At 31.3% G+C, this 72089-nt stretch overlaps 3 protein-coding genes and 4 long non-coding RNA genes across 7 annotated transcripts; 1 reads left to right on the forward strand and 6 right to left on the reverse strand.

Annotated features, from left to right (window-relative positions):
• Positions 1-19064: 19064 nt before the first annotated feature.
• LOC127795090 (germin-like protein subfamily T member 2) lies at positions 19065-19864 on the reverse strand. The gene has a single exon (XM_052326547.1). The coding sequence runs from the start codon at positions 19847-19849 to the stop codon at positions 19172-19174; it is 678 nt and encodes a 225-aa protein (XP_052182507.1). The 5' UTR covers positions 19850-19864; the 3' UTR covers positions 19065-19171.
• Positions 19865-23061: 3197 nt separating this feature from the next.
• LOC127795100 (uncharacterized) lies at positions 23062-51648 on the forward strand. Its single transcript, XR_008021742.1, has 3 exons — positions 23062-23080; positions 23182-23253; positions 51588-51648. It is a non-coding gene; the product is annotated as an uncharacterized LOC127795100 (long non-coding RNA).
• On the reverse strand, positions 29555-30422 carry LOC127795094 (germin-like protein subfamily T member 2). Its single transcript, XM_052326551.1, has one exon. The coding sequence runs from the start codon at positions 30333-30335 to the stop codon at positions 29658-29660; it is 678 nt and encodes a 225-aa protein (XP_052182511.1). The 5' UTR covers positions 30336-30422; the 3' UTR covers positions 29555-29657.
• LOC127795098 (uncharacterized) lies at positions 33507-35717 on the reverse strand. Its single transcript, XR_008021740.1, has 2 exons — positions 35257-35717; positions 33507-33697 (listed from the first exon to the last, which is right to left on the reverse strand). It is a non-coding gene; the product is annotated as an uncharacterized LOC127795098 (long non-coding RNA).
• Positions 38178-38802, reverse strand: LOC127795099 (uncharacterized). Its single transcript, XR_008021741.1, has 3 exons — positions 38706-38802; positions 38560-38605; positions 38178-38239 (listed from the first exon to the last, which is right to left on the reverse strand). It is a non-coding gene; the product is annotated as an uncharacterized LOC127795099 (long non-coding RNA).
• Positions 51649-51757: 109 nt separating the features above from the next.
• LOC127795093 (germin-like protein subfamily T member 2) lies at positions 51758-52575 on the reverse strand. Its single transcript, XM_052326550.1, has one exon. The coding sequence runs from the start codon at positions 52536-52538 to the stop codon at positions 51861-51863; it is 678 nt and encodes a 225-aa protein (XP_052182510.1). The 5' UTR covers positions 52539-52575; the 3' UTR covers positions 51758-51860.
• A 4567-nt stretch (positions 52576-57142) lies between these two features.
• LOC127795097 (uncharacterized) lies at positions 57143-57777 on the reverse strand. The gene is made up of 3 exons (XR_008021739.1): positions 57678-57777; positions 57532-57577; positions 57143-57211 (listed from the first exon to the last, which is right to left on the reverse strand). It is a non-coding gene; the product is annotated as an uncharacterized LOC127795097 (long non-coding RNA).
• Between the last annotated feature and the right edge of the window lie 14312 nt (positions 57778-72089).

The raw sequence follows: 72089 nt of genomic DNA on the forward strand, positions 1-72089 counted from the left end.
GCTGTGTGGGATTCTCTTAGGTTAGGGCATTAATGATTTGTCGGATTTATATATGATTTTGTATATATTCATAAAAATGTTTTTGAACACTCACTTAGATGATTCAGCATCTAATTTGGACTATGTCTCTGGAATATTCAAACTTTCCAGGTGAAAGCAGTGGCTCCAAGAGAAAGAATGTCATCGAGATATAGCTGCTATGTTTAGTTATCGTAGCGATGTTTAGAGGTTATGTAATATTTTGATATTTTCATGTGAAACATCGATTTGGTTATTTGTAAAAGGAATTTGTCGGTTATATATTATTGAGGTTTCGATCTTGCTTCCGCTGATATGATTGATAATACCTGTTTTAGTCTATTAATTTTTAAATTTTGATATGCTGAGAAGGTACAATCGGGATTGTCGGGAAATGATTACGATAAGGGTATGTATATCGAGAGGCTTATGTTGTGTATGATGTTGAAATATATATATATATATATCCCCAAATCTCGAGGTAATGCACGTTCTGGAAAGACGGGGCGTTACAGGCATAATTGAATTTATAATTCACAATAAACAATAATGAAATGATAATAAAACACAACCAATACATGATTAAGTGTTCTAACTACTAACAACAATGATTTAAATTAATGTAATGATTATAAAATTTACCAAAAAATGCAAGTATAATTTTTAAATAATAATTTATTTTTGGGACTCTTGGATAACTTGAAAAATCCCAAGGCCAAGAAAAGAAAACAAAAAGATCAAAAAAATAATTTTAATAAAAGAAATCGGGTTTTATGGGGCCACTAAACCTGATTTTTTATTAAAATGAATTTTTTGATCTTTTTTTTATTTTTGGGTTATAGGATTTTTCAAAGTTAACCAATAAAAAATGATGTCTTTTTACATTTTTTTGGCTTAATTGAATTTATAATTCACAATAAACAACAATGGAATGATAATAAAACACAATCAATACATCATTAAGTGTTTTAACTACTGATAACATTAGATTAAATTGATGTAATGATTATAAAATTTACCCAAGAATACAAGTATAATTTTTAAATAATAATTTATTTTTCGGACTTTTGGATAACTTGGAAAAATTCCATGGCCAAGAAGAGAAAAAAAAAAAGATCAGAAAAATAATTTTAATAAAAGAAATCGGGTTTTGTGGGGCCACTAAACCTGATTTTTTAATAAAAATGAATTTTTTGATCTTTTTTTTTTGGGGGGGGGGGGGGCATTGGATTTTTCAAAGTTAACAAATAAAAAATGATGTCTTTCTAGATTTTTGGGCTTAATTGAATTTATAATTCAAAATAAACAATAATAGAATGATAATAAAACACAATCAATACATGATTAAGTATTCTAACTACTAACAACATTGGATTAAATTAATGTAATGATTATAAAATTTATCCAAAAATACAAGTATAATTTTTAAATAATAATTTATTTTTGGGACTATTGGATAACTAGAAAAAATACCATGGCCAAGAAAAGAAAAAAAAAAGATCAAAAAAACAATTTTAATAAAAGAAATTGGGTTTTGTGGGGCCACTAAACCTGATTTTTTAATAAAAATGGATTTTTTGATCTCTTTTTCTTTTTGGGCCATGGGATTTTTCAAAGTTAACCAACAAAAAATGATGTCTTTCTACATTTTTTTGCTTAATTGAATTTATAATTCACAATAAACAACAATGGAACTATAATAAAACACAACCAAGACATGATTAAATGTTCTAACTACTAACAACATTGGATTAAATTGACGTAATGATTATAAAATTTATCCAAAAATATAAGTATAATTTTTAAACGATAATTTTTTTTGAGACTATTGGATAACTTGGAAAAATTCGATGGCCAAGAAAAAAAAAAGAAAAAAGATCAAAAAAACAAATTTAATAAAATATATCGGGTTTTGTGGGGTCACTAAACCTAATTTTTTAATAAAAATAAATTTTTTGATCTTTCTTTTTTTGGGGTCATGGGATTTTTCAAAGTTAACAAATAAAAAATTAAGTCTTTTTACATTTTTTGGCATAATTGAATTTATAATTCACAATAAACAACAATTGAATGATAATAAAACACAATCAATACATGATTAAGTGTTCTAACTACTAACAACAATGGATTAAAATAATGTAATGATTATAAAATTTACCCAAAAATACAAGTATTATTTTTAAATAATAATTTATTTTTGAGACTCTTAGATAACTTGGAAAAATCCCATGGCCAAGAAAAGAAAACAAAAAGATCAAATAAACAATTTTAGTAAAAGAAATCAGGTTTTGTGGGGCCACTAAACCTGATTTTTTAATAAAAATGAATTTTTTGATTTTTTTTTTTTGTTATGGGAGTTTTCAAAGTTAACCAATAAAAAATGATGTCTTTTTACATTTTTTGGCTTAATTGAATTTATAATTCACAATAAACAACAATAGAATGATAATAAAACACAACCAATATATGATTAAGTGTTCTAACTACTAATAACATTAGATTAAATTGATGTAATGATTATAAAATTTACCCAAGAATACAAGCATAATTTTTAAATAATAATTTATTTTGGGGACTATTGGATAACTTGGAAAAATCCCATGGCCAAGAAGAGAAAAAAAAAGAATCAAAAAATTATTTTAATAAAAGAAATCGGGTTTTGTGGGGCCACTAAACCTGATTTTTTAAAAAAATAGATTTTTTGATTTTTTGTTTTTTGGCCATGGTATTTTTCAGAGTTAACCAATAAAAAATGATATCTTTCTACATTTTTTGACTTAATCGAATTTATAATTCACAATAAACAACAATGGAATGATAATAAAACACAACCAATATATAATTAACTGTTCTAACTACTGATAACATTAGATTAAATTGATGTAATGATTATAAAATTTACCCAATAATACAAGTATAATTTTTAAATAATAATTTATTTTTGAAACTATTGGATAACTTGGAAAAATTCCATGGCCAAGAAGAGAAAAAAAAATATCAAAAAAATAATTTTAATAAAAGAAATCGGATTTGTGGGGTCATTAAACCTGATTTTTTAATAAAAATGGATTTTTTGATCTCTTTTTTTTCTTTTTTTTGGGCCATTGGATTTTTCAAAGTTAACCAATAAAAAATGATGTCTTTCTACATTTTTTTGCTTAATTGAATTTATAATTCTCAATAAACAACAATGGAATGATAATAAAACACAACCAATACATGATTAAGTGTTCTAACTACTAACAATATTAGATTAAATTGATGTATTAATTATAAAATTTACCCAAGAATACAAGTATAATCTTTAAACAATAATTTATTTTTGAGACTATTGGATAAATTGGAAAAATCCCATGGCCAAGAAAAGAGAAAAAAATAAAAAAAAAATTTAATAAAAGAAATCGGGTTTTGTGGAGCAATAAAATCTGATATTTTAATAAAAATAATTTTTTGATCTTTTTTTTTTTTGGGCAATGGGATTTTTCAAAATTAACCAATAAAAAATGATGTCTTTTAACATTTTTTGGCATAATTGAATTTATAATTCACAATAAACAACAATGGAATGATAATAAAACACAACCAATACATGATTAAGTATTCTAACTACTAACAACATTTGATTAAATTGATATAATGATTATAAAATTTACCCAAAAATACAATTATAATTTTTAAATAATAATTTATTTTTGGGACTCTTGGATAACTTGAAAAAATCCCATGGCCAAGAAACGATAAAAAAAATCAAAAACACCATTTTAATAAAAGAAATCGAGTTTTGTGGGGCCACTAAACCTAATTTTTTATTGATCTTTTTTTTTTTTTTGGGAGGCCTTGAGATTTTTCAAAGTTAACCAATAAAAAATGATGTCTTTTTACATTTTTTTGGCTAAATTGAATTTATAATTCACAATAAACAATAATGGAAAGATAATAAAACACCACCAATACGTGATTAAGTATTCTAACTACTAACAACGTCGGATTAAATTGATGTAATGATTATAAAATTACCCAAAAATACAAGTATAATTTTTAAACAATAATTTGTATAATTTTTAAGCAATAATTTATTTTTGGGACTATTGGATAGCTTGAAAAAATTCGATGGCCAGGAAAACAAAAAAAAAAGGCATCTAAAAAACCAATTTAATAAAATAAATAGGGTTTTGTGGGGCCACAATACCTGGTTTTTTAATAAAAATGGATTTTTTGATCTTTTTTTTTTTTGGGGGGGGGGGGGGGCATGGGATGTTTCAAAGTTAACCAACAAAAAATGATGTCTCTTTACATTTTTTGACTTAATTGAATTTATAATTCACAATAAACAACAATGGAATGATAATAAAACACAACCAATACATGATTAAGTGTTCTAACTACTAAAAACATTTGATTAAATTGATGTAATGATTATAAAGTTTACCCAAAAATACAAGTATAATTTTTAAATAATAATTTATTTTTGGGACTCTTGGATAACTTCGAAAAATCCCATAGCCAAGAAAAGAAAAAAAAAAGATCAGAAGAACTATTTTAATAAAAGAAATCGAGTTTTGTGGGGCCACAAAACCTGATTTTTTAATAAAAATTGATTTTTTGATCTTTATTTTTTTTTTTGGCCAATTGGATTTTTGAAGGTTAACCAATAAAAAATGATGTCTTTTACATTTTTTTGTGATAATTAAATTTATAATTCACAATAAACAACAATGGAATGATAATAAAACACAATCAATACATGATTAACTATTCTAACTGTTAACAACATTGGATTAAATTGATGTAATGATTATAAAATTTACCCAAAAATACAAGTATAATTTTTAAACAATAATTTGTTTTGGGGACTATTGGATAACTTCGAAAAATCCCATGGACAAGAAAAAAGAAAAAAAAGATCAGAAAAACTATTTCAATAAAAGAAATCGGGTTTTGTGGGGCCACTAAACCTTATTTTTTAATAAAAAATGATTTTTTCCTCTCTTTTTTTGTGCCATTGGATTTTTAGAAGTTAACCAATAAAAAATGATGACTTTTTAGATTTTTTTGGCATAATTGAATTTATAATTCACAATAAACAACAATGGAATGATAATAAAATACAACCAATGCAAGATTAAGTGTTGTAACTACTAATGACATTGGATTAATTTGATGTAATGATTATAAAATTTACCAAAAAATACAAGTATAATTTTTAGACAATAATTTATTTTTGGGACTATTGGATAACTTGGAAAAATCCCATGGCCAAAAAAGAACAAAAAAAGATAAAAAAAACTATTTTAATAAAAGAAATCGGGTTTTGTGGGGCCACTAAACTTGAATTTTTAATAAAAAATAGATTTTTGATCTTTTTTTTTTTTGGGCCATGAGATTTTTCAAAGTTAACAAAAAAAAAAATGATGTCTTTTTACTTTTTTTGACTTAATTAAATTTATAATTCACAATAAACAACAATTGAATGATAATAAAACACAACCAATACATGATTAGGTGTTTTAACTACTGATAACATTGGATTAAATTGATGTAATGATTATAAAATTTATCCAAAAATATAAGTATAATTTTTAAACAATAATTTATTTTTGGGACTATTGGATAACTTGGAAAAATTCTATGGCCAAGAAAAAAAAAAAGCATCTAAAAAACCAATTTAATAAAATAAATAGGTTTTGTTGGGCCACAAAACCTGATTTTTTAATAAAAATGGATTTTTTGATTTTTTTTTTTTGGGCCATGGGTTTTTTCAAAGTTAACCAATAAAAAATGATGTCTTTTTACTTTTTTTGGCTTAATTAAATTTATAATTCACGATAAACAACAATGTAATGATAATAAAACACAACCAATACATGATTAAGTGCTCTAACTACTAACAATATTCGATTAACTTGAAGTAATGATTATAAAATTTACCCAAAAATACAAGTATAATTTTTAAAAAATAATTTATTTTTTTGACTATTGGATGAGTTGGAAAAATCTCATGATCAAGAAAAGAAAATAAAAGAGATCAAAAAAACTATTTTAATAAAAGAAATCAGGTTTTGTGGGTCCCAAGTTTTTGGGGCCACTAAACTTGATTTTTTAATAAAAAATTAATTTTTGATCTTTTTTTATTTTGGGCCATGAGATTTTTCAAAGTTAATCAATAAAAAATTATGTATTTTTACATTTTTTGGCTTAATTGAATTTATAATTCACAATAAACAACAATGGAACGATAATAAAACACAACCAAGACCTGATTAAATGTTCTAACTACTAACAACATTGAATTAAATTGACGTAATGATTATAAAATTTATCCAAAAATATAAGTATAATTTTTAAACGATAATTTTTTTTAGACTATTGGATAACTTGGAAAATTTTGATGGCCAAGAAAAAAAAGATCAAAAAAAACAAATTTAATAAAATACATCGGGTTTTGTGGGGTCACTAAACCTAATTTTTTAATAAAAATGAATTTTTTGATCTTTCTTTTTTTTGGGTCATGGGATTTTTCAAAGTTAACCAATAAAAAATTAAGTCTTTTTACATTTTTTGGCATAATTGAATTTATAATTCACAATAAACAACAATTGAATGATAATAAAACACAATCAATATATGATTAAGTGTTCTAACTACTAACAACAATGGATTAAAATAATGTAATGATTATAAAATTTACCCAAAAATACAAGTATTATTTTTAAATAATAATTTATTTTCGAGACTCTTGGATAACTTGGAAAAGTCCCATGGCCAAGAAAAGAAAACAAAAAGATCAAAAAAATAATTTTAGTAAAAGAAATCGGGTTTTGTGGGGCCACTAAACCTGATTTTTTAATAAAAATGAATTTTTTGATTTTTTTTTTTTTGTTATGGGAGTTTTCAAAGTTAACCAATAAAAAATGATGTCTTTTTACATTTTTTGGCTTAATTGAATTTATAATTCACAATAAACAACAATGGAATGATAATAAAACACAACCAATATATGATTAAGTGTTCTAACTACTGATAACATTAGATTAAATTGATGTAATGATTATAAAATTTACCCAAGAATACAAGCATAATTTTTAAATAATAATTTATTTTGGGGACTATTGGATAACTTGGAAAAATCCCATGGCCAAGAAGAGAAAAAAAAAGAATCAAAAAATTATTTTAATAAAAGAAATCGGGTTTTGTGGGGACTAAACCTGATTTTTTTAATAAAAATGGATTTTTTGATCTCTCATTTTTTTTTTTTTGGGCCATGGTATTTTTCAGAGTTAACCAATAAAAAATGATATCTTTCTACATTTTTTGACTTAATTGAATTTATAATTTACAATAAACAACAATGGAATCATAATAAAATACAACCAATATATGATTAACTACTGATAACATTAGATTAAATTGATGTAATGATTATAAAATTTACCCAAGAATATAAGTATAATTTTTAAATAATAATTTATTTTTGGAACTATTGGATAACTTGGAAAAATTCCATGGCCAAGAAGAGGAAAAAAATATCAAAAAAATAATTTTAATAAAAGAAATCAGATTTGTGGGGCTATTAAACCTGATTTTTTTAATAAAAATGGATTTTTTGATCTCTTTTTTTTCTTTTTTTTGGGCCATTGGATTTTTCAAAGTTAACCAATAAAAAATGATGTCTTTCTACATTTTTTTTCTTAATTGAATTTATAATTCTCAATAAACAACAATTGAATGATAATAAAACACAACCAATACATGATTAAGTGTTCTAACTACTAACAATATTGGATTAAATTGATGTATTAATTATAAAATTTACCCAAAAATACAAGTATAATCTTTAAACAATAATTTATTTTTGGAACTATTGGATAACTTGGAAAAATCCCATGGCCAAGAAAAGAAAAAAAAATCAGGAAAAAAATTTTAATAAAAGAAATCGGGTTTTCTGGAGCCATAAAATCTGATTTTTTAATAAAAAAATGATTTTTTGATCTTTTTTTTTTTTGGCAATGGGATTTTTCAAAGTTAACCAATGAAAAATGATGTCTTTTAATATTTTTTGGCATAATTGAATTTATAATTCACAATAAACAACAATGAAATGATAATAAAACACAACCAATACATGATTAAGTATTCTAACTACTAACAATATTTGATTAAATTGATATAATGATTATAAAATTTACCCAAAAATACAATTATAATTTTAAAATAATAATTTATTTTTGGGACTCTTAGATAACTTGAAAAAATCCCATGGCCAAGAAACGATAAAAAATCAAAAAAACCATTTTAATAAAAGAAATCGAGTTTTGTAGGGCCACTAAACCTAAGTTTTTATTGATCTTTTTTTTTGGGGGGGAGGCCTTGGGATTTTTCAAAGTTAACCAATAAAAAATGATGTCTTTTTACAATTTTTTGGCTAAATTGAATTTATAATTCACAATAAATAATAATGGAAAGATAATAAAACACCACCAATACATGATTAAGTATTCTAACTACGACCAACATCAGATTAAATTGATGTAATGATTATAAAATTACCCAAAAATACAAGTATAATTTTTAAACAATAATTTATTTTTGGGACTATTAGATAACTTGCAAAATCCCAAGGCAAAGAAAAAATAACAGCTCAGAAAAACTATTTTAATGAAAGAAATCGGGTTTTGTGAGGCCACTAAACCCAGCCCAGGTTTTATGGGGCCACGAAACCTGATTTTTTAATAAAAATAGATTTTTTAATTTTTTTTCTTGGGCCATTGGATTTTTCAATGTTAACTAGTAAAAAATGATATCTTTTTGAATTTTCTGGCATAATTAAATTTATAATTCACAATAAACAATAACGGAATGATAATAAAACACAAGCTATACATGATTAAGTGTTCTAACTATTAACAACATTGGATTAAATTGATGTAATGATTATAAAATTTACCCAAAAATACATGTATAATTTTTAAACAATAATTTGTTTTTGGGACTATTGGATAACTTGGAAAAATTCGATGGCCAAGAAAACAAAAAAAAAGCATCTAAAAAATCAATTTAATAAAATAAATAGGGTTTTGTGGGGCCACAATACCTAGTTTTTTAATAAAAATGGATGTTTTGATCTTTTTTTTTGGGGGGGGGGGGGGGGCATGGGATGTTTCAAAGTTAACCAACAAAAAATGATGTCTCTTTACATTTTTTGGCTTAATTGAATTTATAATTCACAATAAACAACAATGGAATGATAATAAAACACAACTAATATATGATTAAGTATTCTAACTACTAAAAATATTTGATTAAATTGATGTAATGATTATAAAGTTTACCCAAAAATACAAGTATAATTTTTAAATAATAATTTATTTTTGGGACTCTTGGATAACTTCGAAAAATCCCTTAGCCAAGAAAAAAAAAAAAAGATCAAAAGAACTATTTTAATAAAAGAAATCGAGTTTTGTGGGGCCACAAAACCTGATTTTTTTAATAAAAATTGATTTTTTGATCTTTATTATTTTTTTTTGGCCAATTGGATTTTTGAAGGTTAACCAATAAAAAATGATGTCTTTTACATTTTTTGTGATAATTGAATTTATAATTCACAATAAACAACAATGGAATGATAATAAAACACAATCAATACATGATTAACTATTCTAACTGCTAACAACATTGGATTAAATTGATGTAATGATTATAAAATTTACCCAAAAATACAAGTATAATTTTTAAACAATTATTTATTTTTGGAACTATTGGATAACTTGGAAAAATCCCGTGGAGAAGAATAAAGAAAAAAAAGATCAAAAAAACTATTTCAATAAAAGAAATCGAGTTTTGTGGGGCCATTAAACCTTATTTTTTAATAAAAAAAAGATTTTTTCTCTCTTTTTTTGTGCCATTGGATTTTTAGAAGTTAACCAATAAAAAATGATGAATTTTTATATTTTTTGGCATAATTGAATTTATAATTCAGAATAAACAACAATGGAATGATAATAAAATACAATCAATACATGATTAAGTGTTGTAACTACTAATGACATTGGATTAATTTGATGTAATGATTATAAAATTTACCAAAAAATACAAGTATAATTTTTAGATAATAATTTATTTTTGCGACTATTGGATAACTTGGAAAAATCCCATGGCCAAAAAAAAAAAAAGATCAAAAAAACTATTTAATAAAAGAAATCGGGTTTTGTGGAGCCACTAAACTTGATTTTTTAATAAAAAATAGATTTTTGATCTTTTTTTTTTGGGGGGTCATGAGATTTTTCAAAGTTAACAAAAAAAAAATGATGTCTTTTTACATTTTTTGGCTTAATTAAATTTATAATTCACAATAAACAACAATTGAATGATAATAAAACACAACCAATACATGATTAGGTGTTTTAACTACTGATAACATTGGATTAAATTAATGTAATGATTATAAAATTTATCCAAAAATATAAGTATAATTTTTAAACAATAATTTATTTTTGAGACTATTGGATAACTTGGAAAAATTCTATGGCCAAGAAAAGGAAAAAAAAAAACATCTAAAAAACCAATTTAATAAAATAAATAGGGTTTTGTGGGGCCACAAAACCTGATTTTTTAATAAGAATGGATTTTTTGATTTTCTTTTTTGGGCCATGGGTTTTTTCAAAGTTAACCAATAAAAAATGATGTCTTTTTACATTTTTTGGCTTAATTAAATTTATAATTCACGATAAACAACAATGTAATGATAATAAAATACAACCAATACACGATTAAGTGCTCTAACTACTAACAATATTCGATTAACTTGAAGTAATGATTATAAAATTTACCCAAAAATACAAGTATAATTTCTAAAAAATAATTTATTTTTGGGACTATTGGATGAGTTGGAAAAATCTCATAACCAAGAAAAGAAAAGAAAAGAGATCAAAAAAACTATTTAAATAAAAGAAATCAGGTTTTGTGGGTCCCAAGTTTTGTGGGGCCATTAAACTTGATTTTTTAATAAAAAATTATTTTTTGATCTTTTTTTTTTTTGGGCCATGAGATTTTTCAAAGTTAATCAATAAAAAATTATGTCTTTTTACATTTTTTTGGCTTAATTGAATTTATAATTCACAATAAACAACAATGGAGTATTAATAAAATACAACCAATATATGATTAAGTGTTCTAATTACTAACAACTTTGGATTAAATTTTTGTAATGATTATAAAATTTACCCAAAAATGCAAGTATATTTTTTAAACAATAATTTATTTTTGGGACTATTGGATAATTTGGAAATATCCCATGGACAAGAAAAAAGAAAAAAAGATTAGAAAAACTATTTCAATAAAAGAAATCGGGTTTTGTGGGGCCACTAAACCCGGCCCGGGTTTTGTGGGGCCACAAAACCTGATTTTTTAATAAAAAATGATTTTTTCCTTTTTTTTTTTGTGCCATTGGATTTTTAGAAGTTAACCAATAAAAAATGATGACTTTTTATATTTTTTGGCATAATTGAATTTATAATTCAGAATAAACAACAATTGAATAATAATAAAACACAACCAATACATGATTAAGTGTTGTAACTACTAATGACATTGGATTAATTTGATGTAATGATTATAAAATTTACCAAAAAATACAAGTTTAATTTTTAAACAATAATTTATTTTTGGGACTATTGGATAACTTGGAAAAATCCCATGGCTAAAAAAGAAAAAAAAAAGATCAAAAAACTATTTTAATAAAACAAATCGGGTTTTTTAGGGCCACTAAACCTAATTTTTTAATAAAAATAGATTTTTGATCTTTTTTTTTTTGGGGGGGGGGGGCATGAGATTTTTCAAAGTTAACAAAAAAAAAATGATGTCTTTTTACATTTTTTTAGCTTAATTGAATTTATAATTCATAATAAACAATAATGAAATGATAATAAAACACAACCAATACATGATTAGGTGTTCTAACTTGTAACGCCTCGCTTTCCCGGGCGCGTTATGACTTGGGACAATTCTAGGACAATAAATTTTTTCTTTCAAACACTAAAACTAAACCACATCATTCCTTGAATCCATCTCAGAATTTCCATACATTTTATCTCAAAAGAGAATCATTATACACATCAAATGCGGAAGCAAAGATCGAAACCTGATATCTTAACATTAATCCTAACTAAATTCTTATATCTTCAACATTCCTCAAAACGTTCAGAATCTAAAGTAGCAGAACTTAAATACAGGGGCTACGTAATATACATTTCATTCTTCATGCACTCTGCTAAGTGTCACTTCATTCATCATTTAACCTCGAATCTGCTACAATTCTATCTGAAACGTTTGAATATTCTAGGGCAAAACCCAAGTTAAATGATGAATCATCTAAGTAAGGGTACATAAAACATATTTCGTGCATGAATGCAATGTCTTTCCTCATAGGTGTCAACTGCACCCCTCATGCTACTTACCATTTTTGCGGCCCCCTTCTATCGAAGCCGAGGTGTATAGGTGCACCCTTGGTAAAGTAGCGGTGCCAGTTTGTACTCCCTACGGCCTCAAATACTAGTGATCAATGATATCAACGTATATTCTTGCATTTCATAATCATGTCATGTATGCAGTCTACGTGATGGATACATATCAGAGCATGTCAATATGATGAAAACATTTTCGAGAAACATAAACTACTTACAAACCAAGTATTTTTCATAAAACTAACTTTAATTGGGGAGTACCACTTACCTTTTCAAGCTTACCTGGCTACCTCGATATCCGTGCATTGCCTCGTGCATCGCCTCGATTTACGTGCCAACCTTAAAATTTGAACAAGTTACTTCAACTTAAGCCTCAAAGCATCCTAATCACTATAATTATTTAAATAAATATTAAAACTTATTTTTCCATAATTTCTTGCATTTTCTTTAATTTTTTCTCTATTTCTTCTTATTTTCCCTCAATAAATCCAAACTAAATATTTCTAAAATATTTTCTCAAATATTTTACTATGAAAATTCATAAAATAATATTATTGAATTTTTAAAATTTTCTAAAAAAATTTACTTAGCTTAACTTAGCTTCTTTGGCTTTCTCGATATGCGTGCCAAATCCTCGAAATGCGTGTCCGAACCATTTTTTGCCTAAAATCTCCAGAATATTAGTAAATATTAAAATCCTAATTTTTGGAATTTTTCTAAGACTTTTGGACATTTGTTTTTCATTTTCTTCCCATTTTTCCTTTTCTTTTTCCTTTCTTTTTCTTTTCTTTTCTTCTTTTCTTTTTCCTTTCTTTTTCTTTTCTTTTCTTCTTTTCTTTTTCCTCTTCTACTGTTCATCATCTCCCTGCTCTGTTTCAGCCTTGCGTGCCCGGACCAGCCTTCTTTCTTTTCATTTCTCTTCTTTCTTCTTTTTCTTCTTCTTCTTCTTCTTCTTCTCTTCTTCTTCTTCTTCTTCTTCTTCGCTCACCCCGCTTGCAACTCCCGCCCGCAGCCACCGCCACCTACGAGCTAGCCAGCCTAGCCACCGCCCTCACCCGCCGTGGCCACCCTCGACGGCCTCCACTGACCTCCCCAGCTGCTGCGCCGCTGCTGGCAACCGTTTGCGACAGCTGATGGCCGCGGCTGGTTGCGACCATAGCTGCCATGGCCGCACTAGCTTCTCCGGACCGCCTCCCGGCCTTCTCCAAGCTTCTTTACTCGTTGCTACTCCTCTACCCGCTGCTGGGACTTGCTGGTCGGCCTTCCTCCGCTTGCTGGCTGCCTGCGCCTTGCTCAATCTTGCGGCCATGGCCACCTGGAGCTTGCGGCTGCAATGGCCACCATCCAATGGCCTTCCTCATCACTTACAATCTCTCTCTCTCTCTCTCTCTCTCTCTCGACTGAATGCTCTCTTCAACTTGGCCATGGCTTGCCTTTGCTTCTCAACTCTCATCTCTATTTATAAGCGCTCGACTGCTCCCTCACCTCACTGAGGCCATACATTGCGTGAGAAACACTCAAAATCTTGCAGAGGCGTGGCTTCGGGTTGGCAATTTGCAAAGGCATGGAGATTCAGTGACAGGGCATGGCTAGTTGTAGGGGATGGCTGCCATATGCACACAATCTATATATATATTTATATATAATTCTATATTATATTAATTTATTACTCATTTAATTACATATAAATCCCAATTTTCTTCTAATATCACTTGGGTAATTTTCTTATTGCAACCATGCCCTTAAACATCGATTAAATTTGCATTTCAATGTTGAAAACATAAAATTAATAACCAAAGACTAACTTGATAATGACGATTTTGCCCCAATGTCCTTATCGGGCTGTCGTTTCATCCCGAACCACTGAAGGGTTACTCATCACGCAAAATCGAAGCCCTCCTAGGGTTCTATTGATTTTTCGGGAGCCTCTTACAACGATTCGATTTTACAACCTAAATGGCAGTTGTATTTTAGTTGTACCGAAAACTGTTTCCGATTCAATTTCTTTCAATACCATAAATCCTAACTCGAAACGCATATCGAGACCATATCATTTTCCTTAAACAATTTCATTCCGAGACATTCCCTACAATTGATTCGGTACTTGAAATTGCTATAAAACTAATTTTTCGGTATTCTAAACTCATCGAAATTAGGTGGCAACTTCATACGAACATGGGGTATTACATAACTAGTGGTAACATTCGATTAAATTGATATAATGATTATAAAATTTACCCAAAAATACAAGTATAGTTTTTAAACAATAATTTATTTTTGAGACTATTAGATAACTTGAAAAAATCTCATGCCCATGAAAAAAAAAGTTCAGAAAAATGATTTTAATAAAAGAAATCGGGTTTTGTGGGGCCACAAAACTTGATTTTTTAATAAAAATGGATTTTTTGATTTTTTTTTTTTTTGGCCATGGGATTTTTCAAAGTTAACCAATAAAAATTGATGTATTTTTACATTTTTTTGGCATAATTAAATTTCTAATTCACAATAAACAATAATTGAATAATAATAAAACATAACCAATACATGATTAAGTGTTCTAAATGCTAATAACATTGGATTAAATTGATGTAATGATTATAAAATTTACTCAAAAATACAAATATAATTTTTAAACAATAATTTATTTTGGGGACTATTAGATAACTTTGAAAAATTCGATGGCCAAGAAAAGAAAAAAAAACATCTAAAAAAACCAATTTAATAAAATAAATAGGATTTTGTGGGATCACAAAACCTGATTTTTTTACAAAAATAAATTTTTTGATTTTTTTTTTTGGGGGCCTTGGGTTTTTTCAAAGTTAACCAATAAAAAATGATGTTTTTTTATATTTTTGGCTTAATTAAATTTATAACTCACAATAAACAATAATGTAATGATAATAAAACACAACCAATACATGATTAAGTGCTCTAACTACTAACAATATTCAATTAACTTGACGTAATGATTATAAAATTTATCCAAAAATACAAATATAATTTTTAAAAAATAATTTATTTTTGGCACTATTGGATAACTTGGAAAAATTCCATAGCCAAGAAAATAAAAAAAAGATTAGAAAAACTATTTTAATAAAAGAAATCCGGTTTTGTTGGCCATAAAACCTGATTTTTTAATAAAAAATAATTTTTTGATTTTTTTTTTGGGGGGGGAATGGGATTTTTCAAAGTTAATCAATAAAAAATGATGTCTTTTTACAGTTTTTGGCATAATTTAATTTATAATTAACAATAAACAACAACGGAATGATAATAAAACACAATCAATATATGATTAAGTATTCTAACTACTAACAACATTTGATTAAATTGTTGTAATGATTATAAAATTTACCCAAAAATATAAGTATAATTTTTAAACAATAATTTATTTTTGGGACTATTGGATAAGTTGGAAAAATACCTTGGCCAAGAAAAAAAAAAGAATATCAGAAAAACTATTTTAATAAAAGAAATCGGGTTTTGTTGGGCCACTAAACCCGGCCCCACTTTTGTGGGGCTACAAAATCTGATTTTTTAATAAAAATTGATTTTTTGTTTTTTTTTTTTTGGGGGGGGGGGGCCATGGGATTTTTCAAAGTTAACCAATTGATGTCTTTCTATATTTTTTGGCTTAATTGAATTTATAATTCACAATAAACAATAATTGAATGATAATAAAACACAACCAATACATGATTGAGTGTTTTAACTACAAATAATATTGGATTAAATTGATGTAATGATTATAAAATTTACCCGAAAATACAATTATAATTTTTAAACAATAATTTATTTTTTAGACTATTGGATAACTTGGAAAAATGCCATGGCCAAAATAGAAAAAAATTCAAAAAAACCATTTTAATAAAAGAAATCGGGTTTTTTCGATCGCCGATGGATGCTCTGATGGCAAAAATGAAGGTACCCCCTTGAAGCCCTCTCGATGTCGATCACAATGGTACATTTTTTCGGCCGAAACAACATCGAAAAACCCACCGGAAGTCGAGTTCAGGTCGCGGTAGGCGGACCACCTCGCGTTTTCTGGCCTAGCTCCAAAACCGCTTCAAACTCACACCAAACGATCCAAAATGCTCCAGAAATGATTCTTGATGCCTCGAGACCAAAAGCCCTCTATCCCTTGCCTTCGATTCTCACCAAAACACGAGCAATTTGAGTGTAAATATTCAGCCGAACCCTTGCCCTTTTATATGCGATTTTCGGCAAAAATCCGGCTAATCAGCAGCCAATCCTTGGCCACCAAGTTTCCCCACGCCGTATACAACCTCCCTTAGCTCCTCCCCGGCCGTCCTATCGCCAGAAACGGCGGCCATGTGCATGGCAGTGCGGCGGCCATGTGCATGGTAGTGTGGCGACCATCTTCCCTCATGCGTTCACAATGTAATTTTTGCTAAATTGCATTTTCACCCCCTGATTTCATCAAATCTCATTTTGACCCCTTCCATGATAGTCCTAATATTTCCAACACCATCACTAAGGCCCACAATTTTAGTACTTCTCGTTTCATCCTCGAAATTCCCAAAAAAACCATCGTCTTGACCTCCCTCAGGCAAATTTTGAAAATTACACTTAGGCCTGACTGGTCGATTTGACCTTAAATCCATTCATTTCATTCCGAAATCACTTAAGGGTTGTTCTATACATAAAATATTAGTCTTTAACATGCTCCGTTGAATTTTCGGATGATCCTTACGTCGATTCGATTTTCTCAACCCGGTTAACAACTATACCGAAAACTGTTCCTGATCCCACTTCTTTTGATTCCTAAAATCATAACTTGTATTACTCGTCCTTACTTTATCATTTTTCTTAATCATCTAGGGTTTGGGGTATTCCCTCCGATCAATTCAGTCGCTTAAGACTGCGATAGTGTACCCTATTGTCTCATTTTTTTTTAAAATTCCATTTATACCCTTCATTAAATGTCATTTATAACTTCAAGAAATTTTGGGGTATTACATTATATCATTTTGAGAGACCTTGTAACTAAAAGATTCATCTCTTAGATTCTCTATTTATTATTCAATTATTGTATTTCCTAATTTGTATAGTTAGATGGCCAACTTTTGTAAGTAGAAGGTTAATTTCCTAACAAGTGTGTTAGAGGGTCTACCTTAAGTGTAAGAGGTTATATATCCTAATATTGGACTAAAGGGCCTACTTGGGTTCAAGTAAGAGGTTTTAGTGAATTGGTTTAAAATCTTTAGTAAGGAGGTAATGTAGTAGATTAGGTTTGATTTAATCCAAACCACTATAAATCATTTGTGTCATTTATCTTTCTTGCATTACATTTTTTAAGTTTTATATCTGTCATTTTATATGTTTTATGTTTTAAATCACTAAAATATCAATTGGATCAAAAAGTTTTTCAAATTCTATCAAGTTTTTAAATTACCTAATTTACCCCATCCTCTCTTGAGTGTGTGCCATAGCATTTCAAACCTATCACAACACACATGTAGTCAATCCAAGTAATTGGAAAAAAGCTGCCCCTAGGGTATAGGTCGAGCAGTCGGGCAAGCGATATGCCGGTGCCAGTCCGGTGGATTGTGAGTTCGATTCTCGTCTTGCGTAGTGAGGCAAAGCCTCACACTTGCGATTTACTTCTCCTGGCATAATCGAGAGCAAGAGCACTGGAGACCGTGCAAAAAGGTCATCTCAAGTAATAGAAAAAAAGTTTAACTTAAATGAGATTCAAAGACGTTTTAAGTTTAGCATTTGCTGATATCCAGTTATTAATTAAAAATGCAAAATTTTGATATGTTTGTTTAAAATAAAAGAAAAAGAAAAGGTGCTATAAAAAGCGCACTAGACCTGCAAAGCTCGTTGATGAATTTCTTGTATTGTAACTAATCTTATTGTGAAAGCACAAGACTTCACATGGATTGTAAATCTAAATGGGTTGTAGTAACAGTCTATATCCCTTTCTTGCTTTTTTTGCAGTTCAACACAGGATATGACTCTTTTACCTCTCCTATCATTCACAATTTCTACAGTCTTATTTTGACCCTGTATCCTGGGTAGTGCTCTTCATGTCAGATAGTGATGGTTATGGTTATGGTTATGGTTATGAATTGATTCCCGGCCGGTTGAGCACATCTAGTATCCTTGCTTTTCCTACCCCTCCCTTCCTTCCCTTTCTATCTTCCCTAATCAGTTTCTCCTTTTATTCATTAGTTGTTTCCTTGTAGTTCATATGCCATGTCCTATTATGAGTTGTGCTTTGCATTTATCGTTCAAAGGAAGATACAGCAGATTCTCCTCTGTATTGAGTACCATTAAACCTTATTTTCTAAATAAGAGCTCTCTGAAGCAATGAATCTTATGAAAAGAATTGTGCGTGATTTTGTTCTTCTTGCCCTTTCTTTTATGCTTCTGACAAATAAATCTGGCGGTTCAGGTTGGGGCTCCAACATTTGATGCTACTGACATGATTTTTGGCTCACAAGCAAGAAGGGAATATATGCAAGGATCACAACCTGAATGGCTTCATATGCAGGTCGAAGAAACAGTAATCTTAGTATTTATCCCATCCTAATTCAACTACCCCAGTAACAATATGAACCCTTTGCAATTGTTTGTTTATTTGATAGTGTAATATGAGAAAGGATACAAACGAACGAACTCAATCAGATGAATAGTAAAGACAGATATCAGTACCCACGAATAACATTCTAGACACCAAACTTGGATTTTATGCCATTGACAACATCTTCATCTACTTGGAATGCTTTTGTCAACACATCATTAGGTATAGATGGTTTTGAAGCAAAAAGAGTCAAGGGCAGGACATCAGTTCCTGGTAGTTGACTGTTGAAAGCAGTAAGGGTCAGGGCCTTCCCCGTCCCATTATTCATCTGAAAGTGAACCAGCCCTCTGGGAATCACAAACATCTGCCCAGCAGTCAGAACCTTTGAGTAGAACACATTCCCTGTTGTGACAAACCCTACAAGAACCTTCCCTGTAATCACTATGCCGGTCTCTGTTGAGCGAGGGTGCGAGTGAGGTGGATTTATTCCACCGGGAGCGAAGTCAACCCGATTCATGGAAAGCCCTAGCGTGTTCAAACCGGGGAATGCAAGAACGTTTCCGGCTGTGACCTGCGCGCCGAATACGTTACTTGTGTTGCCCTCGTTGATCAGCCCGTCGAAGAAGAAGTCTTCTGAACTCACTTCTGAGGCTGGTTTGCAGGGGAAGCCATTAACACTAATAGAGGAATTAAGATCTGCAACACAGAAGTCCTGTAATGGTTCAGGATCAGCAGAAGAGTAAGGCAAGGGTAAAAGGAGCAAGACACTTAAACAGAGGATCAGCTGGACGCAGGAGCTTGAGAGGGTGACCATGGCAGCCATATGCTTTAGTTTTCTACACTTTTTAAGAAGATGAAGGTATTGGAGGGGGATTTATAAAGGTGGAAAGTCATGGTTTTCAATATGCTGGTCTTTCGACTACACAAAGTCCCCCTTAAAAAATACAGAATTAGATAACCAAAGAAAAATTGGCGGGGATTAGTTTGGTTTGACATGGTAACACCCTATCACTTATAAGAACCCAAATTAAATTTAAGGAATGGAGACTTTCTCAACATGTTGATCTCAGGAGGCTTGACCCAGTCAAGCTTTTTATTTTTAATCCTCATTAATAAGATCAGACTAGATGATCAAGAGATTTCACATGTGTTTAATTGTCGTTTATAGATTTAATTATATCCTATTAGATTTGGAAGACAATGTCATTAACTCTATTGGGTAAACTCAGTTTAAGCCGTTTTACATTTATTGGGTAAACTCAGTTTAAGCCGTTCACGCGTGGGCCTTTCAATTTAATTGTTACAACCCCATTGTACTGATGGCCACGTACCTTGACTAATTTATTTAACGTGTTTGATTTGGAGACTATTGTATACATATAACATTTACCCAGATATACCTGAGAAAAGAAAACAAAAGTCCAAGGTTTTATCATCCAAAAGAAGAAGAAGAAGTCTAATGTTTTGGACAGCAAGTGGGGATTAGAGTAAAATCAGCGATGTTATTTCATGTTTTATTAATTTCATTTACATGAAAGATTGAACAATTCAAAATTACAACTGCCCTCACATAGATTATTACGAAATACCTATAACTAGACCTTTTCTTTTCCTTCCCACCAGATATACCTGTTGAACACGTTGTTGGCGAAGAAGACAAATCTATAATTTACCTTCATTCTGTTAAACATGAAGAAAACCTTCATTCTGTTAAAACATAGGTTGAACAATCGAATTAATTATATACTGGTATTAATTTAGTGGGTTATGAGTTCGATCCTTACCTTATGTAAGAGTTAAATTTATAATTTACTTCTCTTAACGTAATTGAGAACACAAGCACCAAAAGTCGTATAAGGAATGGCATCCCAAGAAAACCTCCATTATTACAATCAACAATAATAATAAGTGTCTTAATAATAATAAAGAGATACACTTATCGTTATGTATTTCTAAGAGTCTAGGTTAACCTTGTGGCTACATTGAAGGGAAGATTAATTGAAATAGGACTAGCACAAACCTAAGTAAATTAGGTTCGGTTCTCTTTCTTTCTTTCAACTAGTTTTGAGTTTTTAAAATTTTAAAACATTAAAAATGCGTTACTTTATTATTTTTAGAAATATTTTTTTAAAAATAAAAAAAATTGTAAAAGAAACTTTGGGCGTTTTCAGCTAGCAAAACACAAAAAACACACTCCCCTCACCAATCTTGCAGAGATCCAGCATCTCTCATCTCTTCTCTTCCTTCGGCCGTTGATCCCCACCGCCATCACCGTGTCGATCGCGTCCGCCACTGCCATTGACCGCCCCCATCGCTCTCTTGTTGGTTTTGTCTCTTCTCTTCTCTCTCATTTCCTCTCTCATTTTCCTTCTCTTATTAGTTTTTGAATATGTTGGTCAATGAGCCCTTGTGTGTCAGGTAGTTGCCTCTGATAGCCAGAAACCAACGACCACGGTGACTAATAGCAACTGGCAATGTGTATATAGGCGGGTGTTGATTTCGATCAAACGTTTAAGTTTAGATTTAAGGAGATTTGGCCGTTGAATCTTACTGATTTTTGGGTATGTTGGTCAATAGGTCATTGGGTGTCAGGTGGTTACCTCTGATGGACGGAAACCACCAGCCATGGTGGCCAATGGCAACTGACAATGCATTTTTTTACTTGTGGCCAAAAATTAAAAATTTGATATACGAAAATTCAACTGTTAAATTTGACCCATTTTTGTGTATGTTAACTTCATTGACTTGGAATTTCTAATAGTAAGCTCTGATCGTATGAATCTCTGACCAATGGTAGTTGCCAGTGACGAAGAAGATATAAGGTGCCAAAGAAGAAAAGAGAAAAAAAAAAGAAAAAGAAAAAAAATATATTATTAAATTTTGAAAATAAATTTATATATTTATTTAAAATTAAAAAAATGTAGTATATCTATATTATAATTAAAAATATAGGATAATATATAGTATATTATTAAATGTATAATTTAATATAAATTATTATTAAGATGTATGTCAATAATTTATTAATCAAATTTATTATTTTATTTTAATAGTAGAATTTCATTAAAAAGAATTAATTTTATTATTTAATGATTTAATTTATTAAATAAAATATCATAAAATATTTTTTTTTAAATTTCAAACTAAACGCGTTTTCTAGTTTTGTATTTTAAAAAATAAATTTTTAGAATGACAAAAAAAACATTTTCAAAAATTTCAAAACAGACGTTCAAAATATAAAAATAAAAATAAATTCAAAATTTAAAAATCAAAATTGAAATACGAAAAGAATAACACACTAAGGTTCTAGTTCACAGTGTCCTTGTCAGATCATGCTGATAGCTATTCAGGAACACCCGAGACACATTATTGAAGCTAAATTTCATTGAAGTTAAAAAAAATTATAAACAGGTAAAAGACCATTTTCTTGTAACCTGACATATAGAATGTTGGTCAGTAAAATATCAAAATATTAGAATAAAAAAAATAAAGACACTAAGATAAACCGCTGATTGAACCAAAGGTCTCTCCTTGGCCTAGAGCCCCGCCCCCCCCCCCCCCCCCCCCCCCACCCCCAATTCAACTAGCCGGTCTTGTTGGTTGAACCAAGGTCTCTAGGCTAGATAGAGACCCCCTAGTTCAACCAGTGAGTTTCTGTCTAGCCTATTGCTGGTTGAACCAAGGGGTCTTCTTGTCCAGAGCAAGATTGGATAAAATTTGATGCTAGATTGATAAAAACATTATTCTGATGCTAAAGCCATATATAGCTAAAAGAAATAAAATGATATTTAAAAAAAAAGTATTAGACGTGTAATTTAAGCACCTAATTCTCCACCTTTGACACTTTCCAGTTGCTCATGCTCACATAATTTTTGGAGTCCTTGAAACCTGTCACGGCAACCAAAAGCATTTGTCTTTCTTCCATCTTTAATGTTGCAATGGTATTATTTTCCTGCGAACCTGTGTAATTTTCGTTTTCATCAGGTTATTGGGAAAGCACTTGTCCTTGTTGAGATAATTAATTACATCCAGTCAACTACAGCGCCAAGTTGAGGTAACTGTAACCGTCCCTGAATGCTTATCCATTTTATGACATTACTATTGCTTCCACTTGAGAAGCTTATTTGCCTTCTGCGCGCAATTTGAGTATTTCAGTTCTTGTCAATGAAGCTTGAAGCAGTCAATTCAAGGATGAACCCCTCCTTTGAGGGATTTGCTTCTAAAGATGTAAGTCTTACTGATTAATTATGCTGATGATTTTTTTGACCTTTACCTTTTAGTGTTATTGCTATCAATACATAAGGTCTTCCTAGAAATGCTTGTTTAATTCCAGACTGTTACGGAAACTGCTTGTTGTCATTTGGAAAATTGACAGCAGTAGCAAAGATGGTGATTCAGTCCATTGTTCAGCATTATGAAGGTTTGGATAAGCTCAAAGAACCAATTATGATTGTGCTACTTAATGTTTACAGTAAAGATGGATTCTGTATTTAACAATTTATCTTTCTAGGAGATTCCTCCCGCCCGAAGGTTGGTAGCTTAATTAAATTGCATTTTACTGGCTCGAAGAGAAGAGAAATCACAACTCTCTCTCTTACACACACCCACACACACACGCAGAAAAGTAAATTTCTTTCCTCCCTTATTGAGTTTTTGGTGAAACAACATGATATTTTATTCTTGTGTTTAGGTTTAATGATAAAAAATAAATAATTTATATTTTAAGTCAAATATATAATTTTCAAGTTTTCAAACAAAAATTAATTTCAAGTATTTTATTAAAATGAAAATAAAAATCAAATAAATTATAATTTTCTTTATTCTTATACATGGAGATTTATACAAATAAACAAATATTATGATGAAATCTCTCATAATTTTTTTTAAATATTAGTTTTTAAACCATTGATCAAAATAAAGCAATATTTTTGGAAGGCAAAAGGAACATTTATGTTCTTGATAAATTGATATTTTGTCTTTGATATAATTTTAATGATAAAAATTAATTACATTTTGATGATTAAATTAGTTTATAATGTTTATTGATTTGGTGCACAAAACTACATTTATATGATCTAAGTACCAAAATTAAAATCAATTTTATTATGAATTCCAATATCAAAAATTTTGTAATAAATCACTTAACGTCATTTGGAATATTATATTTTTATTTGATCAAAAATAAAAGATTTCTCTTAAAATAAAATCAATCATATGTCGACTATATTGAAAATTTTTCTTGTTCTATTGACTATCTTCAAACAATCTATCAACAGACAGAATGCTAGTTTTTAATCTTTTAAAGTTTTATCTTGATCTGTCGACTAATCCATTTCATCTGTTGATTAGCCTTTGAATTTGTTGACTAAATCATTTCATTTGTCAATTAATCTTTTGATCTACCGACTAACCTCAAGCAATCTGTCAACTAACAGAATGATAGTTTTTAATCTTTTAAAGTTTTGCCTTTGTAACACCCCACTTTCACGGGCATGTTATATAACGTAATGCTAGAATAGGTATTCAGCAATAGCAGAAGCATGAATCGAACTTAAGCATACATCGAACCATATTAATAATACATGATCGTTTCAGACATATCCCATAATATAAGACTTTTCTTCAACAGAACATTAAGTTTTTCTACATGACTTGAAACATAATATAACATAACCAAATCTTTAGGAATAAGCAGAACCTCGGATCCATACGTAGAATCCATTAACCACGTCATCATGTGCATCAAACCCTAACTTTATCATTAACCATAAATAAAGTTATACATTATCATTTCTCAAAACGTTCAGAATTTGATGTATCAGAACTTAAATACACGGGTTACATAACATTCAATCATTACATCTTGCACTTTGCTAAGTGTCATATCATGTGTTATTCATCCTCGTTTTTGCTACAATCTTTATTTGGAACGTTTAAATATTCTAGGGGCAAAGCCTAAGTAAGATGATAAATCATTTAAGAAATGGTACATCATTCATATCTCAAGTTTGTATGCAATGCAACATAACATTATTCTTTTTGTTTGAGTCGACCGCACTCAACTGTTACTCTTCATTTTAACAGTCTCCTTACCAGGTCGAGATGTATGGGTGCACCCTTGGCAGAGCAATGGCGCCAGTCCCTAATCCTAAATCCTTATGTGTTGCATGATCAATAATATCATTGTGAACATATGCATAATTCGTCATCAATACATATAAATGCACTTTACATGATGCATAACATAATATAGCATGTCAATATGATAAAATTATTTGTATAAAACTGGTTTTGGGTTGAACCACTTACATTTTTGCACAAAGTTCAGAACACCTCGAAAAATGTGTATCGTCTCAATTTGCATGCTCGACCTCGATTTTTGTGTTAAACTTAGAGATTATTTAATCTCGGGCCATAATGATCCCTAGACACCATATTTATTTCAAAGGAACATAAATATGTATTTTGCTCATATAATTTTTTCATAATTTCTTCTATTTTTATCCCATTTTTCTCTCTTAATATTTCAAATAAATATCTCATTAATTATTTTCTCAAATTTTTTTCCACAACAATTCATAATATTCTAAGAAATTTAAAAGAAAATTCCAGAACTTACCCCGATGCTCCGTTTACACGCATAACGAAGCTGGTCATTGAGGAAACTAAGAAACTCGAAAGTCAAACACCAAAACTTTGAACACAAATCCCCTTTATTCTATTTTATTTTTTTTTGAGATTTTTTTCAAATTTTTTCAGCATTGCACGTGCCATTTTTTGGTCCTCCATGTGCCTCCACTCGCGGGGGCTAGCTGGCGCGTGTACTATACGCGTTAATCTTCTTCCTTGGCCAGATTTTGGCCGCCACACACCCAGCCTAGTTTTTTTGCGATATCTTATTCATTTGAGCTTTGTTTCGCCTCTCGTTTGAACCTACGTCTTCTTCTCTTTATCATCTGTAGGATAATAGCTTCAAATCACTCGATCAGAGACATTTTTTGACTGCTCAAACAAATTTTTTGGCCAAACCCATTTTTTCGATGAAGTTTGATATCTCCCTCAACTTTCAACGAAAATTGCTCAAATCGTCCAAAAATGATCCTCTGGACATGGGGAACAAAAGCCCTTTATCTGCTGCCCTCAATTTTCCCTCGAATTCTCGGATCTGAGAGTTTAAATTTTTGAAGGATTCAGCCAACTCTTAAATCCTTTATTTATAAGCAAGCCTGAGCTCTCAAATGCTCATGGTTGCTCAACCCAACGCCTCTAAGGCTTTTACCTTCCCTAGATCGAGCCAAAATATCATTATTCAACTCTCAAATTTTGCACCAAATTTCGGCCAAAAACGACTTAAAACATGAAAAAATCGACCACATTTGCGACTAATGTCGGCTTAAGCCCGACCCTGAGCATCCCTTGTCACCTTTCTCCAGCTTCTCGTGGCCGAATTGGTTGTTGGGGACGAGCAAGGTGGCTGATCAGCCATGGCAGTTACCTCACTATTCAAGTTGCAAAAATTGCACTTCAGCTCCTCTATATATTTCTAATGTCACTTTGGTCTTTTTCTTGAAGCCCCTGAGCTTTCCAATAGTTCCATTACGACCCTCAATCTCTATACCTTTCATTTCATCCCGGAAGATTCTAGAATAACGTCATTTCGACCTCCCTCGATCAAAATTAAGAAATTACACTTAGGTCCAAATCTACGTTTTGACGATAAACTTTTTCGTTTTAACTTGAAACCATTGAAGGGTTGTTCTATATACTAAATATGAACCTCCTTGGGGTTCCGTTAATTTCTCGGAAGTCTCCTATGACAATTTGGTTTTTCAGCCTAAATCATAGTTGTACCAAAAACTGTCTTTGACCCGATTTTTTTTAATGCCATAAATCATGTCTTGATACGCTCGTCATTACCATATCATTTTCCTTAAACATCTCGGCTCCAGGGTACTCCTTACAATCTATTCGGTTGCTCATAACTGTACCAAAATGACCTTACAATCTTAATTTACCTGAAAATTGTATTTTTGCCCTAAGATAAATTACTCTTGAGCCCTTTGAAAATTCTTGGGTATTACAGCCTTGATCTTTTGACTAACTCATTTTATCTGTCGACTAACCTTTGAATCTGTTTACATGTCTCTGACAGCTTCCAATGACTAGTTCTTCAAACTCTAACGGCTATAAATGGTTAGTTTTCTCTTGAAACTTGTGGAGCACCTATAAATACAAATCAAGCATGATCTTGAAGAAACTAATGGATGGGAATAAAGCGATTTAAGCTTACATTTGATACTCATTTGTATTTATATTGATTGTGCTTCATTTTTCTCTCTTCAAGGGTTTAATTTTAATTTGTATCAATTCCTTTAAGGCTTATATCATTTTGAGAGACCTTGTAACTAAAAGATTCATCTCTTAGATTCTCTATTTATTATTCAATTATTATATTTCCTAATTTGTATAGTTAGATGACCAACTTTTGTAAGTAGAAGGTTAATTTCCTAACAAATGTGTTAGAGGGTCTACCTTAAGTGTAGGAGGTTGTATATCCTAGTATTGGATTAGAGAGTCTACTTGGGTTCAAGCAAGAGGTTTTAGTGAATTGGTTTAAAATCCTTACTGAGAAGGTAATATAGTAGATTAGCTTTGATTTAATCCAAACCACTATAAATCATTTGTGTCATTTGTCTTTCTTGCTTTACATTCTTTAAGTTTTATATCTGTAATTTTATATGTTTTATGTTTTAAATCACTAAAATATCAATTGGATCAAAAAGTTTTTCAAGTTCTATCAAGTTTTTAAATTACCTAATTTACCCTCTTCCCTCTTGAGTGTGTGCCATAGCATTTCAAACCCATCACAACACTAATGTAGTCAATCCAAGTAATTGGAAAAAAAGCTGCCCCCAGGGCATAGGTCGAGCGGTCGGGCAAGCAATATGCTAGTGTCAGTCCGGTGGATTGTGAGTTCGATTTTCGTCTTGCGTAGTGAGGCAAAGCCTCACACCTACGATTTACCTCCCCTGGCATAATTGAGGGCATGAGCACAGGGGACCGCGCAAAAACGGTCGTCCCAAGTAATAGAAAATTAAAAAACTTAACTTAAATGAGATTCAAAGATGTTTTAAGTTTAGCATTTGCTGATATCCAGTTATTAATTAAAAATGCAAAATTTTGATATGTTTGTTTAAAATAAAAGAAAAAGAAAAGGTGCTAAAAAAACCGCACTAGACCTGCAAAGCTCGTTGATGAATTTCTTGTATTGTGATGTATTGTGACTTATCTTATTTTGAAAGCACAAGACTTCACATGGATTGTAAATCTAAATGGGTCGTGGTAACAGTCTATATCCCTTTCTTGCTTTTTTTGCAGTTTAACACAGGATATGACTCTTGATGATGCGGTGATCGATCACCCTCTTCCGTCTCCTCCAATGTGCCTGCAATGGAGATGGGGACTTGCTCCCCCGGTCAATCTCCGACTATTAAGTCAGATATCTTTTTACTAGAAAAATCCAGTAAAATTACTTATGCTCCAATTATCAAAAGGTGATTCGATCCCTTACCTTTACCCCTTATCTTTCTTTTATCCTTGCGTTGAGATCAAGATTCTGGATAGAGATATTTGGGATCTTTATCCCACTTTTCTTGGAATCTTATCGATAAGGATTCCATAATAGTCGCCCTCTCCGAAGAGTTTGGGATAGCTTTCTTCCTCCGTCATCTTTGGCGAAAGAGTCTTAGGGACTTTCTTATCGAGCATCCTACCAACTGGTGTGGTAACACACATCTGCCACGTGTCTTTCGAGATTCAAACAAGATCACATTTGCGAAGTACCCCTTAAGCGAACACGTGGCTCGACTGCTATAGGACGCCTTCCCAGGACATGAGAGTAATTATGGACCTGAGGGTATTTTCCTCATCAACTCTTTTACCTCTCCTATCATTCACAATTTCTACAGTCTTATTTTGACCCTGTTTCCTGGGTAGTGCTCTTCATGTCAGATAGTGATGGTTGTTATGATGGTTATGAACTGATTCCCGGTTGAGCACATCTAGTATCCTTGCTTTTCCTACCCCTCCCTTCCTTCCCTTTTTATCTTCCCTAATCAGTTTCTCCTTTTATTCATTAGTTGTTTCCTTGTAGTTCATATGCCATGTCCTATTATGAGTTGTGCTTTGCATTTATCGTTCAAAGGAAGATACAGCAGATTCTCCTCTGTATTGAGTACCATTAAACCTTATTTTCTAAATAAGAGCTCTCTGAAGCAATGAATCTTATGAAAAGAATAGTGCGTGATTTTGTTCTTCTTGCCCTTTCTTTTATGCTTCTGACAAATAAATCTGGCGGTTCAGGTTGGGGCTCCAACATTTGATGCTACTGACATGATTTTTGGCTCACAAGCAAGAAGGAATATATGCAAGGATCACAACCTGAATGGCTTCATATGCAGGTCGAAGAAACAGTAATCTTAGTATTTATCCCATCCTAATTCAACTACCCCAGTAACAATATGAACCCTTTGCAATTGTTTGTTTATTTGATAGTGTAATATGAGAAAAGATACAAACGAACACAATCAGATGAATAGTAGAGACAGATATCAGTACCCACGAATAACATTCTAGACACCAAACTTGGATTTTATGCCATTGACAACCTCTTCATCTACTTGGAATGCTTTTGTCAACACATCATTAGGTATAGATGGTTTTGAAGCAAAAAGAGTCAAGGGCAGGACATCAGTTCCTGGTAGTTGACTGTTGAAAGCAGTAAGGATCAAGGCCTTCCCCGTCCCATTATTCATCTGAAAGTGAACCAGCCCTCTGGGAATCACAAACATCTGCCCAGCAGTCAGAACCTTTGAGTAGAACACATTCCCTGTCGTGACAAACCCTACAAGAACCTTCCCTTTAATCACTACGCCGGTCTCTGTTGAGCGAGGGTGCGAGTGAGGTGGATTTATTCCACCGGGAGCGAAGTCAACCCGATTCATGGAAAGCCCTAGCGTGTTCAAACCGGGGAATGCAAGAACATTTCCGGCTGTGACATTCGCGCCGAATACGTTACTTGTGTTGCCCTCGTTGATCAGCCCGTCGAAGAAGAAGTCTTCTGAACTCACTTCTGAGGCTGGTTTGCAGGGGAAGCCATTAACACTCACAGAGGAATTAAGATCTGCAACACAGAAGTCCTGTAATGGTTCAGGATCAGCAGAAGAGTAAGGCAAGGGTAAAAGAAGCAAGACACTTAAACAGAGGATCAGCTGGACGCAGGAGCTTGAGAGGGTGACCATGGCAGCCATATGCTTTAGTTTTCTACACTTTGTAAGAAGATGAAGGTATTGGAGGGGGATTTATAGAGGTGGAAAGTCATGGTTTCCTATATGCTGGTCTTTCGACTACACAAAGTCCCCCTTAAAAAATACAGAATTAGATAACCAAAGAAAAATTGACGGGGATTAGTTTGGTTTGACATGGTAACACCCTATCGCTTATATGAACCCAAATGAAATTTAAGGACTGGAGACTTTCTCAACATGTTGATCTCAGGAGGCTTGACCCAGTCAAGCTTTTTATTTTTTATTTTTTAATCCTCATTAATAAGATCAGACTAGATGATCAAGAGATTTCACATGTGTTTAAATGGCAATCATATTTTAGAATTTATAAGGTTAAATAGTATTTAAGTGTCGTTTATAGATTTAATTATATCTTATTAGATTTGGAAGACAATGTCATTAACTCTTTTTTTTTTTTTACAATATCTAAACATGCTTTGACGTAGTTTTCAATGGCTAAGGCTTTCCTAACAAATCTACTTAAAGAAAAGTATAGATGGCAATGGTAGACAAGTTGTGTAGGTGTAGAATTTCAACATAAATAACCGGACTTTTTCATCCATCCAGCTAATTCAATAGTTCAAAGTGGTTATTATGGCCGTTATCACTACAGTTGTCCATAGAGTATTAGATCAAATATCGAATTTATCATCGGGAATGATGAATACTCTTTTAGATATATCTTTATAATATGTTAATAGAATATATTATTAAAGTATAGTACTATAATAATTTTTTTCTGAAAACTCACATTATAGAATCATATAAAACCCATCACAATTGTCAGAAGCATTGCCTAAACAGGAGATTTAACATACAACTCACCTAAAATGAGAAAAAAAAAAGTATAAAAAAATAAAATATCTATTATTCTGTATTATAGAGAAGTAATTAGTGATGATAAAAAATAAATAAATGATATAACATATGACAATATAAATATAAATATAAAAGTTTAATTTAAAGATATATAGATTTATCAAAATAGTACTTTTTATGTTAGAATTTGCAGCGAGAAATCCTAATTAGTCTTGAAGATTATTTCCTATTTTTAATTAGTTTCTTGTTTAGTTTGTAATCCTATTTTATAGTCAGTTAAAAATTATTGTTCGGTTAGAAAACCTTAGTCTTGGTAAACAAAGAAACCTTAACCTTGTTGAATAAGAAAACAAGTTTATAAATAGGATAGTTGGCTTGTTAGTCAAGAAGAGCAAATCTCTTGCGACTAATTAGGATTTCTCGTTGAAAATTTTAATATTTTATTTTATCTATTTAATTATACAATTAATAAGATAATATAATATAGAATTAATTTTTTGGTTTTACCATCCAAAAAAGAAAAAGGAAAAAGGAAAAAAGAAGAAGAAGAAGATTAATGTTTTCGACAGCAACTGGGGATTAGAGTAAAATCAGCAATGTTATTTCATGTTTTATTAATTTCATTTACCTGAAAGATTGAACAATTAAAAAATACAACTAGCCTCACATAGATTAGAATTGCTTCAGCAATCGAATTAGTAATATATTGATGTTAATTTAGTGGATTGCAAGTTTGTTCATCATTTTATGCAAGACTAAACTTATAATTTATGTCTCCTAACGTAATTGAGGACACAAACATTGGAGGCCGTATAAGAACAAACATCCCGAAAAAGCCTCCATTATTGTAATCAATAATAATCATAAGAGTCTTAATAATAATAAAGAGATACACTGATCGTTATGTATTTTAGGAGTCTGGGTTGACTTTGTGGCTATATTGAAGGGAAGTTTAACTGAAATAAGACTAGCACAAACTCAAGTAAATTAGGTTGGGTTCTCTTTCTTTCTTTGGGTGTTTTCAGCCAGCAAAATACAAAAAACACTCCCCCACCAATCTCGCAAAGATCCAACATCTCTTATCTCTTTTTTTTCTTCGACCGTCACCGTCACCGCCACCGCTATCACCGTCGTCGATTGCCACCACCACCGCCATCACCATGTCAATCGCGCCCGCCACCGCCATTGACCGCCCCCATCCCTCTCTTACTAGTTTTGTCTTATCTCTTCTCTCTCATTTCCTCTCTCATCTTCATTCTCTTGTTGGTTTTTGATATGTTGGTCAATGGGCCCTTGGGTGTTGGGTAGTTGCCTTTTATTGCCGGAAACCAACGACCACGGTGGCTAATAGCAACTGGTAATGTGTATATAGGCGGGTGTTGAGTTCAGTCGAACGTTTAAACTTAGATTTAAAGAGATTGGGCCGTTGGATCTTACTAATTTTTGGGTATGTTGGTCAATAGGTCATTGGGTGCCGGGTGGTTACCTCTGATTGTCAGAAACCACCAGCTATGGTGGCCAATGACGACTGACAATGCATTTTTTACTTGTGGCAAAAAATTAAAAATTAGATATACGAAAATTCAAGTGTTAAATCTAACCTATTTTTGTGTATGTTAACCTCCTTGGCTTGGAGTTTCTAATGGTAGGCTCTGATCGTATAAATCTCCGACAATGATAGTTGCCAGTGACGAAGAAGATACAAAGCACTAGACACTACAGCAAATTTTGGTTTTCTCTACGAAATTTTTCTTAGTTAAAGATTCAATTTTCGTAGCAAAAACCAATTAGCTACGAAAATTTATTCATAGCGTGAATCGTAGCTAAAGGTTCGTAGCTAATAGTATTTAGCTACGATTTAAAGTTTCGTAAGAAATAATACACTTTTCTCTACGATAAGAGAAATGTAGAGAAAACATTAATTTTCTACTACGACATATATCGTAACTAATTATGCCAATTTTCGTAGTTAATGATGGCAATTTTCGTAGTAAATAACACAATTTTTACTACGAATGTCAAATTGTAGAGAAAACATTTATTTTTCACTACATCAAATTGTAGCTATTCATGCCAATTTTCATAGCAAATTAGTTTTCACATACCAAATTTTCGTAGCAAATTAATTTTCTCTACCTATATTTTTAGAATCAAAAGTTAAATTTCTATAATTAATTCTATATACAACTAATATACGACTACAATATCACTAAATTCAATTTCATAGCAAAAAGAAATCCCTTTTTTTGGAAATAATATTTTTCTTTAAACCTGCACCAACCCTTACAATCTATATGAAATTTAAAACACAATATATAACTTCAAAAACATTGAATTAATCACATAAAATAAAACTAATGTCAACCACAATCTCCAACTATTTACGTAATACCAATACATGTAATAATAACAACATTAAATCCTAAAATAAAAATGGTTAATTAACACAATATGAAAATTTAGCTCCAAGTGTCATTCTTCCTCTACTACTTATGCATGTCGAGAACCTGAAAAAAGAAAGTAAACGAAAGATCAAACAAATTAATCTAATTTGTTTCAATGTGAAAGACTTATAATAATTCGAATAAAGAAAACTAATCATACTGAAGTCCATTGAATTTCACAAAGACATCGAATTTCACAGTCTTCACCCATATTATCTCTAATAAATTTCATGAAAGACTAAACTCCACGCACATAGACCTCAGACCAATTTTTGGCAAACATCCAGCTTTCTGAATGACATATAATACTTTCTGAATCACATAAAAAATTAAATTAAATTAAAAGTAAAGTAATATCATCAGACAAATTATGGTTTGCAATATAAAGCTAAGGTTAACCAAGGAAAAGTAGTAACAAATCAATTGTTTCGTATTCACTACATTAAGAAAGAAGACATGTTTGGAAATAGAAAAGCATAAGTTGGTTTGGGTTGTTTTACTGTCTGGTGTTACAGTGCATGTGAGACTGTTTTATTTTCTGTTTCAATTTCTCTTCCATGTTTTCTGTTTCTTTCCAGTTTCAACTATTTTATATGTAAGTATTAAATTGAAAACATACATTCAATTTCTCTTTCTTTTTTTTTTTTTCAGTTTCAATTCAACTAATTGCTTTTCTGGATTTTTTCCTATTTCTTTTTATATACAAGTATTTTCTTTTTACAAATTTAAATTGAAAATAGTACTATCTAAGTATTTTATACATATTTTTTATTATATGTGCAGCTCATGTGCTTGAAGCTCGTGATTCACTTGACATCTAGGCTCCAAGCACCTCCTTCTGCACTTTTGAAAACTATGTTGGTGATTGATATCATTGTTATCTGCATTGCGAAGTTTATGGTCTTCTCCTAGTTTCTTTTTGTACTTTCCATAAATTATAGATTAATCTGTCAAGTTACAATTTCCCCTTCATTTTGTTTAAAGCGTCCACTATGCTTTATGAAAGTATTAATTGAAATATTCATGCTGGTTTCCAGCAAGATTCCTAAAGGTTATATGTTTGTTTTTACAAAAAAAAATTTCACTAAGATTCTTATTAGGTATTTGGTTCAATTCTATGCCATTTTCCCACTTCAGATTTGTGTAATAAATACAAGTAAACATGCCTAAACAATAATTTTAAGTGTTGGGATCACTGCAAATGTTGTAAAACATATATTTTGAAATCCAAAGTTAATCAAATTAACCCAAAAAATGGGGAAAAAAAGAAGTAAAAAACACCAAATATAACAATAAGACTTTCACGCAGAATCAATGCATGCATAATTTTTGTTGAATATGTCCCACTTTGAACACTCCAATACCTATTATATCACTCATTGTCTCACGAGTCTTCTCTGAAGACTTTTGACAAACACATGGTACATGCAAAGATGAAACATATGGTGTGCTTTTACAACTATTTAAACATAGGCATTTTATCAAACATATGGTGTGCATATACAACTAAAATATAAACAATGAATCCAAGCAATAAGGGTAAAAACAAAAAAAAAAAAAAAAAATCAACTCTGGGCACAACTCTCGACACACAGATGATTAGAAGAAGGAAAAGCACAAACCGGATTGACAATCATGGAGTCGGATCAGGAGGTGTTCGAACTACCGAGGAAGCTGCCGGAGTTGGAAGGAGACGGTGGAGATGCTGCCGGAGGAGAGTTGCAGTAGGTCACAGTGAAGAATCAGGGCACATAATCGCGACGTGGGTTTGAACAAATGATTAATCGTGGGAAGAAACAAAAGTTTTGGTTTACACAAAGGATTTGGATTTGGCGGGGATTGACAACGAATTTGGATCTTCAAGGATTTGAAGGCTTCTGGAATGGGTTTGCACAGCAAAATCTAAACCCACTAATTCCGTGCAAAAATATGAGAGAAGGCCAATTTGGATTTGGCAGGGATTGACGAAGGATTTGGATCTTCAAGGATTTACACGATTTGCACACAGGAATTCCATTCAGAATTTTGAGTGGGTTTACACGTAATAGCTTCTGTGGGTTTACATGATTTAAATATTTGACACTAATTCCGTGCAATTTGAGAGTTTGAGAGGTTAATTTTTAATTAATTTGAGTTTCTAAATGTACATTTTAGGGGGAATCTTTCCCACTCATTTTTTTATATTTTTTAATTTTTAATATTTTTAATTTAAAAAAATTAAACTTATCTTTTAACTACAATTTAATAATTATGTAATAAAATCTTTTTTTTTTGCTACGCAATTTTGAATCGTAGATAAAACTTTTGTACTGAAAAATTACATTTGGCGGCAAAAAAATTTGACTTATTGAAATTGCCTACGATTTAATAATTACATAGTAAAATATTAACTTTTTACTACGAAACTTATAGCGTAGATAAAATTTTCGTAGCTAAAAATGATATTTGATGAAAAAAAATTTAGCTCCTTTAAATTATCTACAATTTAATAGTTTCGTAGCAAAATGTTAACTTTTTGCTACGAAATTTGCTATGTAGAAAAAAAAATCGTAGAGAAAGGGTTATTTTGTTGTAGTGAGAGAAGAAAAAAGAAAAAAAAAAAAGAAAAGGAAAAAAGAAAAAAAAAGAAAAATATTATTAAATTTTGAAAATAAAATTATATATTTATTTAAAATTTAAAAATATAGTATATCTATATTATAATTAAAAATAAAGGATAACGCATAGTATATATAATTTAATATAAATTATTATTAAGATGTATGTCAATAATTTATTAATCAAATTTATTGTTTTATTTTAATAGTAGAATTTTATTAAAAAGAGTTAATTTTATTATTTAATAATTAAATTTATTAAATAAAATATTATAAAATATTTTTTTTCAAAATTCCAAACTCAACACGGTTTCTAGTTTTGTATTTTAAGAAATAGTTTTTAGAATGGCAGAAAAAATATATTTTCAAAAATTTTAAAATAGACTTTCAAAATAAAAAATAAAAATAAATTCAAAAGTCAAAAGTCAAAAGTCCAAATTGAAATAAGAAGAGAAGAACACATTTAGGATTCTAGTTGACAGTGTTCTTGTCAGATCATGCTGATGGCTACTCAAAAACACTCGAGATACATTATTGAAGAGATATTGCCCAAATGTGGTCATTTCTGTAACATTTTACATCGAGTGACCGAAAAGATTGGAACAACTTATCCTGATGGGTCTACGCGAATTTTTCAGGGAATCACCTATTATTGAGCTTCCTCAACTCAAGCACTCTTAATCTCAGAGTTCTTTGCCTACATTTAGCCCCAAAGATATCCAACTGGTGTTATTTGTTTTCTTACACTATCTCGATATATACTAACTTATCTGGACTCTCGGGGTATTACATTCTCCCCCCCTTAAGCACATGACGTCCTCGTCATGCGACCTTATAACTGGTCCCAGATCTCCCCCTTGCATGTCTAATGTGAGATTTGCCTAAGGTGCCTACACGCACCCCCCTTGGGGACTCAGCATCCTCGCTGAGGTTTGCCCCACCACTGCGGTCAGAGGCTCGGGAGTCGGCACTGATACCATCTGTAACATCCCGCATCGAGCGATAAGAAGGACCGGAACAACTTACCCTGATGAGTCTACGCGAACTTCTCAGAGGGTCACCTATCGTTGAGCTTCCCTAGCTCAGGCACGCTTAACCCCAGAGTTCTTTGCTTACATTCAGCCTCAAAGGTATCCAGCTGGTGTTGTTTTATTTTTTCCACTATTCTCGATATATACTAACTTCTCTGAGCTCTCGGGGCATTACAATTTCTTTTTTTTTTTAATTATGTGCTATCACTCGAATCCTGCCGAATCCGCCCTAAGATCATAACGAGAGAGATAAATTAGAATATGCTAGAATGACTAGAATTTTATTTTTATTTTTTGACGTTATATTCACTGACACTTTCCAAGAACTACTTTGAAAAAAATACAAATTTTTTTGCTTCCCCAACAATCGATCCCACGTTGGCAGCCCATAACTTTACAATCATCTTCTTTGACACCCAGCTATAACCCTCGTGCAGATGTGGCCATTTCTTGATTTAGCATAGGCTTCTCAACTTACAATCACGGCTTCCAATAGCATGGTACAATTTTCTCTGCCCTCGTAAATTCAACCCATCATTTGATGCGGAGAGAAGAACGAATACTTTTGGGGTGACGAGGTATATATGTTGTTTTTCCACATGCTAGTGGCTTGATATGAAAGAAAAAATGTTTACCAGCATTAGGAAGAACCAGCGAAGCGGAAAACCTCAGTGACACCAACCCATGGCAGCAGGGCTAATAGGGATCACGCCAATTGAGGTGACGAGGGCATCGACAGGGACATCATTCGGAGTCACCGGTATGACTCCCTCGTCCATAATTTGAAGCGAATATGAAAGTGCCACTGAAAATCAGAGCCAAAGCAAGTCACGAAGTAGCAGCCCGATATCATCCCACTGTACTAGGGCATAAAACATGTCCTGGTAAAAGTAGAATGGCGCATGCCGCATAGAGGTTGCTTCCAGTTCCGCTCCTTTGCAAGCTCTTGGTATCTCATCAGGAAGGTGTCATAGTAACTTTCCGGAGATCACCATGTCAACACAACGAATGAAAAAGGTGAATTGATGGGGAAAGGGAGCAGTATTGGAAACTGATACAAGTAATTGGACCAGCGCACAGTTCCAGAGGGTTTTGGTTTTTGGATCATCATAAAAACTCCATTACAAAGGTTGGTTAATTTGGAACTTGAAATTCACTAACAAATAAAAATACCACTCACAAAGGACAGGTTTTATTTGTACAGAAAAAAACAGAAATAATTGTATTTAAGCAATTTGTTAGATCCAGTTCGACTGAGACAAATCCAATTGAAAAAGGCCAAGGTCAATAGACCTACCCTCCGCCACGGCCCAAGCGCAGCCCTGATCTGTCAAATGCAAGCCCTGCAAGCCAGATGAAGAAAAATGTGCCCTGATTAAGTTTATTGTTTAAATTTGGAGCATGTGAATGATAAATTGAGAAAATAGAGTAAAAAGCATGGACCAGGTAATAGAAGTAAATCGACCGGTTCATTTGCTAGAATAACTGCAAGATTAAAAATGCTTTTAGGTTCGTGAGTATTAAATCCACCTCTCAGATCTAAGAGCTTATTAATCTTCTAGTGGAACATACATAAAGGTAGTTACAAAAAGTATTTGAAATATGCTATGAAATTTTTTTAATTTTTCTTCAAAGTTATTGCATGCACACACATTGTACAAAATGCCAACTGTGGATTCCATGCTAATGCAGACTTACTGTTATAGGCAAACATAAATCGTTTTTCACATAGTAGGAGGACTCCCTTAAGTCCTAAATTAGCAAAATCAGCGACACTGTCAAACTAGTCAATCAAACCATGTGATTTCAGAGAACACTTTGCAGATAGAAGTTGCAAGAGAGGTTGAAGGAGAAGTTTTGGAAAGAAAATGCAAGTATTTTTCTCATATACATTAACAAGTATCTATAGATGAACACAAAAAATCATATTCTAATCAGAACATAATGCATGATAATATTCCTCCACATAAGATAAATCTCACATAAAATCAAATTTGACATCATAATCATAGTCAAATTCGATGTCATAATCATGGTCAAATTAAGAGTCTCAATCTCAATCAAATTTGAATTCCGGGTCACAATTATAACAAGCTCCACTATGATACGAAATTCAAATATGGAATTATCCAAAATTCTTTTTTCCAACAAAATCATAGAGAATTAATCTATTGATAAATACTAATCAAATTTACACCACGGAAAATATCACATAAATCCACACAAAGCTCACTTTAATGGATATCTTCAGTCTCACTTAAAGCATAATCAGAGATAAACCTCAACATATCTTTGTTGATCTTAATAACTCTATATTTATCAATATAAATCCCTTTTGATAACTCCACCTTCATATAAATTCATTTATCCAAAATTACACGTATCTTAACCTGCCATTGTGAGAATTAAATATTCTGATCAAATTATGGAATATCATACTTCAGGGTAGCCAATATGAAGATCAAATAACCCCAAATAATGTAAGCGATCGATAAACAAAATCTCAATAGAAAACAAACTAGAATATTGAATCTGGGCCAAATTTGGGCAAAAAATAGATCTAGATTTTGGATGGCAAATCTGCTAGATCTGGATGACAAGCCAAATTTGGTGGTCAACTGGGCCGGACCATATCCAAATTGAGATCTAAGTGTAAAGCTTCAGCAATAGTCAACAATTGTAGAAATAACTGTAGAAAAATGTAGCATGAAGGTCGGCGATGAGGGATAAAGTGGACGACGGATATGCGACGGCGGCAGGGGTTGAACATGCTGGGCAACCTGAAACCAATTGATGAAAAATGATGATACAAATCTAACAGTTGAGATCTACCAAATGTTGATGGTTTGATCCAATGGCTATGATATTAGTTTATTATGAAAATAGATCGACAACAAACCACAATCAACCACACACAAACATAGAATTTAATGTGGAAAACCCAAATCAGGAAAAATCATGGGCCGAAAAAATAAAATATCACCAATTAGATATTGATAATACAAAAGTAATATAGTTGCAACTAATTTCTGAATATTGGACACCTATTTATAGACCTAAAATCATCTATAGATGAACACAAGAAATCATATCTTCATCAAAAGATGATGCGTGAGGATATTCCTCCAGATGAGATATATAAATCTCAGATAAAATTGAATTTGACAATATCATAATCATGGTCAAATTCAAAATCATAATCACGGTCAGATTAAGAACCTCAATTTCGATCAAATTTAAATTTCGGATCATAATTATTACACAGTCAATAGTTTTTGTACCTTCACCACCCTGCTAGAGTGTCATTGCAGCATGCTTTAGGAATCCACTATCTGCTTCAATTGCTCTTAATCTTTCCTTCAAAAGAAATACTTCTCTTGCAAGCATGGTTTTTTTTTTTTTTTTTTGGGAGGGGGGGCTATTTTTTAAGTGTTGTTATGCCATATCAGACTCTGATGAAATGATCCCATCATCTTCTGAAGACGTGATGAGGGAATATTTACAGGGGCAATTTTACTATACTACCCCTGGGAGATTACCATTAACTTGGAGTCATGTGTGCTAGTTAAGGCCAATATGCAATCGCCGCGTGTCAAGTCCTAGGAGCTCCACGTGTCTTTATAATCTCTATTATGATTTTGAACTGGAAAGAGATAGAGAAGAAGATTTAGTCAACCAATAATATCTCCAAAATCCCAAGAATTATCTCTATTGGTGAATATTATCTTTTCTCCCCATGGAAAAGGGATCGACCTCTATTTTTGAAAGATATCTTATCTTCTAAGGGAAAGGCCAAGGAACATCTATAAATAGAGGACAATCTCTACAAGTATGAGAATCTGATTCATAAGGGACTCTTCTATTATTTTTTTATTACTATCTCCAATTTATAACCTTATGAACTGACTTAAGCGTCGAAGGGATCACGGGGAGGAAGTCCCTACCCTTTTTACAGGTAGTTGGTCCGGAACAGAAGAAGGTGATCGACTCCACATCATCAAGACGGATTGGCATTCTTCTCCAAATTAGCCAACAGACCCAAAAGATAAGATCTCTCACCTTCGAAATCTAAAGGTGATTCATCAAATGCCTACTCTCTACTTTCTCCCCACCCACGCCTTCCAGAATTACCTTCATTTTCTCCGGAATGATTCCATCCCACTGAGGCTGCCATAATCAGACCTTTCGCTCCGCGATGAAAAAGATTTGAGATTTAAGATCTTGGAAATCTTCATCAGCATCCACTTCACGTGCCACACTATCTACATTATTTACCGGTCCAAATTTTAATCTGTATGTATCAAGTTCAGCCTCTAAAACCTTAACATCTTCCTCTCTCTTCAACAGCATTTCCTTCAAGACTTGTAATGCTTCTTGGTCATACTCTGCCTGTTCCTCCATCATTCTTTGATACTGTAAGGCTTCCATTTGAACCGAAGCCTTCTCTGCTTGCAGGTGGGTGATCATGGCCATTGCTTTGTTTTGCTGCAATAGCAGCAGCACTTCTTTCCTCATCCAACTCCATGTACAGCTCTATCAGTGATTTGCGATCCAAACGAACTTGTCTCTTCAACCGTTGTAAAATGGAGTCCCCATCTGCTTCATTTGGGTCTTTAGACTCAGAAAGTAATTCTGACCTTTCAGGCTGCAACTTATTGGGAATCCTAGAGAATTTTGGACTAGCTGCAGCTGAATCTCTGTAAGTGGGATTCCGAAAAACTTGTTTCCTTTAAAGAAGCTTGGCGTCTTAACCTCTTCAGCTATGTCCTCAGGTTCTGGCAGCAGTGGTAGGGAAGCCGCCTTGTTGTCTTCTTTACCTGCTGGACAAAACCAGAAGAAAATTCAGTGCCATAACATGTGGAAATTGCAAAAAATGACCCCCCAAAATACAAAATTCCTTTTTAGCCCCTTTTTACCAAAAAAACGTTTTTACCCTACAAACAAATAATTGCAAAAAATAGCTACTTTATCACTTTTGACCCCAACCTTTAACTTTTCAACTCCCCACTTTAATTAAAATTTAAGAATAAAAACAAAAACAATAAATTACCAAACTACACTCAATACAAAACAAATAAAATGGTTGAATTTCTATTTTTACTCCAAAAACAAATCCGAGAAATCCCATGTAAATATAATAATAAATTTTTAATTATTAAAGTATTATTATTATTTCTCAATACTAATTCTTATCTTTTAATAATTTAATAATTGGGTGGGTCTTGAACCCACGATGGTCCGCCATTTCTTTTTATTACTAAATATATATGTATTATTAAATAAATAACTGAAAATTTGTTATTCAATGATTATTATTTTATTTTTCAATTGTAATAATAATTACAAATCTTAATTATAATAATAAATTTTCAACTATTAAAATCTTATTATTTTTTAAGAAATACGATTATTTTTAATAATTATTATTTTTTTAATAATTTAATAACTACTTGGATCTCGAACCCATGCTCAATTCCCTCCCTTCTTTTTTATTATTAAATATATATATGTAATAATATTACATATATAATAAATAAAATGGATTAAATAAAAATAATTGAAAAATTGAAATATATAAATATTATTAAATAATTAAAAAATTGTTATGTTTTTTTGATTTTTTTTCTTTTTTTGGCCATCGGATTTTTCCAAGTTATCTAATAGTCCCAAAAATAAATTATCGTTTAAAAATTATATTTGTAGTTTTGGGCAAATTTTATAATCATTACATCAATTTAATTCAATGTTGTTAGTAGTTAGAACACTTAATCATGTATTGATTGTGTTTTATTATCATTCCATTATTGTTTATTGTAAATTATAAATTCAATTAAGCCAAAAACTGAAAAAAAGACATCATTTTCTATTGGGTAACTTTGAAAAATCACATGGCCCAAAAAAAAATATCAAAAAATCAATTTTTATTAAAAACTCAGGTTTTGTGGCCCCATAAAACCCGATTTATTTAATTAAAATGGTTTTTATGATCTTTTTTTTTCTTTTCTTGGCCAATAGATTTTTTCAAGTTATCCAATAGTCCCAAAAATAAATTATTGTTTAAAAATTATACTTGTATTTTTGGGTAAATTTTATAATCATTACATCAATTTAATCCAATGTTGTTAGTTGTTAGAACACTTAATCATGTATTGGTTTTATTTTATTATCATTCCATTATTATTTATTATGAATTATAAATTCAATTAAGCCAAAAAAAAGTAAAAAGACATCTTTTTTTATTGGTTAAATTTGAAAATCCAATGGCCCCCCCCCCCAAAAAAAAAAAAGATCAAAAAATCAATTTTTATTAAAAAATCAAGTTTTGTGGCCCACAAAACCCGATTTATTATATTAAAATGGTTTTTTTTATCCTTTTTTTCTTTTCTTGGCAAAGGGATTTTTCCACGTTATCCAATAGTCCCAAAAATAAATAAATTATTGTCTAAAAATTATACTTGTATTTTTGAGTAAATTTTATAATCATTACATCAATTTAATCCAATGTTGTTAGTAGTTAGAACACTTAATCATGTATCGGTTGTGTTTTATTATCATTCCATTTTTGTTTATTGTGAATTATAAATTCAATTAAGCCAAAAAATATAAAAAGACAACATTTTTTATTGGTTAAATTTGAAAAATCCCATTGCCCAAAAAAAAGAAAAGGTCAAAAAATCCATTTTTTTAAAAAAAAATCAGGTTTTGCGGCCACAAAAAACCCGATTTATTTTATTAAAATGGTTTTTTAATCATTTTTCTTTCTTTTCTTGGCTATGAGATTTTTCCTGATTATCCAATAGTCTAAAAAAAAAAATTATCATTTAAAAATTATTCTATATTTTTGGGTAAATTTTATAATCATTACATCAATTTAATCCAATATTGTTAGTAATTAGAACACTTAATCGTGTATTGGTTGTGTTTTATTATCATTCTATTATTGTTTATTGTGAATAACAAATTTAATTAAGGCAAAAAATGTAAAACGACATCATTTTTTATTGGTTAAATTTGAAAAATCCCATGCCCCCCCACCCAAAAAAAAAAAAGGATCAAAAAATCAATTTTTGTTAAAAAATCAGGTTTTGTGGCCTTACGAAACCTGATTTATTTTATTAAAATAGTTTTTTAATCTTTTTTTTTTCTTTTCTCTCCCATGGAATTTTTCCAACTTATCCAATAGTCCTAAAAATAAATTATTGTTTAAAAATTATACTTGTATTTTTGGGTAAATTTTATAATCATTACATCAATTTAATACATTGTTGTTAGTAGTTAGAATAGTTAATCATGTATTGGTTGTGTTTTATTAATATTCTATTATTATTTATTGTGAATTATAAATTCAATTAAGCCAAAAAGTAAAAAAAGACATCATTTTTTATTGGTTAAATTGAAAAATCCCATGGCACAAAAAAAAGAGAGTAAAAGATCAAAAAATTTATTTTTATTAAAAAATCAAGTTTTGTGGCCCCACAAAACCTAATTTATTTTATTAAAATGGTTTTTTTGATTCTTTTATTTTCTTTTCTTGGCCTTGAGATTTTTCCAAGTTATCCAATAGTCCAAAAAATAAATTATTGTTTAAAAATTATACTTGTATTTTTGGGTAAATTTTATAATCATTACATCAATTTAATCTAATGTTGTTAGTAGTTAGAACACTTAATCATGTATTGGTTGTGTTTTATTATTATTCCATTGTTGTTTATTGTGAATTATAAATTCAATTAAGCCAAAAAAATGTAAAAAGACATCATTTTTTATTGGTTAAATTTGAAAAATCCATAGCCAAAAAAAAAAATCAAAAAACTAATTTTAATTAAAAAATCGAGTTTTGTGGCCCCGCAAAACCTGATTTATATTATTAATTTTTTTTTCCCTTTTTTTTTTCTTTTCTTGGCCATGAGATTTTTTCAAGTTATCCAATAGTCCCAAAAATAAATTATTGTTTAAAAATTATACTTGTATTTTTGGGTAAATTTTATAATCATTACATCAATTTAATCCAATGTTGTTAGTAGTTAGAACACTTAATCATGTATTGGTTGTGTTTTATTATCATTCCATTGTTGTTTATTGTGAATTATAAATTTAATTAAGCCAAAAATTGAAAAAGACATCATTTTTTATTGGTTAAATTTGAAAAATCCCATGGCCCAAAAAAAAAAAGGTCCAAAAATCCATTTTAAAAAAAAAAAATCAGGTTTTGTGGCCCCACAAAACCCGATTTCTTTTATTGAAATGGTTTTTTTATCCCCTTTTTTTCTTTTCTTGACTATAGAATTTTTCCAAGTTATCCAGTAGTCCCAAAAATAAATTATTATTTAAAAATTATTCTTGTATTTTTGGGTAAATTTTATAATCATTACATCAATTTAATCCAATGTTGTTAGTAGTTATAATATTTAATCATGTATTGGTTGTGTTTTATTATCATTCCATTATTTTTTATTGTGAATTATAAATTCAATTAAGCCAAAAAATGTAAAAAGACATTAATTTTTGTCAGGTAACTTTGAAAAATCCCATGGCCCAAAAAAATAATAAAAGATCAAAAAATCAGGTTTTGTGGCCCTACAATACCTGATGACGTTGTGTCATTTTGAAAAATTATTTTTTCATTAAAATCAGTATAGATCTGAAATAATATCTATCAAAATATGTTTTATTCATAACCAGAATCATACTACACGGCCTTTCTAAGCAATGTGATCACAAAACAAAAGAAATTGAAATGAAATCAATCCTTAGAGATTCAGTCAGTGAAATTGTTTGTTGGAGATAAAGAATTTTGTTGAATGGGATTTCAATGAAGTTGCTGTGATTGATGAAGATTGTTAAATGACTCAACAAGCAAAAAAATTGAATGTATAATGAATGATTGAGTTTAGATGGTTTGACAGTTGAGAGAAAGAGAGTAACGTGAACGGTCGAAGATGACAGAGAAGAGAAAGGCAATATGAAAGAGACAAGGGTATTTTGGTAAATGAAGATAAAGACAATGTGGGCTTTTCAATTGAAAATCTCATTAAGAGTATTTTAGGCATCTCATAAAAAATGGCTATAGAGTGCAATTAGTTTGTTTGATTTGTCAAAAACGTTTTTTTACTAGAAAGTGGTTAAAAATAATAATTTATTTTTGGGACTATTGGATAACTGGGAAAAATTCTATGGCCAAGAAAAGAAAAAAAACGAATCAAAAAAACTATTTTAATAATAACTGAATAACTATTTTTCAATTATTTAATAATACATATATATTTCAAAATTTCAATTATTTTTATTTAATCCTTTTTATTTATTATATATGTAATATTATTACATATATATTTAATAAAAAAAATGAAGGGAGGGAACCGAGCGAGACCCGACTAGTTATTAAATTATTAAAAATAATTGTATTTATTTGAAAATAATGATAATTTAATGGTTGAAAATTTATTATTATAATTAAGATTTGTAATTATTATTACAATTGAAAAATAAAATAATAATCATTGAATAACAATTTTTCAGTTATTTATTTACTAATACATATTTATTTAAAAATTTCAATTATTATTATTTAATTAATTTTATTTATATGTAATAATACATATATATATTTAATAATTAAAAAGAGATGGGGGACCTACTGTGGGTTCAAGACCCACCCAGTTATTAAATTATTAAAAAATAAGAATTAATATTAAGAAATAATAATAATACTTTAATAGTTAAAAATTTATTATTATAATTATGAGAGGTTTTTCGGGTTTGTCTGTGAGGTAAAATAGAAATTCACCCTTTTTATTTGATTTGTATTAAGGGTAGTTTGGTAATTTATTGTCTTTATTTTTATTCTTAATTTTTAATTAAAGTGGAGAGTTGAAAAGTCAAAGATTAGAGTCAAAAGTGGTAAAGTGGCTATTTTTTGCAATTATTTGTTTATTGGGGGTAAAAATATTTTTTTGTCAAAAAGTGACTAAAAATGAATTTTGTATTTGTGGGGGGTTATTTTTTGCAATTTGACCCCTAGGTTTACACAAACCGCTGATTGAACCAAAGGTCTCTCCTTGGCCTAGAACTAGAACAACCCCCCCCCCCCCCCCATTCAACTAGCCGGTCTTGTTGGTTGAACCAAGGTCTCTAGGCTAGATAGAGACCCCCTAGTTCAACCAGTGAGTTTCTGTCTAGCCTATTGCTGGTTGAACCAAGGGGTCTTCTTGTCCAGAGAAAGATTGGATAAAATTTGATGCTAGATTGATAAATAACATTATTCAGATGCTAAAGCCATATATAGCTAAACGAAAAAAAAATGATATTTAAAAAAAAGTATTAGACGTGTAATTTAAGCACCTAATTCTCCACCTTTGACACTTTCCTCTTGCTCATGCTCACATAATTTTTGGAGTCCTTAAAACCTGTCACGGCAACCAAAAGCATTTGTCTTTGATGAGATAATTAATTACATCTAGTCAACTACAGCGCCTAGTTGAGGTAACTGTAATCGTCCCTGAAATGGTACATCATTCATATCTCAAATTTGTATGCAATGCAACATAACATCATTCTTTTCGTTTGAGTCGACTGCACTCAACTACTACTCTCCATTTTAATAGTCTCCTTATCAGGGCGAGATGTATGGATGCATCTTTGGCAGAGCAACGACGCCAATCCCTAATCCTAAACCCTTATGCGTTGCATGATCAATAATATCATCGTGAACATATGCATAATTCGTCATCAATACATATAAATGCACTTTACATGATGTATAACATAATATAGCATGTCAATATGATAAAATTATTTGCATAAAAGTGGTTTTGGGTTGAACCACTTATATTTTTACACCAAGTTCAGAACACCTCGAAAAATGTGTCTTGTCTCGATTTGCATGCCCAACCTTGATTTTTGTGTCGAACTTAGAGATCATTTAATCCCGGGCCACAATGATCCCTAGACACCATATTTATTTCAAAGGAACATAAATATGTATTTTGTTCATATAATTTTTTCATAATTTCTTCTATTTTTCTCTCTTAATATTTCAAATAAATATCTCATTAACTATTTTCTCAAATCTTTTTCCACAACAATTCATAATATTCGAAGAAATTTAAAAGAAAATTCTAGAACTTACCCCGATGCTTCGTTTACACGCATAATGAGGCTGGTCATTGAGGAAACTAAGAAACCCGAAAGTCAAACACCAAAACTTTAAACACAAACCCCCTTTAATTTTTTTTTTTTTTTTGGGGGGGGGGGATTTTTTTCAAATTTTTTCAGCATTGCACGCGCCATTTTTTGGTCCTCCACGTGCCCTTACTCGCGGGGGCTAGCTGGTGCGTGCACTGCACGCGTCAATCTTCTTCCTCGTCCAGATTTTGGCAGCCACGCACCCAGCCTAGTTTTTTTGCGATATCTCATTCCTTTGAGCTTTGTTTCACCTCTTGTTTAAACCTACGTCTTATTCTCTTCATCATCTACAGGATAATAGCTTCAAATCACTCGATCAGAGACATTTTTTGACTGCTCAAATAGATTTTTTGGCTAAACCCATTTTTCCGACGAAGCTTCATATCTCCCTCAACTTTCAACGAAAATTGCTCAAATTGTCCAAAATTGATCCTCTAGACATGGGGAACAAAAGTCCTTTATCTGCTGCCCTCAATTTTTCCTCAAATTCTCGGATCTGAGAGTTTAAATTTTTGAAAGATTCAGCCAACTCTTAAATCCTTTATTTATAGGCAAGCCCGAGCTCTCAAATGCTCATGGCTGCTCAACCCAACGCCTCTAAGGCTTCTACCTTCCCTAGATCGAGCCAAAACATCATCATTCAACCCTCAAATTTTGCACCAAATTTCGGCCAAAAATGATTGAAAACATGAAAAAATCGACCACATTTGCGACTAGTGTCTGCTTAAGCCCGACCCTGAGCATCCCTTGTCACCTTCCTCCAGCCTCCCGTGGTAGAAATTGGCTGTCGGGGACCAGCAAGGTGGCTGGTCAACCATGGCAGTCACCTCACTATTCAAGTTGCAAAAATTGCACTTCAGCTCCTCTATATATTTCTAATGTCACTTTGATCTTTTTCTTGAAGCCCCTGAGCTTTCCAATAGATCCATTACGACCCTCAAGCTCTATACCTTTCATTTCATCCCTGAAGATTCGGAAATAACGTCATTTCGACATCTCTCGGGTAAAATTAAGAAATTACACTTAGGCCCAAATCTACGTTTTGACAGTAAATTTTTTCGTTTTAACCTGAAACCACTGAAGTGTTGTTCTACATACTAAATATGAACCTCTTTAGGGTTCCGTTAATTTCTCGGAAGTCTCCTACGACAATTTGGTTTTTCAACGTAAATCATAGTTGTACCAAAAACTATTTTTGACCCGATTTCCTTCGATGCCATAAATCATGTCTTGATACGCTCGTCATTACCATATCATCTTCCTTAGACATCTCGGTTCCAGGGTACTCCTTACAATCTATTCAGTTGCTCATAAATATACCAAAATTACCTTACAATCTTAATTTACCTGAAAATTGCATTTTTGCCCTAAGATAGATTACTCTTGAGCCCTTTGAAAATTCTTGGGTATTACAGCCTTGATCTGTTGACTAACTCATTTTATCTATCGACTAACCTTTGAATCTATTTATAGTTTGTGTCTCTAATAGCTTCCAATGACTAGTTTTTCAAACTCCAACGGCTATAAATTGTTAGTTTTCTCTTGAAACTTGTGGAGCACCTATAAATACAAATCAAGCATGATCTTGAAGAAACTAATGGATGGGAATAAAGTGATTTAAACTTACATTTGATACTCATTTATATTTATATTGATTGTGCTTCATTTTTCTCTCTTCAAGGGTTTAATTTTAATTTGTATCAATTCCTGTAACCCTTATATCATTTTGAGAGAGCTTGTAACTAAAAGATTCATCTCTTAGATTCTCTATTTATTATTCAATTATTGTATTTCCTAATTTGTATAGTTAGATGGCCAACTTTTGTAAGTAGAAGGTTAATTTCCTAACAAGTGTGTCAGAGGGTCTACCTTAAGTGTAAGAGGTTGTATATCATAGTATTGGACTAGATGGCCTACTTGGGTTCAAGCAAAAGGTTTTAGTGAATTAGTTTAAAATCCTTAGTGAGGAGGTAATATAGTAGATTAGGTTTGATTTAATCTAAATCACTATAAATCTTTTGTGTCATTTATCTTTCTTGCTTTACATTCTTTAAGTTTTATATTTGTCATTTTATATGTTTTATGTTTTAAATCACTAAAATATCAATTGGATCAAAAAGTTTTTCAAGTTTTATCAAGTTTTTAAATTACCTAATTTACCCTTTTCCCTCTTGAGTGTGTGCCATAGCATTTCAAACCTATCACAACACACATGTAGTCAATCCAAGTAATTGAAAAAAAGCTGCCTCCAGGGCATAGGTCAAGTGGTCGGGCAAGCGATATGCCGACGTCAGTCCGGTGGATTGTGAGTTTGATTCTTGTCTTGCGTAATGAGGCAAAGTCTCACACCTACTATTTACCTCTCCTAGCATAATCGAAGGCATGAGCACCGGAGACCGCGCAAAAACGGTCATCCCAAGTAATAGAAAAAAACCTCAACTTAAATGAGATTCAAAGATGTTTTAAGTTTAGCATTTGCTGATATCCAGTTATTAATTAAAAATGCAAAATTTTGATATGTTTGTTTAAAATAAAAGAAAAAGAAAAGGTGCTAAAAAAAGCGCACTAGACCTGCAAAGCTCGTTGATGAATTTCTTGTATTGTGACTTATCTTATTGTGAAAGCACAAGACTTCACATGGATTGTAAATCTAAATGGGTTGTACTAACAGTCTATATCCCTTTCTTGCTTTTTTTGCAGTTCAACGCAGGATATGACTCTTTTACCTCTCCTATCACTCACAATTTCTACAGTCTTATTTTGACCCTGTTTCCTGGGTAGTGCTCTTCATGTCAGATAGTGATGGTTATGGTTATGAATTGATTCCCGGTTGAGTACATCTAGTATCCTTGCTTTTCCTACCCCTCCCTTCCTTCCCTTTTTATCTTCCCTAATCAGTTTCTCCTTTTATTCATTAGTTGTTTCCTTGTAGTTCATATGCCATGTCCTATTATGAGTTGTGCTTTGCATTTATCGTTCAAAGGAGGATACAGCAGATTCTCCTCTGAATTGAGTACCATTAAACCTTATTTTCTAAATAAGAGCTCTCTGAAGCAATAAATCTTATGAAAAGAATAGTGCGTGATTTTTTTCTTCTTGCCCTTTCTTTTATGCTTCTGACAAATAAATCTGGCGGTTCAGGTTGGGGCTCCAACATTTGATGCTACTGACATGATTTTTGGCTCACAAGCAAGAAGGGAATTTATGCAAGGATCACAACCTGAATGGCTTCATATGCAGGTCGAAGAAACAGTTATCTTAGTATTTATCCCATCCTAATTCAACTACCCCAGTAACAATATGAACCACCCTTTGCAATTGTTTGTTTATTTGATAGTGTAATATGAGAAAAGATACAAACGAACACAATCAGATGAATAGTAGAGACAGATATCAGTACCCACGAATAACATTCTAGACACCAAACTTGGATTTTATGCCATTGACAACCTCTTCATCTACTTGGAATGCTTTTGTCAACACATCATTAGGTATAGATGGTTTTGAAGCAAAAAGAGTCAAGGGCAGGACATCAGTTCCTGGTAGTTGACTGTTGAAAGCAGTAAGGATCAAGGCCTTCCCCGTCCCATTATTCATCTGAAAGTGAACCAGCCCTCTGGGAATCACAAACATCTGCCCAGCAGTCAGAACCTTTGAGTAGAACACATTCCCTGTCGTGACAAACCCTACAAGAACCTTCCCTTTAATCACTACGCCGGTCTCTGTTGAGCGAGGGTGCGAGTGAGGTGGATTTATTCCACCGGGAGCGAAGTCAACCCGATTCATGGATAGCCCTAGCGTGTTCAAACCGGGGAATGCAAGAACATTTCCGGCTGTGACATTCGCGCCGAATACGTTACTTGTGTTGCCCTCGTTGATCAGCCCGTCGAAGAAGAAGTCTTCTGAACTCACTTCTGAGGCTGGTTTGCAGGGGAAGCCATTAACACTCACAGAGGAATTAAGATCTGCAACACAGAAGTCCTGTAATGGTTCAGGATCAGCAGAAGAGTAAGGCAAGGGTAAAAGAAGCAAGACACTTAAACAGAGGATCAGCTGGACGCAGGAGCTTGAGAGGGTGACCATGGCAGCCATATGCTTTAGTTTTCTACACTTTGTAAGAAGATGAAGGTATTGGAGGGGGATTTATAGAGGTGGAAAGTCATGGTTTCCTATATGCTGGTCTTTCGACTACACAAAGTCCCCCTTAAAAAATACAGAATTAGATAACCAAAGAAAAATTGACGGGGATTAGTTTGGTTTGACATGGTAACACCCTATCGCTTATATGAACCCAAATGAAATTTAAGGACTGGAGACTTTCTCAACATGTTGATCTCAGGAGGCTTGACCCAGTCAAGCTTTTTATTTTTTATTTTTTAATCCTCATTAATAAGATCAGACTAGATGATCAAGAGATTTCACATGTGTTTAAATGGCAATCATATTTTAGAATTTATAAGGTTAAATAGTATTTAAGTGTCGTTTATAGATTTAATTATATCTTATTAGATTTGGAAGACAATGTCATTAACTCTTTTTTTTTTTTTTTACAATATCTAAAATTGTTTTGACGTAGTTTTCAATGGCTAAGGCTTTCCTAACAAATCTACTTAAAGAAAAGTATAGATGGCAATGGTAGACAAGTTGTGTAGGTGTAGAATTTCAACATAAATAACCAGACTTTTTCATCCATCCAGCTAATTCAAAAGTTCAAAGTGGTTATTATGGCCGTTATCACTACAGTTGTCCATAGAGTATTAGATCAAATATCGAATTTATCATCGGGAATGATGAATACTCTTTTAGATATATCTTTATAATATGTTAATAGAATATATTATTAAAGTATAGTACTATAATAATTTTTTTGTGAAAACTCACATTATAGAATCATATAAAAACCATCACAATTGTCAGAAGCATTGCCTAAACAGGAGATTTAACATACAACTCACCTAAAATGAGAAAAAAAAATATATCTATTATTCTGTATTATAGAGAAGTAATTAGTGATGATAAAAAATAAATAAATGATATAACATATGACAATATAAATATAAAAGTTTAATTTAAAGATATATAGATTTATCAAAATCAGTACTTTTTATGTTAGAATTTGCAGTGAGAAATCCTAATTAGTCTTGAAGATTATTTCTTATTCTTAATTAGTTTCTTGTTTAGTTTGTAATCCTATTTTATAGTCAGTTAAAAATTATTGTTCGGTTAGAAAACCTTAGTCTTGGTAAACAAAGAAACCTTAATCTTATTAAATAAGAAAACTAGTTTATAAATAGGATGGTTGGCTTGTTAGTTAAGAAGTGCAAATCTCTTGCGACTAATTCGGATTTCTCGTTGAAAATTTTAATATTTTATTTTATCTATTTAATTATACAATTAATAAGATAATATAATATAGAATTAATTTTTTGGTTTTACCATCCAAGAAAGAAAAAGGAAAAAAGAAGAAGAAGAAGAGGAAGAAGATTAATGTTTTCGACAGCAATTGGGGATTAGAGTAAAATCAGCGATGTTATTTCATGTTTTATTAATTTCATTTACCTGAAAGATTGAACAATTAAAAAATACAGCTGCCCTCACATAGATTATTACGAAATACCTATAACTAGACTTTTTCTTTTCCATCCCACCAGATATAACTGTTGAACATGTTGTTGGCGAAGAAGAAGTATTTGTGAGGCCGTAAGCATCATATCTATCCCCCCCCCCCCCCCCCCCCACAATTAATATGGAATAGAGAACCTTTAGGAATCCCCCAATCGAATTAGTAATATATTGATATTAATTTAGTGGATTGTGAGTTTGATCATCATTTTATCTAAGACTAAACTTATAATTTATTTCTCCTAACGTAATTGAGGACACAAACATTGGAGGCCGTATAAGAACAAACATCTCGAAAAAATCTCCATTATTGCAATCAATAATAATCATAAGAGTCTTAATAATAATAAAGAGATACACTGATCGTTATGTATTTTTAGGAGTCTGGGTTGACTTTGTGGCTATATTGAAGGGAAGTTTAACTGAAATAGGACTAGCACAAACTCAAGTAAATTAGGTTGGGTTCTCTTTCTTTCTTTGGGTGTTTTCAGCCAGCAAATACAAAAAACACTCCCCCACCAATCTCGTAAGGATCCAGCATCTCTCATCTCTTTTTTTTTTTTTTTTCCACCGTCGACCGTCACCGCCACCGCCATCACCATGTCGATCGCGCCCGCCACCGCCATTGACCGCCCCCATCCCTCTCTTGCTAATTTTGTCTTATCTCTTCTCTCTCATTTCCTCTCTCATCTTTCTTCTCTTGTTGGTTTTTGGGTATGTTGGTCAATGGGCCCTTGGGTGTTGGGTAGTTGCCTCTGATTGCCGGAAACCAACGACCACGGTGGCTAATAGCAATTGGTAATGTGTATATAGGCGGGTGTTGAGTTCAATCAAATGTTTAAGCTTAGATTTAAAAAGATTTGGTTGTTGGATCTTACTAATTTGGGGGTATGTTAGTCAATAGGTCATTGGGTGGTTACCTCTGATTGTCGGAAACCACCAGCCATGGTGGCAAATGGCGACGGGCAATGCATTTTTTACTTGTGGCAAAAAATTAAAAATTAGATATACGAAAATTTAACCGTTAAATCAGACCTATTTTTATGTATGTTAACCTCATTAGCTTGGAGTTTCTAATGGTAGGCTCTGATCGTATAAATCTCCGACCAATGATAGTTGTCAGTGATGAAGAAGATACAAAGCGCTAGAGAAGAAAAGAGGAAAATAAAAAAGGAAAAAAAGAGAAAAAATATTATTAAATTTTGAAAATAAAATTATATATTTATTTAAAATTTAAAAATATAGTATATCTATATTATAATTAAAAATAAAGGATAATATATAGTATATATAATTTAATATAAATTATTATTAAGATGTATGTCAATAATTTATTAATCAAATTTATTGTTTTCTTTTAATAGTAAAATTTTATTAAAAAGAGTTAATTTTATTATTTAATAATTAAATTTATTAAATAAAATATCATAAAATAATTTTTTTCAAAATTTCAAACTAAACGCGTTTTCTAGTTTTGTATTTTAAGAAACAGTTTTTTAGAATGATAGAAAAAATATATTTGCAAAAATTTTAAAACAGACTTTCAAAATACAAAAATAAAAATAAATTCAAAATTCAAAAGTCAAAATTGAAATAAGAAGAGAAGAACACATTTAGGATTCTAGTTCACAGTGTTCTTATCAGATCATGCTGATAGCTACTCAAGAACACTCGAGACACATTATTGAAGAGATACTGCCCAGATGTGGCCATTTCTGTAACATCCCGCATCGAGCGATAAAAAGGACTGGAACAACTTACTTTGATGGGCCTACGCGAACTTTCTAGGGGGTTACCCATCATTGAGTTTCTCCAACTTAAGCACGCTTAATCCTAGAGTTCTTTGACTACATTCAGCTCCAAAGGTATCCAGTTGGTGTTGTTTCCTTTCTTACACTATCCTCGATATATACTAACTTCTCTGGGCTCTCGGGATATTACATTCTCCCCCCTTAAGCACATGACGTCCTCCTCATGCGACCTTACAACTGGTCCTAGATCTCCCCCCTTGCATGGTTGATGTGAGATTCGCCTAAGGTGTCTACACGCACCACCCTTGGGGACTCAGCATCCTTGCTGAGGTTTGCCCCACCACCATGCTCAGAGGCTCGAGGGTCGGCTCTGATACCACCTGTAACACCCTACATCGAGCGATAGGAAGGACCGAAACAACTTATCTTGATGGGTCTACACGAACTTCCCAAAGGGTTATCCATTCTTGAGCTTCCCCAAGTCAAGCATGCTTAACCCCGGAGTTTTTTGCTTACATTCAGCCCCAAAAGTATTCAGCTGGTATTGTTTCATTTTTTACACTATTCTTAATATATATTAACTTTTCTAGGTCTCGTGGTATTTCAATATCTTTTTTTCTTTTTTTTCTTAATTACGCGCTATCACTCACATCCCTGTCGAATCTACCCTAAAGTCATAACGAGAGAGGTAAATTAGAATGTGCCAGAATGACTAGAATTTTATTTTTATTTTTTGAAGTTGTTTATTGACATTTATCAAGAATCACTCTAAAAAAAATACTAATTTTTTACTTCCCCCAACAATCCAACCACATTGGCAGCCCATAACTTTACAATCCGACCCTCGTGCAGATGTGGCCATTTCTTGATTTAGCAGAGGCTTCTCAACTTACAATCACAGCTTCCAATAGCGTGGTACAATTTTCTCTGCCCTCGTAAATTCAACCCATCATTTGATGCGGAGAGAAGAACGAAAACTTTTGGGGTGACGAGGTATATATGTTGTTTTTCCACACGCTAGTGGCTTGATATGAAAGAAAAAATGTTTACCAGCATTAGGAAGAACCAGCGAAGCGGAAAACCTCAGTGACACCAACCCATGGCAGCAGGGCTAATAGGGATCACGCCAGTTGAGGTGACGAGGGCATCGACAGGGACATCATTCGGAGTCACCGGTATGACTCCCTCGTCCATAATTTGAAGCGAATATGAAAGTGCCACTGAAAATCAGAGCCAAAGCAAGTCACGAAGTAGCAGCCCGATATCATCCCACTGTACTAGGGCATAAAACATGTCCTGGTAAAAGTAGAATGGCGCATACCGCAGAGAGGTTGCTTCCAGTTCCGCTCCTTTGCAAGCTCTTGGTATCTCATCAGGAAGGTGTCATAGTAACTTTCCGGAGATCACCATGTCAACACAACGAATGAAAAAGGTGAATTGATGGGGAAAGGGAGCAGTATTAGAAACTGATACAAGTAATTGGACCAGCGCACAGTTCCAGAGGGTTTTGGTTTTTGGATCATCATAAAAACTCCATTACAAAGGTTGGTTAATTTGGAACTTGAAATTCACTAACAAATAAAAATACCACTCACAAAGGACAGGTTTTATTTGTACAGAAAAAAACAGAAATAATTGTATTTAAGCAATTTGTTAGATCCAGTTCGATTGAGACAAATCCAATTGAAAAAGACCAAGGTCAATAGACCTACCCTCCGCCACGGCCCAAGCGCAGCCCTGATCTGTCAAATGCAAGCCCTGCAAGCCAGATGAAGAAAAATGTGCCCTGATTAAGTTTATTGTTTAAATTTGGAGCATGTGATTGATAAATTGAGAAAATAGAGTAAAAAGCATGGACCAGGTAATAGAAGTAAATCGACCGGTTCATTTGCTAGAATAACTGCAAGATTAAAAATGCTTTTAGGTTCGTGAGTATTAAATCCACCTCTCAGATCTAAGAGCTTATTAATCTTCTAGTGGAACATACATAAAGGTAGTTACAAAAAGTATTTGAAATATGCTATGAAATTTTTTTAATTTTTCTTCAAAGTTATTGCATGCACACACATTGTACAAAATGCCAACTGTGGATTCCATGCTAATGCAGACTTACTGTTATAGGCAAACATAAATCGTTTTTCACATAGTAGGAGGACTCCCTTAAGTCCTAAATTAGCAAAATCAGCGACACTGTCAAACTAGTCAATCAAACCATGTGATTTCGGAGAACACTTTGCAGATAGAAGTTGCAAGAGAGGTTGAAGGAGAAGTTTTGGAAAGAAAATGCAAGTATTTTTCTCATATACATTAACAAGTATCTATAGATGAACACAAAAAATCATATTCTAATCAGAAGATAATGTATGAGGATATTCCTCCATATAAGATAAATCTCACATAAAATCAAATTTGACATCATAATCATAGTCAAATTCGATGTCATAATCATGGTTAAATTAAGAGTCTCAATCTCAATCAAATTTGAATTTCGGGTCACAATTATAACAAGCTCTACCGTGATACGAAATTCAAATATGGAATTATCCAAAATTCTTTTTTCCAACAAAATCACAGAAAATTAATCTATTGATAAATACTAATCAAATCTGCACCACAAAAAATACCACATAAATCCACACAAAGCTCACTTTAATGGATATCTTCAGCCTCACTTAAAGCATAATCAGAGATAAACCTCAACATATCTTTGTTGATCTTAATAACTCCGTATTTATTAATATAAATCCCTCTTGATAACTCCACCTTCACATAAATTCATTTATCCAAAATGGCAAGTATCTTAACCTGCCATTGCAAGAATTAAATATTCTGATCCAATTATGGAATATCATACTTCAGGGTAGCTAATATGAAGATCAAATAACCCCAAATAATGTAAGTGATCGATAAACAAAATCTCAATAGAAAACAAACCAGAATATTGAATCTGGGCCAAATTTGGGCAAAAAATAGATCTAGATTTTGGATGGCAAATCTGCTGGATCTGGATGACAGGCCAGATCTGGTGGTCAACTGGGTCAGACCAGATCCAAATTGAGATCTAAGTGTGAAGCTTCAGCAATAGTCAACAATTGTAGAAATAATTGTAGAAAAAGGTAGCATGAAGGTCGACGATGAGGGACAAGGAGGACGACGGATATACGACGACGGCAGGAGTTGAACATGTTGAGTAACCTAAAACCAATTGATGAAAATGATGATACAAATCTAACAGTTGAGATCTACCAAATATTGATGGTTTGATCCAATGGCTATGATATTAGTTTATTATGAAAATAGATCGACAACAAATTACAATCAAACCAATCAACTACATAAAAACACATAATTTAATGTGAAAAACCCAAATCAAGAAAAATTACGGGTAGAAAAAATAAAACATCATTAACTAAATATTAGTAATACAAAAGTAATATAGTTGTAACTAATTCCTGAATATTGGACATCTATTTATAGATCTAAAATCATCTATAGATGAACACAGGAAATCATATCTTCATCAAAAGATATACGTGAGGATATTCTTCCAGATGAGATAAATCTCACATAAAATTGAATTTGACAACATCATAATCAGAGTCAAATTCAAAAATATAATCACGGTCAAATTAGAAATCTCAATCTCGATCAAATTTAAATTCCGGATCACAATTATAACACTATCAATAGTTTTGTACCTTCAGCACCTTGCTAGAGTGTCATTGACTCATTGCAGCAAGCTTTAGGAATCCACTATCTGCTTCAATTGCTCTTAATCTTTCCTTCAGAAGAAATACTTCTCTTGCAAGTATGGTCTTATTTTCATGACCTACCACCCGACAAAAATCCTTAATTACCGTCATCAAAAGCACTATATATAAGTGGACGGAAAAAATTCAATCAAGCAAACTATTTTTCTTTTCTTTTCTTTTTTTTTTTTTTTTTGGGGGGGGGGGGGCGCTGTTTTTTAAGTGTTGTTATGCCATATCAGACTCTGATGAAATGATCCCATCATCTTCTGAAGACGGATTGGCATTCTTCTCCAAATTAGCCAACAGACCCAAAAGATAAGATCTCTCACCTTCGAAATCTAAAGGCGATTCATCAAATGCCCACTCTCTAGTTTCTCCCCGCCCACGCCTTCTAGAATTACCTTCATTTTCTCCGGAATGATTCCATCCCACTGAGGCTGCCATAATCAGACCTTTCGCTCCGCGATGAAAAAGATTGAGATTTAAGATCTTGGAAATCTTCATCAGCATCCACTTCACGTGCCACACTATCTACATTATTTACCGGTCCAAATTTTAATCTGTATGTATCAAGTTCAGCCTCTAAAACCTTAACATCTTCCTCTCTCTTCAACAGCATTTCCTTCAACACTTGTAATGCTTCTTGGTCATACTCTGCCTGTTCCTCCATCATTCTCTGATACTGTAAGGCTTCCATTTGAACCGAAGCCTTCTCTGCTTGCAGGTGGGTGATCATGGCCATTGCTTTGTTTTGCTGCAATAGCAGCAGCACTTCTTTCCTCATCCAACTCCATGTACAGCTCTATCAGCAGTGATTTGCGATCCAGACGAACTTGTCTCTTCAACCGTTGTAAAATGGAGTCCCCATCTGCTTCATTTGGGTCTTTAGACTCAGAAAGTAATTCTGACCTTCCAGGCTGCAACTTATTGGGAATCCTAGAGAATCTTGGACTACCTGCAGCTGAATCTGTAAGTGGGATTCCGAAAAACTTGTTTCCTATAAAGAAGCTTGGTGTCTTAACCTCTTCAGCTATGTCCTCAGGTTCTGGTAGCAGTGGTAGGGAAGCCGCCTTGTTGTCTTCTTTACCTGCTGGTCAAAACCAGAAGAAAATTCAGTGCCATAACGATTAATACTCCACTCCAGTGAAGTCTCTCTTTTCGAAAGTGAACCAGCTGGCATGAACGTAAGAACGCAACTTAGGCGTGGAAACACACAAATTGTGCATCATCCATCATTGTTTAGAAGCAAACATCAGGACCTGTTAACACTCGCATTAATTACCACTTCCGATAGAACTTTAGTTAATCCTATCAAAATTATGTTCTTCTTGTTCCCTGTACTACTTAATTGCTCATATAATCTATTCCTTCATTTTTTTGATGGATTCAACCTATTTGTAGTAGAAGTAAAAAGCCAAGCAATAACTCTTAACTACCCTCGTTGTAGTTTCAAACCTTTATTTTATGTAATGCTATCATTGAAGTTAAAAAAAATTATAAACAGGTAAAAGACCATTTTTTTGTAACCTGACATATAGAATGTTGGGAAGTAAAATATTAAAATATTAGAATAAAAAAAATAAAGATACAAAGATAAACATGTAACCATATAAAAATAAGGGAGAAATTCATAAATAACCTAAAAGAAATTTAGAAAATTGTTTTTAACCATTTTCTATCTAAAAAACGTTTTTGACAAATCAAACAAACTAATTGCACTCTATAACCGCTTTTATTTGAAATGCCTAAAATACCTTTAATAAGATTTTAAATTGAAAAGTCCACATTGTCCTTATCTTCATTTACCAAAATACCATTCTCTCTTTTATATTGCCTTTCTCGTCTCTCTCATCTTCCAACGTTCACATTACTCTCTTTCTTTCTATTGTCAAACCATCCAAACTCAGTCATTCATTATACATTCAATTTTTTTGCTTGTTGGATTATTTAACAATCTTCATCAATCACAGCGACCTCATTGAAATCCCATTCAACAAGATTCTTTCTCTCCAACAAACAATTTCACTGACTACATCTCTAAGGAATGATTTCATTTCTATTTGTTTTGTTTTGTGATCACATTGCATATAAAAGCTGTGTAGTATGATTGTGGTTGTGAATATAACATATTTTGATAGATATTATTCCAGATCTATACTGATTTCCATGAAAAAATAAGTTTTCAAAACTACACGACGTCATCAGGTATTGTGGGGCCACAAAACCTGATTTTTTAATAAAAATAGATTTTTTGAATTTTTTTTTGGGCAATGGGATTTTTCAAATTTACCCAATAAAAAATTATGTCTTTTTTTTTTTGGCAATGGGTATATCACATGTTTTTCATGCGGCAAAAAAGAACATAAGGAAAAGGACTGCCCCAAAAATAAAGAGGCACCTCCGACTGGGAATCGAATGGGGATCACATGCTACTCGTGCAATCAACCTGGTCACTATGCTAGTGAATGTCCGAAAAGACAAAAGATGGATCAACCCGGGAAGATAAATATGACGCCAGGACCTCGTACCGGATGAGTCTATTGCCTAACAAGAGAGAACGAAGAGGTCTACCCTGCCTTGGCAAGAAATGACAAAGAGACCTATCCGACAATGACCAAAGGTATATCAATTTTAATTCAGGTTGATTTTAATGCATTTATGATCATGGCATATGCATTAGCTTGGAAGTAAAAATTAGGTCTAGGGATAAGGTTAAGGCTTGAGGTCTATAACACCAGGAGTCAAGAGCATGCGAATTGTGTTAAGAAAAGGAAAATTATGGGTTAGGGACTGTATGGATAAGGTGTTGCCGACCAAAAATCGATTGTTAACCACGTTACCCGAAAGAGTTAAAGCAGGATATAGGGTGTCGACTAGAAAATCAAAAAAAATTGGGTGACGTAGAAATGTTATTTTAAGGATCTATCTGAAAGGAATTTGATGAAACTGATTTGGATCTCTTGAAGACAAAAATAAATGATTACGACAAGAAAAATTATGGTGATGTCAAGTAATATAGGCCATTTTGGGGAGATATGTAACTACCTGTAAAAGAGTTATAACGAGAAATTTTGTGAGAAACATGTCGTACCTAGAAAGCAATGGGCGTTTAATAAAAGTGAATTGGGATAATTGATTTATGATTGAGGTATTTAGGACATTTCAATTGGAAGTTGTATTAATGATGTAATCTGTCATCTGTCGAGTACAAAAATTTCGAGGACGAAATCTCTTTAAGGGGGGAAGAATGTAATACCCCATATCTGTGTGAGGTCACCGCATAATTTAGATGAATTTAAAATATCAAAAAGTGGGTTTAAAAGTAAAATAAATCATCGAATCGACCGAATGGAGTACCTCGGACCCTAGAAAATTAAGAAAAATAGTATAGCATCATCAAGTAATATAAGTTATGATTTTTGGTGATGGAAGAAATTGGATCGGGAACAGTTTTCGGTACAACTGTCGATCGAGTTAAGGAAATCGAATCGACGTAAGAGACATCCAAAAAGTCAACGGAGCATGTCAAGAACTAATATTTGATGTATAGAACAACTCTTAAGTGATTTCGGGTTGAATCAGGTGGATTTAGGGTCAAAACGATCAGTCGGGCCTAAGTGCAATTTTCAGAATTTGCCCCAAAGAGGTCAAAACGATAATTTTTCAAAATTTTCAAGGGAGAAATGAGAAGTACTAATCTTGAGGGTCTCAGTGAAGGTGCTGGGAAGATCAGGGGCTTGAGGATAAGGACCAAAATGCAAAACGAAGTTTTAAAGGGGCTAAAATGCAATTTTCAAAAATCTGCCAAAGCATGGCAGATTTGGCCGCGGATTTGGCTGAAAAATCTGGAGATTTGGGCAGCAAATCTCGTTAGGGCATGGCCAAGGGTAGTCTAGGAGGCGTGTGGGAGAAGGTATGGCCGGAAATTGGCCACGTGGGGGTCGGTTTTGGCCTATATATAGCAAAGGGTTTTGGCCGATTTTGAAGCACCAAATCGCTCGAGTTTGAGGGCGAATCGAGGGAAGCCAATAAGGGGCTTTTGATCCTTGAGGCAAGAGGAGCGTTTCTGGTAAGTTTCGTGAATTTTTGAGTTGTTTTGAGGGTGTTTCGAGGGCTGATCGGAAAAGCGAGGTGAACTATCGCGCCACAGCTGTAACTACCCGATTGGGGGCTTTTTCTGTGTCCTTTCGGTTGGAGGTCGGTGCCATCGTGATCAACTAGAAGTGGGCTTTTGATCGGTGTAAGAAAATCGGGCATCGGACCATCGCCGACGACCGAAAAATCGAAGAAGACGACCGGCACATGACTATCACGCGCCAACCAAATCCTCCAGACCACGCGCCGCGCGTGAAGGCACGTGAGGGCTTAGGTATTTTTGGAATTTTTTTTATTATTTCGAGAAAAATAAATTAGAAATTATGGTGGAAGAAAATTTTGAAAAATGTTGGAGGAAATGGTCATTTTGTAATTTTCAAGCGAAATAAGGCTTATGAAAAATAGAAAGAAATATAGGAAAATTTTCAGAAAATTATAGAAGTCAGGGAATATTTATTTATGAATTATTGTGAAGAAAAATCGAGGAAAAACCTTGAGTGGGTATTTATTTGAATTTTGGAAGAGAAATATAGAGGAAATAAGAAGAAAATTAGAGAAAATAGATATTGATATCCTTTTATGAACAAATATGTTGCTTAGGATGCCTTGAAGCTTAAGGTAGAGTGACTCATGCGAAGTTCAAGGAGGGCACGCAAGTCGAGGCGTATTGCACTTTTCAAGAAAATTTGAGTTGCGTCTAAAGATGAGTGTTTATCCCTATGGCTTGGTTTATTGTGAGTGGTTCTACCGAAAAAACTTGTTTGTGGCATGTGAATGGTTTACTGTGAGTTGTTCAATCCACATTAAATTTCATACACACGTATTAAATTTCATATGGTAAATTGCATACATTGAGATATTGATTTTAGGTCATGCATGTTATGATTTTTGGCATTGGCATGTTATTTGTTGCCCATGTGGGACGTGGGTTATAATCCTGTGACATGGCCCCTGAGTGACAACACTCGGGATACGTGCCGGGGATTAATGCTATGTGACCTACTTGGGACAGGGTTGAGACGGATTTCACCCTACGGTACTCAAGTGGCGGGGCTGAGAGTGGACACCACCCCAAGTTCCTTTGAGCAATAGCATTAATACCGAGGTGTCGTTGATTTCGGGGATAGTGCTGATGTGATACTCTTGGGGCCAGGGTTGCGTTGGGTTTTGGAATGCTTTTTGAGTAGGAGCGTAATGCCTAACAATGACAACGGGGTGGTTCCCGGGTTCATATGTCGAGGTTGTCCCTCTTAAGCAGGATTGGTTTTCCAATGGGTCGGTGTGGTCGTGTCGCCTTTAGAGAGATTGCATTTTGCCCGATTAGGGCTAAATGCTGTGTGGGATTCTCTTAGGTTGGGCATTAATGATTTGTCGGATTTATATATGATTTTGCATATATTCATAAAAATATTTTTGAACACTCACTTAGATGATTTAGCATCTAATTTGGACTATGTCCCTGGAATATTCAAACTTTCCAGATGAAAGTAGTGGCGCCAAGAGAAAGAATGTCATCGAGATATAGCTGCTATGTTTAGTTATCGTAGCGATGTTCAGAGGTTATGTAATATTTTGATATTTTCATGTGAAACATCGATTTGGTTATTTGTAAAAGGAATTTGTCGATTATATATTATTGAGGTTTCGATCTTGCTTCCACTGATGTGATTGATAATACCTGTTTTAGTCTATTAATTTTTAAATTTGATATGCTGAGAAGGTACAATCAAGATTGTCGGGAAATGATTACGATAAAGGTATGTATATCGAGAGGCTTATGTTGTGTGTATGATGTTGAAATATATATATATATATATATATATCCCCAAATCTCGAGGTAATGCACGTTCTGGAAAGACGGGACGTTACGGGCATAATTGAATTTATAATTCACAATAAACAATAATAAAATGATAATAAAACACAACCAATACATGATTAAGTGTTCTAACTACTAACAACAATGATTTAAATTAATGTAATGATTATAAAATTTACCAAAAAATGCAAGTATAAGTTTTAAATAATAATTTATTTTTGGGACTCTTGGACAACTTGAAAAATCCCAAAGCCAAGAAAAGAAAACAAAAAGATCAAAAAAAACAATTTTAATAAAAGAAATTGGGTTTTATGGGGCCACTAAACCTGATTTTTTATTAAAATGAATTTTTTGATCCTTTTTTTATTTTTGGGTTATAGGATTTTTCAAAGTTAACCAATAAAAAATGATGTCTTTTTACATTTTTTTGGCTTAATTGAATTTATAATTCACAATAAACAATAATGAAATGATAATAAAACACAATCAATACATGATTAAGTGTTTTAACTACTGATAACATTAGATTAAATTGATGTAATGATTATAAAATTTACCCAAGAATACAAGTATAATTTTTAAATAATAATTTATTTTTCGGACTTTTGGATAACTTGAAAAAATTCCATGGCCAAGAAGAGAAAAAAAAAAGATCAGAAAAATAATTTTAATAAAAGAAATCGGGTTTTGTGGGGCCACTAAACCTGATTTTTTAATAAAAATTGATTTTTTGATCTCCTTTTTTTTTTTTGGGCCATTGGATTTTTCAAAGTTAACAAATAAAAAATGATGTCTTTCTTGATTTTTGGGCTTAATTGAATTTATAATTCAAAATAAACAATAATAGAATGATAATAAAACACAATCAATACATGATTAAGTGTTCTAACTACTAACAACATTGAATTAAATTAATGTAATGATTATAAAATTTATCCAAAAATACAAGTATAATTTTTAAATAATAATTTATTTTTGGGACTATTGGATAACTAGGAAAAATACCATGGCCAGGAAAAGAAAAAAAAAAGATAAAAAAAACAATTTTAATAAAAGAAATTGGGTTTTGTGGGGCCACTAAACCTGATTTTTTAATAAAAATGAATTTTTGATCTCTTTTTCTTTTTGGGCCATGGGATTTTTCAAAGTTAACCAATAAAAAATGATGTCTTTCTACATTTTTTTGCTTAATTGAATTTATAATTCACAATAAACAACAATGGAACTATAATAAAATACAACCAATATATGATTAAATGTTCTAACTACTAACAACATTGGATTAAATTGACGTAATGATTATAAAATTTATCCAAAAATATAAGTATAATTTTTAAACGATATTTTTTTTTTAGACTATTGGATAACTTGGAAAAATTCGATGGCCAAGAAAAAAAAAAGAAAAAAGATCTGAAAAACAAATTTAATAAAATACATCGGGTTTTGTGGGGTCACTAAACCTAATTTTTTAATAAAAATGAATTTTTTGATCTTTCTTTTTTTTGGGTCATGGGATTTTTCAAAGTTAACCAATAAAAAATTAAGTCTTTTTACATTTTTTGGCATAATTGAATTTATAATTCACAATAAACAACAATTGAAGGATAATAAAGCACAATCAATACATGATTAAGTGTTCTAACTACTAACAACAATGGATTAAAATAATGTAATGATTATAAAATTTACCCAAAAATACAAGTATTATTTTTAAATAATAATTTATTTTTGAGACTCTTGGATAACTTGGAAAAATCCCATGGCCAAGAAAAGAAAACAAAAAGATCAAAAAAACAATTTTAATAAAAGAAATCGGGTTTTGTGGGACCACTAAACCTGATTTTTTAATAAAAATGAATTTTTTGATTTTTTTTTTTATTATGGGAGTTTTCAAAGTTAACCAATAAAAAATGATGTCTTTTTATATTTTTTGGTTTAATTAAATTTATAATTCACAATAAACAACAATTGAATGATAATAAAACACAACCAATACATGATTAAGTGTTCTAACTACTAACAACAATGGATTAAAATAATGTAATGATTATAAAATTTACCCAAAAATACAAGTATTATTTTTAAATAATAATTTATTTTTGAGACTCTTGGATAACTTGGAAAAATCCCATGGCCAAGAAAAGAAAACAAAAAGATCAAAAAAACAATTTTAGTAAAAGAAATCGGGTTTTGTGGGGCCACTAAACCTGATTTTTTAATAAAAATGAATTTTTTGATTTTTTTTTTTTTTGTTATGGGAGTTTTCAAAGTTAACCAATAAAAAATGATGTCTTTTTATATTTTTTGGCTTAATTGAATTTATAATTCACAATAAACAACAATGCAATCATAATAAAACACAACCAATACATGATTAAGTGTTCTAACTATTGATAACATTAGATTAAATTGATGTAATGATTATAAAATTTACCCAAGAATACAAGTATAATTTTTAAATAATAATTTATTTTTGGGACTATTGGATAACTTGGAAAAATTCCATGGCCAAGAAGAGAAAAAAAAAAAGATCAGAAAAATAATTTTAATAAAAGAAATCAGATTTGTGGGGTCATTAAACCTGATTTTTTAATAAAAATAGATTTTTTGATCTCTTTTTTTTTCTTTTTTTTGGGCCATTGGATTTTTCAAAGTTAACTAATAAAAAATGATGTCTTTCTACATTTTTTTGCTTAATTGAATTTATAATTCTCAATAAACAACAATGGAATGATAATAAAACACAACCAATACATGATTAAGTGTTCTAACTACTAACAATATTAGATTAAATATATGTATTAATTATAAAATTTACCCAAAAATACAAGTATAATCTTTAAACAATAATTTATTTTTGGGACTATTGGATAACTTGGAAAAATCCCATGGCCAAGAAAAGAGAAAAAAATCAGAAAAAAAATTTTAATAAAAGAAATCGGGTTTTGTGGAGCCATAAAATCTGATATTTTAATAAAAAATAATTTTTTGATTTTTTTTTTTTGGGCAATGGGATTTTTCAAAGTTAACCAATAAAAAATTATGTCTTTTAACATTTTTTGGCATAATTGAATTTATAATTCACAATAAACAACAATGGAATGATAATAAAACACAACCAATACATGATTAAGTATTCTAACTACTAACAACATTTGATTAAATTGATATAATGATTATAAAATTTACCCAAAAATACAATTATAATTTTTAAATAATAATTTATTCTTGGGACTCTTGGATAACTTGAAAAAATCCCATGGCCAAGAAACGATAAAAAATCAAAAAAACCATTTTAATAAAAGAAATCGAGTTTTGTGGGGCCACTAAACCTAATTTTTTATTGATCTTTTTTTTTGGGGGGGGAAGCCTTGGGATTTTTCAAAGTTAACCAATAAAAAATGATGTCTTTTTACATTTTTTGGCTAAATTGAATTTATAATTCACAATAAACAATAATGGAAAGATAATAAAACACCACCAATACATGATTAAGTATTCTAACTACTAACAACATCGGATTAAATTGATGTAATGATTATAAAATTACCCAAAAATACAAGTATAATTTTTAAACAATAATTTATTTTTGGGACTATTAGATAACTTGCAAAATCCCAAGGCAAAGAAAAAATAACAGCTCAAAAAAACTATTTTAATGAAAGAAATCGGGTTTTGTGAGGCCATTAAACCTAGCCTGGGTTTTGTGGGGCCACAAAACCTGATTTTTTAATAAAAATAGATTTTTTAATTTTTTTTCTTGGGCCATTGGATTTTTCAATGTTAACCAGTAAAAAATGATATCTTTTTGAATTTTTTGGCATAATTAAATTTATAATTCACACTAAACAATAACGAAATGATAATAAAACACAACCTATACATGATTAAGTGTTCTAACTATTAACAACATTGGATTAAATTGATGTAATGATTATAAAATTTACCCAAAAATACAAGTATAATTTTTAAACAATAATTTGTATAATTTTTAAACAATAATTTGTTTTTGGGACTATTGGATAACTTGAAAAAATTTGATGGCCAGGAAAACAAAAAAAAAAGGCATCCAAAAAACCAATTTAATAAAATAAATAGGGTTTTGTGGGGCCACAATACCTGGTTTTTTAATAAAAATGGATGTTTTGATCTTTTTTTTTTGGGGGGGGGGGCATGGGATGTTTCAAAGTTAACCAACAAAAAATGATGTCTCTTTACATTTTTTGGCTTAATTGAATTTATAATTCACAATAAACAACAATGGAATGATAATAAAACACAACCAATATATGATTAAGTGTTCTAACTACTAAAAACATTTGATTAAATTGATGTAATGATTATAAAGTTTACCCAAAAATACAAGTATAATTTTTAAATAATAATTTATTTTTGGGACTCTTGGATAACTTCGAAAAATTCCATAGCCAAGAAAAGAAAAAAAAATCAGAAGAACTATTTTAATAAAAGAAATCGAGTTTTGTGGGGCCACAAAACCTGATTTTTTAATAAAAATTGATATTTTGATCTTTATTTTTGTTTTTGGCCAATTGGATTTTTGAAGGTTAACCAATAAAAAATGATGTCTTTTACATTTTTTGTGATAATTAAATTTATAATTCACAATAAACAACAATGGAATGATAATAAAACACAATCAATACATGATTAACTATTCTAACTGTTAACAACATTAGATTAAATTGATGTAATGATTATAAAATTTACCCAAAAATACAAGTATAATTTTTAAACAATAATTTGTATAATTTTTAAACAATAATTTGTTTTCGGGACTATTGGATAACTTGGAAAAATCCCATGGACAAGAAAAAAGAAAAAAAAGATCAGAAAAACTATTTCAATAAAAGAAATCGGGTTTTGTGGGGCCACTAAACCTTATTTTTTAATAAAAAAACGATTTTTTCCTCTCTTTTTTTGTGACATTGGATTTTTAGAAGTTAACCAATAAAAAATGATGACTTTTTATATTTTTTGGTATAATTGAATTTATAATTCTCAATAAACAACAATGGAATGATAATAAAATACAACCAATACATGATTAAGTGTTGTAACTACTAATGACATTGGATTAATTTGATGTAATGATTATAAAATTTATCAAAAAATACAAGTATAATTTTTAGACAATAATTTATTTTTGGGACTATTGGATAACTTGGAAAAATCTCATGGCCAAAAAAGAAAAAAAAAAAGATAAAAAAAACTATTTTAATAAAAAAAATCGGGTTTTGTGGGGCCACTAAACTTGATTTTTTAATAAAAAATAGATTTTTGATCTTTTTTTTTTTTTTTTTGGGCCATGAGATTTTTCAAAGTTAACAAAAAAAATGATGTCTTTTTACATTTTTTGACTTAATTAAATTTATAATTCACAATAAACAACAATGGAATGATAATAAAACACAACCAATACATGATTAGGTGTTTTAACTACTGATAACATTGGATTAAATTGATGTAATGATTATAAAATTTATCCAAAAATATAAGTATAATTTTTAAACAATAATTTATTTTTGGGACTATTGGATAACTTGGAAAAATTCTATGGCCAAGAAAAAAAAAAGCATCTAAAAAACTAATTTAATAAAATAAATAGGGTTTTGTTGGGCCACAAAACCTGATTTTTTAATAAAAATAGATTTTTTGATTTTATTTTTTTGGGCCATGTGTTTTTTCAAAGTTAACCAATAAAAAATGATTTTTTTTACTTTTTTTGGCTTAATTAAATTTATAATTCACGATAAACAACAATGTAATTATAATAAAACACAACCAATATATGATTAAGTGCTCTAACTACTAACAATATTCGATTAACTTGAAGTAATGATTATAAAATTTACCCAAAAATACAAGTATAATTTTTAAAAAATAATTTATTTTTGGGACTATTGGATGAGTTGGAAAAATCTCATGACCAAGAAAAGAAAATAAAAGAGATCAAAAAAACTATTTTAATAAAAGAAATCAGGTTTTGTGGGTCCCAAGTTTTGTGGGGCCACTAAAATTGATTTTTTAATAAAAAATTAATTTTTGATCTTTTTTTATTTTGGGCCATGAGATTTTTCAAAGTTAATCAATAAAAAATTATGTAGTTTTACATTTTTTGGCTTAATTGAATTTATAATTCACAATAAACAACAATGGAACGATAATAAAACATAATCAATACATGATTAAATGTTCTAACTACTAACAACATTGGATTAAATTGACATAATGATTATAAAATTTATCCAAAAATATAAGTATAATTTTTAAACGATAATTTTTTTTGAGACTATTGGATAACTTGGAAAAATTCGATGGCCAAGAAAAAAAAAGAAAAAAGATCTAAAAAACAAATTTAATAAAATACATCGGGTTTTGTGGGGTCACTAAACCTAATTTTTTAATAAAAATGAATTTTTTGATCTTTCTTTTTTTTTCAGTCATGGGATTTTTCAAAGTTAACCAATAAAAAATTAATTCTTTTTAAATTTTTTGGCATAATTGAATTTATAATTCACAATAAACAACAATTGAATGATAATAAAACACAATCAATACATGATTAAGTGTTCTAACTACTAAC

This window comes from Diospyros lotus, chromosome 2 (assembly GCF_014633365.1).
Source record: "Diospyros lotus cultivar Yz01 chromosome 2, ASM1463336v1, whole genome shotgun sequence".
NCBI classification, from domain to species: domain Eukaryota; kingdom Viridiplantae; phylum Streptophyta; class Magnoliopsida; order Ericales; family Ebenaceae; genus Diospyros; species Diospyros lotus.

Coding starts and splice junctions, on each gene's coding strand:
- LOC127795094 (XM_052326551.1), bottom strand. CDS start 30,335: ATGGCTGCCATGGTCACCCTCTCAAGCTCCTGCGTCCAGCTGATCCTC.
- LOC127795093 (XM_052326550.1), bottom strand. CDS start 52,538: ATGGCTGCCATGGTCACCCTCTCAAGCTCCTGCGTCCAGCTGATCCTC.
- LOC127795090 (XM_052326547.1), bottom strand. CDS start 19,849: ATGGCTGCCATGGTCACCCTCTCAAGCTCCTGCGTCCAGCTGATCCTC.